The 72,089-nt window shown below is 40.0% G+C and overlaps 1 protein-coding gene and 1 non-coding gene across 2 annotated transcripts; one reads left to right on the plus strand and one right to left on the minus strand.

Moving 5' to 3' along the window:
- The first annotated feature begins 1,686 nt into the window (after positions 1-1,686).
- Positions 1,687-1,885, plus strand: LOC127202458 (U2 spliceosomal RNA). Its single transcript, XR_007832334.1, has one exon. It is a non-coding gene; the product is annotated as a U2 spliceosomal RNA (small nuclear RNA).
- An 8,880-nt stretch (positions 1,886-10,765) lies between these two features.
- Adam28 (ADAM metallopeptidase domain 28) lies at positions 10,766-55,857 on the minus strand. The gene is made up of 19 exons (XM_051160766.1): positions 55,676-55,857; positions 49,090-49,193; positions 45,270-45,346; positions 44,508-44,586; positions 43,278-43,354; positions 41,590-41,782; positions 38,810-38,881; positions 37,718-37,789; positions 37,067-37,236; positions 33,974-34,058; positions 33,020-33,150; positions 30,291-30,468; positions 28,712-28,801; positions 26,443-26,638; positions 24,340-24,442; positions 21,252-21,411; positions 18,218-18,298; positions 17,816-17,900; positions 10,766-11,002 (listed from the first exon to the last, which is right to left on the minus strand). The coding sequence occupies exons 1-19, from the start codon at positions 55,725-55,727 to the stop codon at positions 10,890-10,892; spliced, it is 2,118 nt and encodes a 705-aa protein (XP_051016723.1). The 5' UTR covers positions 55,728-55,857; the 3' UTR covers positions 10,766-10,889.
- Between the last annotated feature and the right edge of the window lie 16,232 nt (positions 55,858-72,089).

Below are 72,089 nucleotides of genomic sequence, written 5' to 3' on the forward strand. Positions count from 1 at the left end.
CATGTATTATATGCTATTCGTATTTTACAACATTATGAAACAGAAGGAAACTAGCTTAGCTTGCTGAAGCAGGAGTGTAGAGCAGGAGGCTCGATGGCTGTGCCATCAGCTCTTCCAGCCCACCTCATATAAGGTGGCCAGAACTCTACCCATCTCATCACCGCCTCTGTCATGAAGCTTTCACTGCTGATACCGTTCACACTAGACCAAACTGGAGCCAGCATCCAGCCCAACAGCCATGGCCTCCTGAAACACTCAAAACTCAACACCCTGTTCACCACCATAGACAACTCTGCTTGCCGCTTTACTTGAAGGGTGCATCTGGAGAGCAGATCCTCAGAAACAACTGTGACTATTACAATGAAGCTGGGAAAGAGCATATGGGGTACATTTTAAGTACTGTAATAGCAAAGGCACTTTACCTCCACCAAGATGTTCAATGTGTGCCTCTTCCAAGCATGGGGATGTGTGAGAGATAAACATTAAGAAGAGAAATAGTTGCTGCTATGATGGATTTTTTGCAATGTTATGACTCTTCTGAATCTTCATGGTTTTTGGTGAACTACACTTAGGTGGCACTAACCCCACTTGGGGCTCGCTTTTGTGGCAAAAGCTGAGACTGAGCCGAGTGGCCATCAGAAAGTCATCCTTCGTTACTTCCCGAAAGGCAGCCACATTGAAAAGTGTTCATTGAAATGAAAATGGGACCATATCCATGAAGTTCACTTAGAAAACTGAGTTGTAGAGCTGAGGTAATGAATCTCTCAGGACACAAAATATTAGGCCCTTCAGGCTGGGCATTTGACCCTGACTTTCATGTGACCCTATTCTTTCCTAGTCCTCAGTTTGAAAGGTGTCACTTCTGGGAGCCCTGTTCAAGTGAACAGTCCTTTGACTTATCATTGACATCTGGGTGGCATTCTGGATCGAGGTGAGAACTACCATGTTCCAAGCCACTCAAGTAATTTCTCTTACAGTGCAGTGGTTCATCTGTCATTAGCATTTTTCAGTCAACCAGTTTTCACCAACTTATATCTTCACTTATTCTATTTTTTTCCTGTTTCTGCTTTTTGTTCTTTTGTGTGAGTTGTAATAAACTGGACCATTTGCTTTACTTGTCAGTTTATTAGCTTTTAAATGAGGCAAACTTTAGATAAAAACTTCTATATTATCTCACCTTAAATAACTATTCTTGACTTTTTTTTTTTTCAGCTAAAACTTTGGAGAAAATGAGAGCACACAGAGACATTTTGCCCATCATGTTTTTCATATTAGCTGAATATGTTTAGAGGCATTTTTATATGCTGTCATTATGAGTTAAACTGAACATGCTCAAAGAGTTTCTCCTTGACTTTGGACCTTTTTGAACATAGTTCTATTAACTTGATCTAAGATTTGACCAAAAATGTGTCTGGCATCTTTCTTTATATAAAGATGACATTAAGCTGAGCATTTTCAGGGAGATAGTCACATCCAAGTGCTTTTCCATATCGTTATGTATAGAAATTATAAGTGAAAATTCTCATACTTTCTCTTGGGGGTGTGAAGTTATTGCTTTAGATATACCTGCCGTAGGAGTAAGTATTTATTGTTTTGTTTCTTGGATGTACTTGTCTTGGGCTTTGTGGTCACCAAGATGCAAACTATTTGATTAAAGACTAAAACGACTTATCCCTCCTGGAAAAAAACACTTCTCGGCCTTTTGGCTAAGATTAAGTGTAGTGTCTGTTCTTATCAGCTTAATATTTGATACATCCTCTATCTGAGGACAATGTAGGAAGTGGTTTTTTGGAAGTAGGAGTTGGAACCTATTCCAACTTGCCAGCTCCGCCCACTCCATGCATCAACCTGCTATTGCAGTACCACCAAAAATGGTGCACTCCCTTGGGGGACTAAAAAATTTTTCCTGAGAGAAACTTGTGGTTCAGTGTGACACCCATGCACAGAGCCTGTCATAAGTTCAAGTAAACTATTTTGAGAAAAATCTTCAATATATGCCAAAGCCCTCAGACTTAATAAAAACTCTACTCAATATATAAGTAATACACCAAGTAAATAAATAGAAATAATACACTCAGCTAGGGTATATGCCACGATACCCACCCAATATAAAAAAAAAATCTCTCAGTGGTTGCCAGTTTTGCCTGCAAAAAGCCATCAGCCTTTCTTGGAAATTACTCCCGCTTACAAAAGCAATCCTGCCGGAGACTTCATCTCTTTGGGGACAACTTGTATTTGTGTTTGATTGACATTAGAGAATAAAGGCTTTTACTTTTCTTCTAAAAATTCCAACCTTCCTTTCCAACTCCAGGTTCTGCTTACCTGCTGTAGAAACAAATATTTATTGTGTTATTTCTTGACTGTACTTGTCTTTGGCTTTGTAGTCACCAAAACACAAACTCCTTAAATTAGTTTGCAAATTGATGAAAGAATAAAAGGGCTTATCCCTCCCTGGAAAAGCATAATTATTGGGGTCACAATTGTTCTAAGACAGTAGAGGACCTTGTGGTCTGGTGTGACACCCGTGTTGGGTTTGCTCCATTCTAAGACTCACTCCATAGTCAACCATGGAGTGTGGCTAGTTAAAGCTTTTCACTGAAGCGTACCAAGACCCCTTTCTCATGCTGCCTAATCTTCCTTCCTCACCTCCCATCACACCAATGGTAACATGCACACACTTTATAATCAGTTTGCTAGCAATGCTTCTCAGAGTGTGCCCCTTCAGTAACCCAGACTTCAACACAAGGAGCTTCTGGAAGACTGTGTCTGTATGATCGTCCATCATTGCGTGAACTTTGCCCTTTGAGCCGAAGGCTGAGAAGGGAGGCTGCATTAATTTTGGCACTAAATAGTTTTTGCAAAGGATTATCACTGCCAAACAAGCAAATGTGATGAACAACAACTGTGAGAGAGTGTGTGTTTGTGAGAGATAAATGAAAGGACTGGCTCTTGGTAATCTCAAGTAGATTGGCTCTGCTACTAACTTTTTAAAAAGAGAGCAATAAAGAACAGAGAGAGTGAGAGAGAGAGAGAGAGAGAGAGAGAGAGAGAGAGAGAGAGAGAGAGGGAGGGGGAGAGGGAGGGGGAGAAAATGAGAAAGTAAGAGGCCACATGATTTAGAGCCTTTAAGATGTATCATGAACTTTTGAACTATTTGGTTGGTCAAGGACAAAGTAACATCATTCATCAATTCATAGCTTGTTCAAACATCACTCTTTGTGTGTATAGAGCTTATCTCTACCTCCAGGCATAAAAAGTGGCCACTTGAGAGTTTTAGATTCAAGGTTTTTAATTATTCCACATGATAAAAGATAAAGTGATGGCTGGTGAGATGCTTCAGAAAGTAAAGGTGCTTGTAGAGTAAGCCTGGTGATCTGCATTCAGTCCCTTGGGCCTATATAAAGTGGATAGGAAGAGCTGACCTCACTAATTTTTCCTCTAATCTCCATACACATGCATGCAATGGTGTAGGAACACACAACACACACACACACAGACACACACACACACTTACACAGGCAGGCACCCATACAACACATCACATACACGCATTGCATGTGCATGCTCTACATACTGTTGTGTTAAGTGAGATGACTCAGTGAGTTAAGGACCCACATCTTGGTTGCAAACAACTAATCCATGCAAGTTGTCTTCTGATCACCACACACATACATAGCAAATAAGTGTAGCTGTCTTAAAAGCACAAAGTAAATCTGTGCCTGGGGAGAGTTAGTAACACAAGGGGAGAAAAAAAAAAGACAAGCAAGCAAACAAAACCAACAAGGGTTTAAGGTTAATCATAAGCAGATTAAGACTTCATAGGAGACAGGAATGTATTCCTGACATGGGTCAGAAGAGGTGTCTGGTTTCTAGTCTTATCCTAGAAACTCAACCATACTACAGTAGCTCTGTACTTAGGAAACCTCCACATGGAAAGAAAGGCTTCCACAATGAGAAGTGATAGACAGACTCTAGAATTATTGAGTAGGCGTTCTGCTCGAGGTACAGAGTGAAAAGACTGTCAGGGGGCAAGTGACGTTGGCAACGGATGCAACAACACAGATATAATAAAGGGAAACGCCCCCATGATAACAGAAGAACATGCACCTTGGCCATGGCGAAATGACTTCACTCATTAGACTGCCATTTCACGTGAGAGAAAACCCAACTCGACAGGGTTTGAACAACAAGGAAAATTTATTAATTGTACAAGAAGTCCCAGCAAAACATGGAACCAGTTCAACAACTGTTAATCTACCAGTTCAAAAACAACTTAGGAAGTTCAGTTGAATTTCTGTTTATCGTTCTGCTCCATCTTGTCCACCTCATCCTTGTCTTCAGATTACAGCACAGCTGCAGCAGGACCAGATGTCAACAACCAGAGGAAAGGATGAATGGGGAAATATTCCTCAGAAATTTCCCAACATACCTCCTCCCTCATCTCACAGGGACAAAATGGGGAGTTACCCACTCACAACTTGCTGGCAAGGACATTGTGGTTGTTTTGTGTAGTTATGTTAATTGTGCCATTGCCCTAAAACTGAACAGCTTGATGATTCAGAGTTATGGCAAGGCAGGCATGTTTGGTATCCAGCCAACAATGTTTGTTTTAGCATCTGTTGATGAAGCTGAAGATGTTATGTGACTCTATTGTTGACAGACCATCTGATTGGTTTTATTATCCAGAAATCTAGATGCCCATACAAGATCTCACAATTTAAATTGTATTTCTAATTAAAAAAAGTTTTTAAAAACCTGTCCGGTCAACATCTTTGATTTATACCAAATAAAATACATCTGCAATCCAAACCCAGCCAACAAGTCACCAGTTTGTAACTTCTGGTTTATGTTCATTTCTTTAACTGAAACATTCTCTATTTAGAAAGGGAGGCTAAAATATGCCAGTAGTAGGAATACAAATATCTGTGACTAAATTTTTTTTAAGAAACCCATTTTACTGGATTGTAGAAAACTTCCCCAAATAGCAAAGTTAATAAAAACTTCAAAAGAAAAAGTGGCAAAGACATATAGAACAAGAGGGGCTTACATAATATTTTTCCTAACTGTATGTTCTAATTTGACAAATTAAAAGAGTCAAGATCTTGCTAATTATTTAATAATTAATGTATTTTTCCCCAGTGTCTTATGATTTTGTTTTGTTCTGTTCTGTTTGGTTTTAATTAGAGGCTCTATCAATCCCTTCCAAATGAGAAATGGAAGGTCTTCAAAATGTTTGAGCAGTCAGGCAACATCACAGTAAAAACAAAGAGGCTTAATCAACTAATTACAGTTTACAGTTTATACAGTCCTTTAGCCATATTTCTATGAGTGTGGAAAGGAGCTCATTTAAGTTAGCACAAGGATTCTCAAAATTGTATCTTTCTTGAAAGTTTTATTCTTTCACAAAAGAGCACAAACTAGGAAATGTTAGCCTCTGAGTGTCAAGAGAAATAGCAATAAGGAAGTAATCACATCTCTTTTCCATCCAAAACATCGAGGCTTCTACTCTGATCATCTGATCGTAGACCCTGGCTTAGCTGGCACTTCAGACTTTTGCATTTGAGGCTCATAAAGAAAGAAAAACCTCTCAAATGATCAAAGCATCCAAAGAAATTTGTTAAGTAGGTAGAAAGATGTAAGGTGATGCTAATAAGAAAATTGAAAGAATTCCATGAAACTCTACTCTCTCTAGGTTATTTAATACGTCAGCAATGGAGAACTAGAAACAGCAGAAGGCCAGGGTAAAAGGTGAGACAGCTCTTACTCTGCGATTCAAATGCCAGTGTGAATAATTAGCAGACTGAGGACAGAGGCAGGAGGAGTTATGGGACAACTAGCCTACTAAGAGGATGAGGTGCAGAGGGAGTTATGACTGTAGGGAAGCTGTCCATGGGACCTTGCATTTACTCACACCATTCTTGTGCACTGCTATGAGAAAATGGGGAGCTGAGGTCACCACAACTTTGAAGCAGAGATTTTTGTTTAGTCTCCCTTTTCTTCATTATTGAGAAACATGAATCAAGGCACTTATGCCAGTCCCTGCCCCACAACAAACACCTTAGATGACATGATTGGGACTGTTCTCCTTGCCAATAGTGGTGAAAAAAGACAATAATAATTTCATTATAGATCTTTTATGTGGGTGCAGAAGGAGGCTTCTTTTTAAAATAGGAAAAGGAAGTGCTTTTGTGTTACTAGGATAAAAGAGAAAAATAAGTCAGCCAGTAGTAATGACAGATTTCCCCCATTTTAGCCAAGTTTACTTCAGGAAATTACTGCCCACCTCCTCACCACTCACTTAAGTGCCTCCCAATTTCTAAGGCCCAATTCACTCTTCTCCACCAACTCCATTCATGTTGACATCACAGTGTTTTCTCACTAACATCTAACATTTTTGGCACAAATAATATTTGAGGCTCTAGGTACACCAGGCATATGTGACTTGTTTGCTCACTTAAACTTTGAAATATCTTGACAAAAGGAACTTTGGCTCTTCCTAGTCTACATACAACACAGGGCTGGGCACAAAGAACTACTCATGAATAAATGGATTCTTCCTTTTACTTAATAAAACAAAACCAAAACACCTGAATTTTATTGCAGCTCCCCTTTGTGTGTTGACTTTTCATATTTTACCTCTTATAACCTCTTAGAAAAATTACAATAAATTTATAATGGTCTAATTTTATGTCCTCTAGAATGAGCAACTGGAAACAACTCTTTGAAAGATTTTTAACCTTATACAAGAGATATGTTAATTATTTTTCAATAGTCATAAAATAAAAGAACCAATTGTTTTTCATAATAAAGATTCAGTAGCCACGTGCAATCACTACAGAAAGTGGGTCCTCAGAGCGAATGTGCGAGGATGAGGTTAACTTAGCCTCAGGAGCATTGATAGAGAGGGCTGTGGATTAGAACCAGTTGACAGAAAATCCACCAGTGACCATCTGGTACTTACGAGGAAACAGGAATTGGCGGTGGTGGGAAATCTGGCTTTGTGATTAGCTAGTAAAAAGATAAAGAGGGAAAATCAGCTTGGAGTCCATTTCTCAAAATGTGTATGCACACTGAAATTGTCTAACTCATTTTCAGGGAAGTGACTTTACAAATTCCTGCACAGGAACTTTTCTAAACCCATGAGTTTGACACTTTCAGTTGTTAGTTCCATACATGTGATCCAGACATGAGCGCCGTACCAACAGCTATGTGATGAAAACATTTACTGCAGACTTAATTTTGTGCAACCACACAAATCATGTGTTAAAGCCCTAGACTCTGGTGTGATGTCAGGTTCGAGGCATTCACATCTTGAGGGTGGAGTTGTCAGAACTGAATCAGTGTCCTTAAGTGAAAAGTGCAAAGAGGTTGCTGTACCTCTCCTCTCTCTAATCCTTCTCCCCTCCCCTCCTTTCTTCTCTTTCTCTTTCCTTCCCCTCAATTAACAAACCAGGAGGTGGCCCTGGCCCTCACCAAACACCAGGAGCTCCCAGCTCCCCAATCTTAGGCTTCCCAGTCTCAAGAAGTGGCAGATATAAATGCTCTTTAAGCTCTACAGCCTATCCTATGTTTGCTACATTAACCTAAATTAAAAATGAATTCTAGATAGCAGATGAATTCTACTGGTTGGTATTTGCCAACTTAATACAAACCTAGATCTGTCTAGGGGAGAGAAAATCCCAATAAAGGAAATATCTCAATAGGTTGGCCTGTAGACGAGTCTGTGGAATATCATCTTGATTAATGATTGATGTGGGAGAGTACAGCCCACCATGGGTGTTGCTACCCTTTGTACTGAGTTGTATAAGAAAACAGGCTGAGCAAGGCAGGAAAAGCAATCCAGTTAGCAGCCTATCCTATGGCTTCTGCTCCGGTTCCTGCCTTGACTTCCCTCAGCGATGGGCTGGAATTAACCCTTTCCTTCCTGAGTTGATGTTGGTCATGGTGTTTTAATTCAGCAACAGAAACCCCAACTAAGACATGAATATTCCACGTTACTAACTTTCAGCTCTAGGTTCTTAATTTAGGGAATAAGTTCAGAAGTAAAATTTTAGAGAGGTATATTCCCACATTTATCATTTTAAAGAAGTTTGCAGCAGAGTTTATAGTTTATGTTAATGTGCATACAAGTCTCAACACTCTTAGGGATCAACAGTCAAGCACTGTGGCTCATGCCTTTGAGAGCATTTCCTTGAGATTGGATTGATGGAAGAGAAGGGAAGTTGTTAACTCACGACATCAGGTGGAGGCTCATTCTCCTTAGTGGGCAGGTCAGACACGTGCAGCTTCTTCATCTGACTCATCTAAAATGAAGAAGTTAAACTTTACAGCAAAACCACCAGGTGCCTAAGTACAGCCTGCAGATGAATAACCATCTCCCCACCTGTATGCTAAGGGTGAAGCTGACACCGTGAGGGGAAGACAGAAAGTATCCTAGTAACCCAGTTGGACTATTTATAGGGGGATTTTCCCAAGAGCTACCAGGGATAATTTATGTCACAAACATTACTGCTGATGCTATGACATTGGTCTACATCAGCTAAAAGCCCTAAATACATAAGACATAATAAAAGCCATAAGTGTCAAACATGTTATGTGTTACACAGTTGAACATACAAATATACACATCACTTTATTATAGAGAAATTTATCAGGAGTAAGAATAAACTAAGAGTCAAAGTGGACAGAATGAGAGTGGGAAGAGAGAGGAAGGAGGGGAGAAAGGAGAAGATAGGAGAGAGGAAAGGAGAGACAGAGCCTGTCAGCATTTCCCCCTTATTCTCATTGTATTTTATGAGTCTTTTCTACAAGGTTTTGTTTTGCTTTGTTTTTTGAGATTCCTTTTTATGTTAACAAAAAACCTATCGGAAGTTGACTGAATGTGTGGTCACAGAGCTCACAAGCCTTGCTATTTGCTGGTGTAAGGTAGATTTCTAGGTGCCACTGTGCGCAAATGACAGACACATGGTCAGAATGTAAGAAGGGGGTAAGTCATAAACTCAGGCCTTCACAAAAACAGTTAGTTCAAACTAGAATTCACCTCCTGGGGCTGAACCACCTTCATCTTTTGGGGTTTACACTTCTGCTTGTGTAGCTTGGCATCCGTGGTGGATGGTGGCCTGTAAGGTAAAACATAAGTGAAGTAAACAGCACCTTCACCATGCCAGCGAAACTCAACAGAGGATGGACAATATCTTTTGTCCCCTGTGCCATGCTCTGATACTGGGGTTCCTTCTTCTCCCAGATCATTTCTCAGCATTTAGTTGCAAGTTAGCCACCATTACTGTCCTGTGATTAATAACCATTACTAGACATTTTCCTTTTTTGTTTCTTGGCAAAACCCTGATCCCTAAAAATGATGGTAAGTTATCTTTTATCTAAATCATGACATTCAATTAATTTTGACTCATTAAGTCTTTACCTAAGAGTTATTTTGTATGAATAAGTCCCACCAAAATAAGTCCATCTTGGAAAGTGATGAAAAATGATCTTGTTGTGTTGAGATGGTTTACAAAAGAAAGGCTCTGCCTGCTAATCAAGCCTCAGCACTTCACTTCAGAATAAAGCAAGGCCTTTGTCAACCTGTTTCCTCCACACTCATTAAAAGTGAATTCCATAAGCTTAGGAGACATAGAAGTCACATTTCATCCAGAAAGTGGGAATACTGCAGCCGCTTCATGAAGTCCTTTCAAAGATTCAGTGAGTTAATGATAGAAAACCTTCTGCACAATCTCAACTAGATGTCACCCCTCCAGTGGAGTCTGTGTGACAAATACTACACAGGCCTGAAGCTACCCCCGAAAAGGGAAGGCTCCTGGACTGGAGCTGATGCTTCTGCCAGGAGAGAAACTGCAGTTCTTTTCTCTCTTTGTGCTGGAACCTATTCTTTCTTTTTAACTGTACTTCACTCCCAAATCAGGACTTCTCAGGCATAATCACAGTCACTAGGAGAGGACTCTGACTAGGGACTGCAGCCAGGGACTGTCCAGGTCCAGAGTAGTTCTGCTTTACTTCCACTTACTAACAGAGACATGGCTAGAAATTAATCATTAGTTAATAAGTTATACCATGGTCTACAAAGAAATGAAGTATTTCAAAAGACTCCAGGTAGTGGCACTAAGATATCAGAAGAGGAAGTTAAAGAAAAGGAAAAAAAACTGTCTTGGCACACAGGTGCTGGGCACAAGTTTTGTTAGGGAGAGAACATTGACCCTGGACAAAGGGAGCACATACATATTGATATGAAGCCAGTAACTTAGATGTGATGACATCTTTGCTCTGTGTTCTGTACCCTGTATTGTTTCATTCAAAGTTGTAATTCAAAATATGACAATACAATAACTTCGCATCCTGTACCTGCACTGTGTATGCCTGATTGCTCACTGACTTCCTTGAATCTGCTCCATGGGAAAATGTAACCACAAGCCCCTCTGCTTTTGAAATGTAGGTTTAAAAACTTAGACTGCTTAGCTGCAAAATACACTCAGATGCAAAACTCAATCTTGAGTTGCTCTGTTTGTCACAAGCCTAATTTCTGTTCATCAATGATTCGAGAATCCCTGTTCCCAGGGACTTATCCCTGACTGAGCCAGTCCATGGCAACTAGACAGCTGTCATGCATTCTCTTCCATTCTTATCATAGATGTAAAAATACTTAATAAGGGCCAATGTCACTCTTGTCATTAATTACATCCACTTACAGGAGAAAATGATGCGTATCTTGCTGTGAAAGATCTCCCAGTCAAAGGGACACCTAGTCTGTACTCTGTGAAAAACAGACCTGTATGGTTTCCTCAGTGTTTGAAGTAAAAACAAAATTAAACCTGAAGAATTAAGTCATAGGCTTCAATGTCAAACGAAGGGTTAAAGGGCTCGCAAAGCACAAAGGCTTACCTCTGAACTCTCCTTTGCTTCCTTCTGGCACTTTGGTGCCGGAGCACCATAGCAACCACCACAAATATGACTGCCAGGGGAAAGAGCACACCAACCACAATGGGGAAGTCTGCAACAGAGAGCACAGCGACCCTGGTGAGGACCAAGGAGCATGCCTCTCTCTAGTCTGTCTCCTTTCTTCCTCAGTTCCTCCCTTCCCTTCATTCCTCCCTCTCTGCTTTTCTTCCTTCTCTCTCTTTCTTCCTCTTTCTTTTCCATCCATCCCTTCCTTCTTTCCTTGCCTTTTCAGAAAGGATCCAGCCGTGTAGCACAGGCTGGCCTTTTACTTACTATGTAGCCTAGGTTAGTCTCAAACTTGTTGTGATCCTCCTGCCTTCAACTCCCATGTAACAGAATTACAATGGATTGACACTGCACCTGGTCTGACCTTTTTTTTTCCCATAAATTTTAGCTAGCTTTTACCAAATGAAGCTGGAAAGTCTCCCACAGCTAATATAATGGTTAGCCTTTACTGTCATCTAGTCTATTGAAGGAGAGGAGGGAAGACCCACCTTGCATGTGGGCTGGGTTCCCAGGTTGAATTGAAGAGGGGGAATGAGCAGAAAACCCTCTGGGCACTACACTCATCTCTATGCTTCCTGAATCTGCGTACCATGTGACCTGCCACCTCATTCTCCCACTCCCGCTTCCCCACCATGATGGACCACATCCTCAAAACTGTAAGCCAAAGCAAGGTATTCCTTCCTTAAGATACTTATTAAATATTTTTTTGTCAAAGGAACAAGAAAACTAGCAGAGTTGTCAAAATGTAAACAGTGTTGTTCCTAACTGCAGTGCTAATGTTTATAATGAGCAAGTAAAAGAAAAATTCACAGGAAACCTTCCATAGGAGGTGGGTTACATGTCGTCTTCCTGAGAATTCTTTGAAGGGAAGAAGAGTGGTTGCAGTAATAGGGTAGTGAATGCTGGGAGACTACAGAAGGATAAGGCATAAGGAGGATAACAGAACAGGAACAAACAGATTTAAATCTAGTCTTGGAATGAAACAAGAAAGAAATTAAAGGCCCTGAGATGGTATTGTTTCTATTGATAAATAAAGAGGTGAGACACGAGTAAAAAAAAAAAAAAAAACAGATAGAGACATAATTAATGCTTTGTCTTTGTTCTTTACCCATTAGCCTAAGTAATAAATTCAACCTGGATCCTTTGCCATTGCACGTGTTCATTTCTCTTATAATCATCTGAAACCACCAGAGGGCAGAAAGTACATATATCTGAAGAACAGAGTAGTCACTGCTCTAGAACATGGTTTAGCAATCTGGTAACAAGATTAACAGTTCCAAAAATGCATGAAATGCTTACAAGTGTGAACACAAAACACACAGGCAGACATAGACACCCCAGAAAGTAGAACTTAAGATAAGAGAATGGTGTGCTTTCAAATATCTAATTATCTTCAACTTCCATAAAATTATTGTTCAATGAAGTCAAAGGGGAATAAAACTCTGTGTCATTTCTGATAGATCCAACTTAGCTTCAGAATGAGGGTGAGTGGGTGCATTTGAACTAACACTAAAATATTCAGTATTTTAAAAACACCATATCAAAGGATATAAATGGAGTTGTTGCCCTGGCTCACTGGACAAATCAAACCAGAGTTCACCTGAAAGGGGAAGTGGGGATTAAAAGTGGGGGACAGAGATGTGAGACATATTGAGTCAAGTCTGGATATTTCTGATCAAGACTCTCTTTAATGCGGAGGAGTAAGACTTTATATAGCAAGGTCAATGGGACCTATTTTAATGCCACTTTGCCTAGCCCACAGGTAAGAATACAATAGCTTGAATAGCTCCCTATAAGAACTTCCTTAATCCTCTCGGTAGCTCCCTATAAGGACTTGCCTATTTCTTGCAAAGGTAAATAACCCAAAGATAGCCTAGAACACAAGACCTCCTTTGGCAAGGGTCAGCAACTCGAAGGTCACAGCTTGTAGCCTAAGTACAGGATTTCTAACATGGCTGAATTTAGCATGGCTCCCCACAAGTAGTGTTTACAAACACTCCAAATCTAAGATAACAAATTTGTGGCTTTGGGTTAAAAAAAAAAAAAAAAAAACAGAAAGTAAGTGTGCAGTTTAAGACAGAAATAATTAAACAGCAAATCTAGCTCCCACTATTTCTACTAATGTTGATTTTAAAGCGCATACATCATGCTTTTACAAAACAAACAACTTCCTCAATCCATGAAAGTAATAAAGAATAGGAAATTTTTCTTTGTAGACATCAATGAGGTAGCAAGCAATTGGAAAAACATAAAGGAAGAAGAGTCAGTTTTCTTTAATGGTGTGACCCCTAGTAGGTCAGCACACTCCAGGGAAGACCCAAACTCCATTCACAGGAGAGGACTAGATGGGGAAGAAGAGAAGAAGATGACAATGTCTAGAAGTCCAGGTGGGAGGGCGAGACGAGGAGGAGTTGGGAGAAAGAGGCAAATAGACCCAAAATACATTGTATGGGATTCTCAACATACTGATACAAATATAATGTAAAGAAAGGACAGAGAGGAAAGTGATCCCAGAAAGAAGGTTCAGAGGTAGGTTGGTGGGAGAGGACTTGCCTAGCATGCACAAGGGAGAGGACTTGCCTAGCATGCACACGGTCTCGGGTATAATCTCCAGCAACAATGAAAACTGAGAAGCATGGGAAGAGGAGGAGGAACGGTTTAGAAACACGGAAAAGCAGAGAGAGAGAGAGAGAGAGAGAGAGAGAGAGAGAGAGAGAGAGAGAGAGAGAGAGCAAAGATCTGAGAGCAAGCCTAAGAGGAACTGTGCTTTGGATGATAATGATGTCTTCATAAGGCTGTAAACTGTACAGATTGTAAGCTGCACCCACTCTTCAGTGGTGGGGTGCAGGGTTGCAAGAGAAAACCCCAGTACATTGTGCTCAATGTTGCTGTGTTTCCAAACCTACCCCAAAAGCAAAATCTACTTAGACAAATAAACAGAAGTGGAAAATTTTTAGGACAACTAATAAAAGAATAAAAGATGCACACCCTCCAAAATAATAAAAAGAAAAACAGCTAAGAAAGTGGACAACTGGTTTATAATATGTCACAAAACAAAACAAAACGGAAAAAAAGGGTAAAAAGAAGCCTAGGTGAGGAAAGACACACAGAAATTGCCCAGTATCATTAAGGATTTGTGCCCCTGCACATTAGTAATTTGTTCTCCAGCCTATTTTGAAAGCTTAAGCTAAACCCAAAGGTATGAAAGATATAAATAATTTTAAACCTGCGTGTTTTTCTTAAAAGATACAAGTTTCAGGGGAGTTCAGAAAGGGTGAATGTAAGTGTTAAGCTGTTATAGTAATGCAGACATATGAAGGACTATGGTTTAGCCATCTTGGTCTCCAGGAACTGTAGACTTTGAAAGGCAAGAAGCAATAGAGATAGACACCATCAGCGTACAGTGATGGCCGTGTAAATCCACCAAGAAGACATAACTGTTCTGTGTATACAAATGACCAAGCAGAAAGTCTCTGACAGCCCAAGTCATGATATAAAAATTCAGTCAAAGGTTTATTCATTTCACTTTGTGTGTGGGTGTTTGGTGGCATGCATGCATGTGCACCATGTGACTGCAGGGCCTGAAGAGGCCAGAAGAGGGTGCCCTAGAACTGGACTGATGTTTGTGAGCTATCTTATGAGTGCTGGGAATCAAGGCAGCATCCTCTGTAAAAGTAGCAAGTGTTCTGAACTGCTGAATCATCTCGGCAAATCCACCTTTAGAGTGATTATTTTAAAAATATTCTACCAGTAACTCATGGAATAAAATAATAAATTTTTAGTTGGGATTATATATGAGCAATGGTACTGACTGACCTAGCCCACAGAAAACATGTATACACAGGATGACACAGTGCAAAGTTTATGTTCATACTTTTTTTCTGTTCATACACAGAATACATGCATACATGATTATGTGCTAAGCCATAAAATAAACAGCAATGATTTTTACCATATGCTCCATATAATATATTCTCACCGTGTAATTATCCTAAGTATAAACTAGAAAAATCCCCATTTTTTGCATGTTAGGATGCAGAAGGTAGTAAGATGCTGGTGGGGAGAGCCAGGGGGACAGTGGAATATGTTATATTGTCAACTACAAATGAGCTCTGGTGTATTACATACTATGAGCAGCGTAAATATAAATGTACTGTACAGGTGAAAATCTGGCGAAGGGATTTATGGGTTCCTTTTACTATACAGAAATTATAAATGTTTGTCACTGTACTTTGATAATGTATGCATGCATCATGTTTACTTTTTTGCACATATTTTGGCTCATTTAATGTGTATAAGAAGTTAGTTTTATTTATGCTTTTAGAGTCTTTGGCCAAGTCACTGGATAGTGAAGTTGAAAGTTGACAGCCATGTTTATAAGAACTAGAGTCTGTTCAGAGACTTTCGATAAGATGAGAGTCCCATTGGAAACAGTGATTTGTATATTATATATTTAACTATTTAAAAGCTATATGTCAAACTGGAAAACAATTATACAATTATGTCTCCAAATCACACTGTTTTCTACCTGTGGACACAATATGACTTAGTAGAAAACAATTCGTGCGATGTGACCTTACAAGCTTCACTAAACAAATTTGACTTTCAATAGAAACCAGGAAAAGTAACAGCAAACTATAAAAAAAAAAAAAAAATAGAAGTTTCTCAGCCAAAAATATTATAAATGTTTGAAGGAGCTGTTGTTTTTAAACAAAGTTACCAAATGTAAACATGTTCCAAAATATTTCATACATATGCTCATCATATGCTTTTAGGTTTCCCCCTGTCAATTAACTAAAGAAAAAAATAAATCTACATATTCCAATATAGTTATGAAAGCAGAACCAATTTTAAAAACCTAATCCTATTTGTATGGATCCCTTGCTAACAGAATATAAATAGTACTATTTGGCGACATAAATAAATGCTCCTAAATGTAACTGAGAAAGTTGGGTGAAGACAATCTTCTTGAAAGACTACTCACACTCTTAGTAAATTTTGCTGTCCTAAATTGTTTATTGGACATGAATTTTACTACAGACATCGCTTGTTTCAGTGGTGACAGTGGGGCCAGAGACTGCTGTTTCTTCTCCCGGCTGAACGATAAGAACCACCCACCGAACGAAGGAGCTGGTGGCCTCTTCCCAAGGCCGTAGCTCTTGCAGCCTGCAGGTGCCAGCCCACCATCTCTCTGTGCTTGCGGACTGGCTTTAGTGATCCACTTGGAGTCAGTATTTCTTCTGATCTTTATGGAATGGATCAATTAGGATAATGTCAAATTTGTATGTGGAATCTTCACCAGCCCCGTAAGAATTCAGAACTCCCATAGTTTAATAGATATATATGTATAAAAAAAAATCAAGGTCTCAAGAAGAGCAATGTCACAGTTTAAAGTTATTTTAGTGAAAATCAGAATCATCCAAGAGTTTTCTAGTTTAATAGTTGATTCTGTTCTGACTGTAGCCTGGAACCCACCCAAAGCATGATAAATCACGATAATAATATTATATAATCTTACAAAGTAATGAAGTTTACGATCTCCAGGAAGATAGGAAGTAAAGAAACTTGGGTAAACAGAAAGTAAGTTGAAGCCCAAACATTAAAAAGTAAATGTTATTCTTCTGTTTGAAACATCTAAGAGTATTTGAATGTGGGAAAAACAGTTCATTGAGGCCTATTCCTAACCACATCTTCTTTCCTATCCTCTGTGAACAATGTTGATTCATGACAAAGATCCAGGAATCTCTCCCTAGACACACTGGGGCTTGGCACAGGAGTACCCAGAACTGGTCAAATCTGGCTCAGGCAATCATCCAGAACCGTGCAAAGAAAGGAGTTCAAGGAGGAAAGTAAGAAGGGAATTCTTAAAGAGCTTTCTCCTCCACTTGGCATATTCTTCATGATGGCAACTAGGAGCAAAAGTTCCGGCTCTGGCCCATTGCCCTCCTTTATAATCAACAGGGAGGCCTGCCTCCTCCTCACAGCCTCATCCTCTATCCAAAGAAGTGTCAATAGGGGCCACAAGCACTCCAGAATGCAAGGAAAACCCATATGGGCCAGTTTGAGTTAGCCTACTTCCCAGTCTAATGAAGATGACACACCCCAAAGAAAGTGAGTCCAGTGAAATGTAGGCAGCATGTGAGCAAACAGGACAACACACTTCAAAACAAAAACAAAGAACTCAGAGAACAGAACAAAGAACAAGACCTACCAATATAATCCAAGTCATGTTCTCAGAGTCTCATAAGTTCATAGGACCTAACAGTGTGTTGTCTACTGTGGAAATGGAAAAAAAAGACAGAAAGCAAGAAAATATTATATAAAAGTAATATTACAAATGAAAAGTTTGAAAGTGTCTTTTTGTATAAAGATTGGCAATGAAAGACTGTTGAAATTATGATTTGAATGTTGGTTGCTAAAGAGACTTTGGGAGTCAATAGCTGAAGAACAGGAATTTGATGAGGATAGAAAAGAGATGGTGAACTCTATATGCCACTTGTTAAGCTGAGGGATCTGGAATCTTCTAGAAAACAAATCTCTGGAGTGTCAATGAAGAATTGTCTAGATTAAATTAAATGAGGTGGGAGGACATACCCTAAATGTAGGCATAGCCATTCCTTAGGCCAGGGACAGAGATAAGTCCTGTTTCTTGACTATGGATTCAATGTGAACAGCTGTCTCATGCTTTCTCCACTGCCATGGCTTCCCCAAAATAATAGGTGACACCCTTAAGCTGTGATACCAGATAAGCCTGGCATTTCTTATGTCACTTTTGTTGCACATTTTTCTCAGAGCAGCAGGAAAGTAACTAATACAAACACATAGGAAGAGCTTGGCATAAGAAGACAGTTTCTCAGACCAGATGTGAAGACTGTGGTAGGATCCGTGCAGTCAGGGGGGGCCCATCCTTCCTTGCACTGACACTGCAGCTCATGATCACACACCTAATGGAGGAAGGATGCTGTGAGTGCCACCATGTGACTTGGTGAACCCTTCAAGGCCCCATTCTTCCACAATGAAGTTGATTTTGACATGAGAGAGACCCCTGCTCTTCTGGATTTCATCTATCCAGATGAGGTATGAAACGACCCACAAGGGTTTCATTAATGGGTTCTCAGAGGTTGTTTCCCACACTATCTGCTCCTGAGTGTCAGATAAGCATGGTAGCTGTGATACCTGACCCATTCTTCCAGCTTGATCACAGCAGAACTAGAATCGCATTAGGCTCAGCAAACCAGGGATACATGTTTTCCAAACTTACTGCATGCCCCTTGCACTTCGAGGAGCAGTTGGCTGACTTGTATGTCGTCTCCATGTCCACACACTTGGAATCAATGCACACCTGAAATGATGTGTAGACATGAGCTCCACAAAGCATTTCCAATGGTTCCATCTCTGTCAACAACTAGCTGGAAATGAGTCTTCATCAATTCTATCCTCAAACTCACTTTTTAAAATAACTTTTTTGTTAGTTCCTTGAGAATTTCCTACAGCACGTTTTGGTCATGTTTGTTCCCCTGACTCTTCTCAGGTCCAGCCCCTTTCCTAACCACCCAACTTTGTGTCTTTAAAACAACAAAAAATCAGGACTAATTTGTGCTGTGCAGATATTCTTGAATCCATTGGAGTGTGGTCAACAGCCAGGGAGTGTGCTTTTAGAGAGAATTGGCACTCTTTCACACAGTAGATAGCAAATTCCAATGGTACCTCAACTAGGCGTGGGGTTTTGTGCCTATCTTCCCACTTATCTATTGGGATTTTGCCTGGCTTGAGCTTACACAGGTCTTGTTATGCTGTTGCCATAGCTTTGAGTTCATATCTACAAATGTCCTGCTGTGTTTAAGATTTGTTATTGTTAGTTTTTCTATGTGTCTGTGACTGAATGTCATGCATATTCTGGAGCTTGCAGAGGCCAGAAGGAGTTTGAGGACTCCTAGAAATGAAGTTACATGCAGTTGTGAGCTATATAGGTACAGTGAACCAAACTTGGGTCCTGCGGAATACCAGCAAGTGCTCTTAACCACTGATTCATCTGTCAGTGACCCAACTCAACACTTTATTAGGAAAACACTAGCAGGTTTTGAAAGAGACAAATTTGACTCTGTATACAGGGAGCCCTCTCTAAGATGTCTTTGCTTCTCTCTTGATGGCTATTTCATTTACTCTAACAGTTCCTCACATTGTGAATCAACGATTCAAGCATAGCTATAATTAACATCTGGAAGTGAGTGCTGAAATCATGTCAACCTGATGACTACTGTGAGTGGAAAGCAAATGACAGTCTTCTTTTCCTCTTTAGCATTACCAGAGGATCTGCCATTGATTGACCACCCACCAGCTGTGAAGCATTGAAATTGACAAAGATTGCCTTTCTGATCCTGACTTACCTCACCTGGGATAATTTGTTTTAGTTATATCCACTTACCAGCAAATTTCGTATTTATTTTTTTTTACAGCTAATAACGCATTTTGTGTACATACTGTATCTTTCTTACCCATTTATCTGTTGATAGACATCTAGGTTTATTCCATTTCCTACCTATTGTGCACAGAGTGGCAATTGGCATAGGTATATAAGTGTCTTTATATAAGGTAGAATATAAAATTCTTTTCTGTTTGTGTAGGAGTGGTATAGTTGGTTCAATTTCCTTAACAAGACCTACATGATAATATCAAACTAGCCACATTTTTTGCATAGGTGTCACAGATGATCTTCAGGCCCTGCCTTTAATTAAGGATCTATTGGCAGTTGATACCTGCTAGAGTAGAGGTCATTGTTCTTCTCTGAGTGTGTGACAACTCACCTGGTAGGTTTCATGCTCCAGTGTACGTTCCTACACCCTGACACATATGGGCAGGAGGAGGTTGAGGGTTGGGGATGATAATAATGAAGTTATAAGGAGGAAGCAGTGGAGAGGATGCTACGAGAGTGGAAGGGAGGAATAGGGGTGTCTGAAAGACTCAATGAATAAAAGAGAAAGAATGCCCTACCCAACTATTTATGAAGTTTGATAGCATGATCCTAAAAACATGGTGGGCATTTAGTAAATGCTGTCAGAGGGATGAGTGTAGGAATGCATAAATCAACGGCCAAAAGATATTGTGAACATGGTGCTCCAAGGAAGACAGGAGGTGATCACGGGTGTGGAGTGTGGCACTGTTCTCATTCTTTCCTTACACTTGAGTTTTCTTGTATGCTTGCACTTGGCTAAAAGTCTCCATTGAACAGAGACAGAAGCAACAAACCAAAGAACATGGATGGACTGGACCCAGACCCCCTACACGTAAGTAACTAATGGGCAGTTTGATCTTCATGTGGGCCCCCTAGTGAGTTGACCAGGTGCTGTCTATGACATGGACTCTGTCGCTTGCTTTTGATCATTTTGCCCTAACTGGGAAGCCTTGTTTGGCGTCAGTGGATGAAGAGGAACTCAGTCCTGATACAACTTAATATGCTGGGGTGGCTTGGTGGGGCATCTACCCTTTTCTGAAGACAATGGGGGAGGGATGAGAGGAAGAGGATGGGAGGGAGGGACCGGAAGGAGAGGAGGAAAGGTGCTATGATTGGGTTATAAAGCGAATATATGAATTTAAAATAAAATTTAAAAAATACCAAGAGAGAAACTTCCAACAGTAAAAATCTAAGTGTATAGAAGTAGAGTTCAGGGACAGTTGCTAATTTGACATACATGGAAGGTGACTACAGACATCTGAGTGTATTAATGGGGTAGATATGTCTATGCTTCCTGGGCTGACCAAGTCCTTCCTTAGACCTGTGAGTGAGCTTAAAGAAGCATAGGTCAACTGTGGTACTTCCCAGTCCTTTGTCAGGTACACTATGAGAGACTGGGTGAAAAAACTCTGTGCAATGAAAATGCATGTTATGTTGACGGCCATATAATGCTTCAGAGCAAACTGTCCTTTTGTTAAGAGAAGGCGCACAAAGGACAGCCTTATGTTTCCTACTTCAGCAATGCTTAATGGTGACCAATGTGCATGAATAGTACGGCAGCATGCTCAACATGGCAGGAGGCAAGGAAAGACAACTTTGGTCCTTGATGGTGGCATTGCATCACCAAGTTTTTGGTGAAAGTTGTTGCATCTCTGAACTTATCACTTTGTGAGTTACTAATTGTCTATTCGTTTCAGACCTTTTAGTTTTTCCTCTGTTCTTCTACAGGCTGTGTCATCCTGGCATGTGGACTATGCTTACAGAAATCATAATCAACAGCATTGAGTTGAAATTGAGGTACATACGTGGGATAATGAATTTTGGAAGCACAATTTCAACTTGCCTTGTTATTTCCACACTTGGTTCCATTAGTCACCATGTCTATGCCTAGATTGGTGTCTTCAGGGTCAAATAATTTACATGTCAGGAAAGATATTGTAAGCCCTCTCCAGGCCAGATCGTTTGCCCCACCTTCACAAAACAGCTTCCCACACATGACGTCTCTACAAACAAGAAATTACCAATGTTATCCTAGGATCAAATTTCAGTTTTATACAAACATGAGCCAGACTTTGCTATCATTATTTACTAAATAATATTTCCGTTATAGAAGTGACTTCTTGTTGTACCTATGTACAGTGTCTTTATTCTGCATCAATAGGACCCTCAGATATTAGCAAATTGTGTTGTTTCTTGGATGCAGATCTCTTTACAACCAATGTTTGCCAGTTGTCTAACTTTTCACTAATGGGGGAGGGCAGAACCTTAAGCCTAAATTGTGGACTGTAGTCTTGAATAAGGAAGCATGCCCCATTTCTGGGCATCCTTCCTCCTCTCCCAATTTTGATGATGGATTGTGTGCCTGTTAGTTTTTGTCAACTTGACCCAAACTGGAGTCACTGAGAAAGAGAGAACATTAGTTGAGAGATTGCCCCCAATCAGGCTGGTTTGCTGGCATATCTTCAGTGTAGTTTCTTGATTATTAATTAATGTAGGAGGGCTTTGCTTCACTATGGGCAGTACCATCTCTGGGCAGGTAGTACTAGGATGTATAAGAAAGCAGACTGAGCAAGTCATGGGGCGTAGGGCAGTAATTAATACTCCTCCATTGCCTCTGCATCAGTTTCTGCCTTCAGCTCCTGCCCTGGTTCTCTTCAGTGATCAGCTGCAACATAGAAGATTAAGCCATATAAATCCTTTCCTCCAAACGTTGCTTTTGGTCAGGGAGCTTCATCACAGAGATAGGAAGCAAACTAGGACTGGACATAACAGGTGGAGCTAGCAAAGCCATCACTGACTGAGAAAAGTATGTGGGGGTGGAGATCAAAGATACACTAAGGCCAGGCCCCTGACCTCTCTAAGGTACCTAGACACCCACTTATTTTCATTTTTGTTATTTTGCTTTCCTAGATAAACTCTAAAAGGTAAAAGGCTCAGTTTTCCACAACAGAATGGCCTGCACAAAGCCAAAGATCTCTTGACATTTCAAAGCATTAAGTGTGGCCCTCAGAGTTCTCCCTCCACATCTGCAGACGAAGCTGCTCAACACTCAGGGAAGCCGTTAACCAACCACCAGAATATGTAAGGAAGGCCAAAGCCGATACATCCATAGTCAATTGCTTTATGCAAAAGTCAGAGGAAGCTGGTGAACATGGAACCTAGAAAGGAAAGAATGAGACTTTCCTGTTGTTGCTCATGGTTAGAGAACCTATGGATGGGAAACTTAGCAAGGCATAGCTATTCCAAGCTTTGATAGGACGGATGCTTTTCAAGAATCAGGCAATGATGCAGAATGAATCTGTAAGGATGGTGCTGGCTAGGCACAGGAAATGTGGGGATAACTGCCCAGGACAGGCAGTGACTACTAAGTGACTAGGTGGTGTCTGAGGGGGATGAAATGTCTGAGTATTGTGTTAACAGTCATCATCAGCTGGTAACACAGTTATAAAGGCTAACAGGACACCCACAGCCTATAGAGAGGAAGGATGGAATGGCCCTATTCACACCGCATGTAGTGCTTTGCCAAATCCTGTGTTTTGCCTTTCCTATAACTGTTTCATCTTTGAATCTGCTCTGAGTCCCTATATTGGAAAGGTTACACTATATGGTTTATCCTTAAGCCTAGATCCCTTCAATGGGTCTCTACATCTCAACTAATTTTTGGGTTTCTTTGTTTGTTTTGTTTTGTTTTTTGAGATATTGTTTCTCTGTGTAACAGAGCCCTGGCTGTCCTGGACTCACTTTGTAGACCAGGCAGGCCTCAAATTCATGGAGATCCACTCCACTTTTCTCTGCCTCACCAGGGCTGGAATTAATAGAATGTGTCACCAAGCCCAGCCTCAAATAATTTAATATTGATTGTCCAGCAATATCATTGTTTAATAGAAAAACTTTGAGAAATGCTCTTATTATTCAACCTTTTCTTATATATTATATCTACAAAATTTGGAGCAGATGGAAAACATTTGATCCATTATTATACAGCTGTGGATGGCCAGGAGAGATGCTTATATGCTAGGTGCACTTGCTGTCCTTTCACAGTATCAGAGTTATGTTTCTAGCAACCTTGTATCTCCAGTGGCAGGGCGTCTGATGCCCTCATATGGCCTCTGTGGGTACCTGACATACCTGATATGTATAAATAAAAATGAATAAATAAAATAACATATTTAGGTTGAATTTTAAAGGTTGTCTTAAAGTTGCAGAATAAAAAATGTATTAAAAAAAGTCTCAAGTTCATCTGGTGTGGTTTTTATTCTCTTTTCAGGATGTCAATACTGATATTAAAATGAGGTTTTTGGTTGAATTGCTGGTCACTTTTCTTAGTATAGTCTTTCCCATGCAAATATACATACATACATACATACATACATACACACACACACACACACACACACACACACACACACACACACACACACACATATATATATATATATATATATATATATATATATATATATATATATATATATATATATATCTCCTGTAGTGATTATCTGGGTAGATAAAATTTTCTACCCAGAAACTCATAAAGAAAAGCACTAGACTGTAAAATTACCTGAGGTATATGCAAATTCTGTTTACATGTTTTAGATACATTAATTTTGATTTTTGTGTGTGTGACTGCTTTGCCTGTGTGTGTGTCTGTGTACCACTTGCATGCTGGGTGCTCAAGGGAGTCAGGAGAGGCTTTAGTTCCCCCTGAAACTGTAGCTACAAATGGTTAAAAGCCTTCACGTGGGTGCTGGCAGCTGAACCCGTGTCTTTGGTGATAGCAACCAGTGCTCTTAACTTCTGGAACGATTGCTCTAGCCTGGGAGTCACTTTCTCTTGAACTAGACTGTGCCAACCTATGCGAGAGGAAGTGTGCCATTGTTGTTGGGGTGGGGGAGTTGTGGAGAGAAGATTCCAACTTTATGCCCACTTACTTTGCTTTGCAGGGTATGTGTGTGCCGTTCTCTATGTAACAGTATCCGTACTTTGACCCACTTTCATTCTGCTTGTAGCATGACTTATTTGCCACCTTGGTTTCTGGGATCAGGCACAGATGAAAGTGGAATATTTGAAGACAAAAACAGGTAAGAAATGTAATACTGTGGAGCATTAACCAAATATAAATTTAGCATTAGAAGTACAAATGTAATAATAACCCTTGTCCAAAATCCTTAAGAATGGAAATGTTTTTATTGCATTTTTTTTAAATATTTTGGGGTATTTTCATACACACCTTGTAATAGCTACAGAATAGACCCCAACCCCAAGCATAAAATCCATTTACTGTTTCATATATATTTCATGGACTGCCCCACAACACTATAAATCATAAGTTTGATGAGCTATTTAAATTAGTTGATATATGTAAGCCACTGAGAAATGGGCCTGTTCAGTAGTATGTCAGCAATAAATATTAGCCATTCTTAACTGCCATCCTCAGGTTCTCAATAAGGAAGTGGAGGCTCACCCCAATTCACATAGGAAGTCAGCGAAGCCAGCTTCACCTGCCTCTCCCAGACTCAAAGCCCCAGGCCCTGGCTCTAAGCTACCCCACTCAATGAGGAATAATTCTTCAACACTGGCAAGCTTTTGATAAACCTTTGATGGAGAAGTAACAAATGTAAAACCAGAAAATTTTTATGAAAAGTTTGTCTTGTTTTCAAGAAGAAGTTATAATATTGATCTTAGCAACATATTAATTTCTGATTATAACAAAATAGATATATACCAAAAGCAAATAATTGCATATATAAACAAGGGAAACAACATAATCAAAGCCTCTAACTTCTGATTTACTGATTCTAATGTTTTTGAAGTTATCATTCATGTACCGACCATCAGGTACCTTTGTAGCTGCCTTTGCTAAACCAGTAACATGTCTGACTATCTCCAGTCTTTAAGCGTTCTACAATATAAGAGAAGCAAGACTGACATTAGATTAATGCACCATTATTATTGTTTGATCCATATTTAGTCTTGAATTTTAACTTCCTTTTCAATTATTCACTGCCATAAAAAAATGTCAGAAGCAAACCTCTCATTGATAAATATTTCTGAACTCAGTGGCTAGGGCAAGTGAGAGCAAAGCAGTGTCGTTGGCTGTGTGTCTAGTTTTCCAAATCTTCATCTCTGCCGACATTTCACTAATCCATATTTTCCAGCAGTGTGCAGTGTTAAGTGAACAACCAGTCCCGTATTTCCTAATGCTTGGCTCATAAAGGCATAAGATTAAATGTCAATTTATGCTTTTTTAATTCAAATTTATTTTTAAAAATTTATTCACTTTATATCCCAAGCATAGCCCCCTCCCTAGTCTCTTCCTGGTCCCACTATTATTGGGATGTAAAATGTATAAATTTTAGAAAGTTAATTTTTTTCCATTTTTTATTAATTTATTCTTGTTACATCTCAATGTTTATCCCATCCCTTGTATCCTCCCATTCTTCCCTCCCTCCCGTTTTCCCATTATTCCCCTCCCCTATGATTGTTCCTGAGGGGGATTACCTCCCCCTGTATATGCTCATAGGGTATCACGTCTCTTCTTGGCAACCTGCTGTCCTTCCTCTGAGTGCCACCAGGTCTCCCCCTCCAGGGGACATGGTCAAATGTGAGGCACCATAGTACGTGAGAAAGACATATCCCATGTTGAGCATGGGAGAATAGCAAAGTAGAAGGATCCAGAGGGTCCTAGAAACCTACAAGTAGAACAATATGATAAGCAGATTTGGACCCAGGGGTCCTGCTCAAACTAAGGCACCAGCCAAGGACAATACAAGAGGTAAACTTTAAATCCCTACCCAGATCTAGCCAATGGTTAGAAAGTTAATTTTTTAAAAAAGCCATGGACTCTGTTGTCTGCTCTTTGGTCACTACCCTCCTGGTAGGGCTCCTTACCAGGCAAGAGAGGAAGAGGATGTAGGTAGTCCCCATGAGACTTGGCAGGCTGGGGTCAGTGGATAACCCTCCTTTTGTTAAGTTTCCTGCTTTAGGTTTCTTTTGTCACAGCAGCAAGAAAAGTAACTAGCACAGCTCCTTACCTGGGCCCCACATGTCTTTGCACTGCTGATGCAGGGTGGGACAGGTGCCCTGCAGGCAGTAGCCCCTCCCATTTTGGCAAGGGAAGCCGTTTACTCTGAATCTGTCCGCTGGGCAGTGGTTGGATTTACCATCACACATTTCAGGCAGATCACAATCATCCTCTGCCATTCTGCACACAACCCCAGGCTTTTTAAGCTACAAAGACACAAAAATAGAAAGTGTGTGTCATGGTGCCCTCTGTCCTGACACCTTAGATTAGCATAAACAATAATCTTCTGGGACATGTCATATTTTACTATGATTGGTTTTTTTTGCACTACATCCATGCGCTGCCACTTGTGTTGATGTTGGTTAATACTCTATGAGTCTTAAAACAGTTAATATTTTGAATTTGCAACACAATCAGTAAAGAAACATACAGTAAAATAAGAGGCATGCCAGCCAGTCAACTTCTCAGACAGAAAGCAGGGAGTTGTACCTCTCCTTTTGCTGAATGCTTTTTTGTCATGATTTACAAGATTTAAGTCTGCGACTTCAGGGTTTGCTAGTAGAGTGAAAGAGAGGCAGCTTTGCAGACACCAGATCCGCATACCTCAAGACTTTCCCAGGCATCGAGTTTCCTCAGTTCTTTTCATTGCAGATTCTGGCATTTTATGGAATGTTGTATTGTAAAGAAAGAAATAACCAAGCATCCCCTTGTTATAAGAAATCTGCTGCAAAAGTCCTGTAAATTCTGCCCTTGCTTCCTTAGAGTAACTTTGAAAGAACAAACTCCTCTGACACTTTGGCAAATCAGAGGAGTCCGTTCTTTGCTAGATGCGTGAGTAGGTACAGGCCTTTTCACGCACTGAAAAACCTCCACTGTTTTAATCCCAGTTACAGGATCAGACCAAACTGTAGCCAGAGCTTACTGTGCCTCCAAGTGTAGTTCCTACAGCTCCAGCCACACAGGATCCCTTCTTTGCTCTCCTCCCTTATCATTTAGACATCCTTTCTTTCAATGTCTAAATCTAAGTCTAAAATGAACTTATTCTATTTCCCCCTAAGCAAAAATACTCTTTTCACGAGGTGTCCTCTGATCTCTCCAATGTAGATTTTTGCTCTTTTTCTTTCTTCCATCTAGTGAGAGTGGGCCTTTGAATTTAGATTTAAATAATGCAATTTTGAGTTTGTGTTCTGACTGGAGATGAGAGAAGCCCCACCCAGTTGAAAATATTTTAATAACAATCCATTAATACAGATAGATGCAATCAGTTCACGTGATGTGGTCTAGGGAGAGTCTGCAGCAAAATGATGCAGCGGAAAGGAGAAAGTACCAATGGCGTTGGAACCAGTCATGTGTGCTTATGTTGGCTTGCCTACTAAATAGTGACCATATTTTTTGTTTCTCAGAAATTATACTATATTTAATTTAAGGTGAACAACATGGCATTGTGGTGTGTGTGTATGTGTACACATCTATATAGTGAAACAATTATTACGGTCAGCAAATTAGTATTGATTTTAAATAGTTACCTTGTGTACGTACATGTATGTTTATAGAGGGAACATCTGAAATCTACTCTCAACACACTTCCGCTATAGTATCCACTGGTTGTTACATTGTATACAGGACCATGCTCCTGCTGCACAGTACACCTCCATCTCCATGTATCCCACACAACTGCCAGTTGATACTCCTTAGCAGACAACCTCTCATTTTCCCACCGCCGATCGTTCGTGGCTTTCCTCTGTGTCTGCACGGTCAACTTTTCTTTTTTTTTTTTTAATGGAGCCCCAGGTATTCCAGGCTGACCTTGAACTCTTTACATAGCCAGAGATAATTTTGAAGTCCTGATTCTCCCACCTCCATCTCCTGAATGCCAAGATTAAAGGCGTGAGCCGCCAGGCTGAGTCACATGCCCAGCTCTAAGGTCAACTCTTTTACAGTCTGTGTTTACAAGAGGTTTGTCTCTTGTGTCTTTCTGAGACCGTTTTCCTTCGCTTGACATAATGTTCTCATAGATTATCCTGGTTGTCACTAATAGGAGGCACGCTGTTTTCACATTTTCTGCTCTAAGATCCCATTCACTCAAAAGAAAAAGGAGATGATATTCTTTTGGCATTGTTGGGAGATTAGTTGAGTTTTTAAAGTACCCAGTAAGTAATCAAGTCATTATTTTCTAGGAAAAAAACCCACTGCTTTAACTGTATAATGTAACATACTCACTAAAACATCATATAGAAAAATAATCAAAATTATTAAAAGATGGAAGGAATGAATCTTACTCGGCATTTCTCACAGCATTCTCCCAGAGCACACTGGAAACCTGCTTTAACTTTACAGGTCTTTGCATCACAGCATTGGTTGGTACATTCCTAGGAAATATCAGCCACAGATTAAAGTGGTATATTATTTTAGTACAATTCATAAAATAGTTTATTTGTCATATATATATATATATACATTACTTTGTATGATTTAAAAGTCTCCTTCAGTACAGTTAAGATAAACCAAGACATTAGAAGGAGTTTGAACAGCTGGTGGATAGTTTTTATCTAACTTCTTCTTATATATGTTTTAATGGACAGACTCTTTCTATCCTTTTAAACAAATATATTTTCCCAAGCCCTTCATGTGAACCTTAATAGCTTCTATTTTTCTTGGTAAAATATGAATAAAACAAAATGAAAAGCATAGTTTTCAGGGAAATGTAACTTAATTAATACAATGCTTCTCTTATGCTTCTATATCATATTCAATTCAATTCCATCCTCAACAGAGATACCAAATATTATTAAATTAGTCTTTGACATACATACTTTGGCCACTAATTCAAATCTAACATATATCCTAGAATAGCCACTGATGTGGTCCATCACGTTTGTAAGCGATTTCATATTACAATCTCAAATGGTTAGACTCCCATGAAAGCAATATAATTTCTTTTGATCTTGGTGTTTTGTTTTTGAGAGATTCAAGCCCTTTCTTCATAGGTGCTGGAGAAGCTAGGACATCAAGAAACTTCCATTGCACTTGTCAAAATTCCTATTGAAAAGAGGGACTTCAAGAGTTGCAATATTTCACCTAGAACCTAAGGCAACTTCCATTGCACCTATCAAGATTTTTATTGAAAAGCAATACTACAAGTTACAGTACTTTTAGAGTTAAAACTACTTCTCTTCATTTAAATAAGCATCATCAGGGGAAGAGAGTCCCTGCAGATAGATCAAACACAGCTTTAATCTTATTCCGAAATCATTGCAAAGCCACCCCCAGAAGAAATCATGCTTCACTCCTGTTAAATGTAATAAAATGGGTTAGGACAGAACCCTTTTTAAAATTTTGGCTGGCCTGTGAATAGGATGAGATCAAGACAGGGACTCTGATGTCAACAACTTGTGAGTCTTGACAGATATGGGATATGTGACATGGCAGTGCATTCTGAAAGTGGGCGTGAGAGTCAATAAACAAGACCTGTGTCTAGATCTTGACTCTTGCTCTGGTCAGGTCTATGAGCTCGGGGAAGCCAATTACTTCTACCTCTTCCAAGTGCTACACCTAAAGAGATGTTCACTAATCCACTGATGCTTGGGCTACCTTGATAATTTCAACCAGAATGCTAGGGATAAAGACACAGAGTCTGTCTTGATGAGGGGCTTACAAAGTCAGGAAGGAAGTGGATCTAGTGAGGAAGTTAAAGGAATATTGAATTCTGTACACCTTGTCATACTAGCCTGAGAAATGCCTACCTAGCCAAAGCCCCAAGAATCATTCAGTCTTATGAGGAGCCACATACTCTTGTATACTTTATGTTCTTAGCAACTGATAAATGAGTTATCTCACTGTAGAAAGGGCTAGGATTACCTCGGGGGTGCCGCAGTCACAGTCCTCATTCATTTCTACTACCTGGTTCCCACAGACTGGGGTAGACAAGATGTCAGAAGGCAATGGGGTATTCAAGAGGCACTGGGATAATTTGTCTTCAAGAAAATGCCTGTAGTTTACATGGCTGCAGGAGCTGAAGTCTGTGGGTATATGGAACCTATGTAGAGAGAGAGAGATTGAAACCAGTACACTCGGGCTTTCCATACGGGAAGCAATGGCTAATATCAACTGCAACTATTCTTACAAACTATCCCAGAGATCAAAGCCAACATGCTGACCAGGTGCCAAGATGTGAGCGGACTGACATTTCTAAGTTCACCCACTTGTTTGGACGTAACTATCTCAGCTTCGTGCAGAAACAAGAGCGTACTAAAGGATAGCATGCCGACCACGTCTATTGAGAACACAAGTGGTTTTTGGCCTGTTCCTGTCATTCCCATCCCTGGATCATTTTGGAATAACAGATTCATATCTATGAATGCACATAATAACTCATATTTCCCTAGATATGTACCAAATGACATTGTTTCCATCTTATAAATGAAGGTGAGGGTTAAACATGCAATGGTATCTGGGAGAAATGACATGAGCTGTGCAACTGGAGAGATGCCAGATCCTTTGGGTGGAAGGAACATGGGAAAATAACCAAACGGAGTAGGGAAAGAGGTAAGAACAAGAACAGAAAAGAGGGGTGTGTGTGTGTGTGTGTGTGTGTGTGTGTGTGTGTGTGTGTGTGTGTGTGAGAGAGAGAGAGAGAGAGAGAGAGAGAGAGAGAGAGAGAGAGAGAGAGAGAGAGATTCATTTACGATAAGATTGCCTAGAAAATTTCCCAACAAGGCAAGTGTATAAATATCTTTTCCTCTTTTCTTTTTCCTGTGAGAATGTTCTTCTCCCCCCCCTTTTATTGAAAATAGATTTTTCCCTCACATAATCTATTCTGATTATGACTTCCCCTGCTTCAACTCCTCTGAATTTCTCCCCACCTTCCTCCCATCCAGATCCCTTTCTGTCTTTTATTGGAAAAGAACAGGCTTCTAAGAGAAAATACCAAAATATAACAAAATATAATATGATAAAGCAAAAACTATCATCAAAGTTGGACAGACAAACCAACAGATAGAAAAGAGCCCAAGAGAAGGTACAAGAATCAGAGACCCACTAGTTTGCACACTCGGGAATCCCATAAAAACACTAAATTGGAAGCCAGAATATATATGCAGAGGACTTGGTGTAGACCCACGCAGGCTCTGCACCTGCTGCTTCAGTCTGTGAGTTCATAGGAGCTTTGGTCGTGTTGATTCAGAGGGCCTTGTGTCTTTGGCATCCTCTATCCCCTCTGACTCTAACCCTCGGTCCACCTCATCTTTCATGGGTTCCTTGAGCTCTGAGAGGAGGAACTGGATCCGATTTAGGGCTGAGCATGCCAAGGTCTTCACTCTATGTCTGGCCATAAGGTCTCTTTATACATCCCCCTCTACAGAAGAAAGAAACTTCTCTGATGATGGCTGATCATGTTTGTATTTCTAGATCTGAGTTGCCTCATTCAAGATGATTTTTTTTTTGTTCTATCCCTTTGACAGCAAATTTCATTATGTCTTTTTTTTTTAACAACTAAGAAAAACCTTTATTGTGTAAATGTACCACATCTTCTCAATTTGTTCTTCTGATGAGGGACAGCATTAAATTTTTCCTCAAAAACCCTTTCTCTGTAATCACCTATTCTGAGTGTGTGGAAAATGTGACAAAAATCTAAGGATATTTTGGTGCCATGCACCATGTAGACAACACAAGGATAAAATGATGAACTGTCCCAACCCCAATGAGAGAGTATATTTCTCATATGACAGTATTTTAAAAATTCTGTATAGGGAGTAGAAAGATGGTTCAGTAGTTTAAATTACCCACTGGCTGCTCCTCCAGAGGACCCTGTTTTGACTGTAAACACCCACAGGATAGCTTACAATGCTCTGTAACTCCAGTCTTGGGGAATATGAGGCTCTTTTCAGGTCTCTAAGGGCACACTATGCAACTGGTGCATAGACATATATGCAGGTAACAACCATCCACATGTAAATAAATAATTTAAAAAATGTACATAGGTGCAGGTAAGCTGCTATTGCACAGGTCCACCATTGGAAATGTCGAATATTAAATTAATTATGAATTAAATGGAGTTAAATGAAAACAATGAATTTTTTAAAGGCACAGTAATGTTTGATGGTCAATATCACTTAGTTTTATGAAAGGTTTGTCTGCTGTTGCCTACCCAACATTCAAATGGAAGTGCCAATGAGGCTGTGGGCACTGTGTCTGAGTCCAGAGCTGAGAGGCTGTGTGAGCTGCTTGTTAATTCAGGAGCACAGCTGGTGCCTTTGGGGTCCCACTGTTTCATGGTGGCTCCTGAAAGTCTGGGTTATCCCTTGCTTTCTATTTGCTCTCCCATACAAACCTTTGTCCCTGTGACATTTTCCTTTGCTTGTTATTGGGGGATATATATATATATACACAAATATATATATATATATACACATATATATATACACATATATATATATATATACACAAATATATATACATAAAAATGTAAGCTTGCTGATTTTACTGAAATTCTTCTAATTCTAAGACATAGGTTACTGAAATGTTGTTGGGAATGACCAATCACAGTCCATCAAAACCAGGGACACAAAGCATGCCCCCAACACCCTCACCTTAGTGACTGCTCCATTACACAGACTTCAGACGGACACCTGCAACTCAAGTAGTCGTGGATCATGCCAAGGTTATGGCCCATTTCATGGGCCATCGTCCCTGCGACTCGAAGATGGTGGCTACTGTGGTCCTAAGGGTAATAACAAGGAAATTGGCATGTGCTTCTCATAGTGACATACTGTTCCTGGTGTTGAGTTCAGCTGATGCGCCCTCTCTCTCTCTCTCTCTCTCTCTCTCTCTCTCTCTCTCTCTCTCTCTCTCTCTGTGTGTGTGTGTGTGTGTGTGTGTGTGTGTGTGTGTGTGTGTGCATGTGTGGGCAAGCATTCCAACATTAGACAGCATTAGACAGAGTGTGCTCCAGAACAATCAGTACTTCAGCAGTGAACATATGTGAGGATGACAGGATGACATAAAGGGTCAGATCTTCAGGGAGACAATGACTATGCTTGTATAAATACCTAACAAGAGAGCTTCAAAATCTGTGAAGCAAAAAGATGTAGTTGAAAGATAAAAATGAGCAAACCAGTAACTGTTTTTATGTATTTCAGTGCCTACTTTTCATTAAGACTGAACAGACACAACAGCGCCATAACTTGCCTTGGTATTATTCATAATTGTAGAACACTAACAGAAGACACTTATATGTCACTTTATATGGCACCATTAACTAAAGACAAAAGTCAAAGCAGTACAGAGTATACTCCAGTGCATAAAAATAATAGGAGCATTTTACATAACCCTTAAAATGCATAAATTAAATCTCAAAAGAAAATTTATGAAGTATTTAAAGTGAAAAATACAACATCTATTCAATGGGTTGGTGGAACTAAGTGTTAGGTCTACATTTGCCATTTAGTTACTGTATTTACCAAGAAACAGACAGTGGGACAGCCCTAACGATCCTCTCTATAGATGAACCAGGAAAATTTGGCAGATGCATGGAACCAACAGACCTGGATGACGCCAACAGAATGATAAGGGGAACACATGGAAGACATGAAAGCTAGGCCCACGGTTGATCCAGAAAAATCTATAGACCTATAAGGAATAAAGGAAAAGATATAAAAATGAAAAAACTGACCTTTTAAAAAATACATAAGCAATTCATCTAGAACTCTAAGCAAGCACTGGAAAAAATTAAATTGCCAACCATCACTTAAGAGTTTCCTTGGGTTTTGTAATACGAAGACTGAATTTTCCTATATTGGCTTCCATAGAACTTGCAGTCCAAGCATTTGGATTTGAGAACATCCACTGTTTACCAGATGTTAGTGACTATTATAATTTCCCTTTTAAATTTATCCCTTATCCCTTGTCATGAAAAGAAACTGTGTTTTTCCCTTTTGGTCCTAACAAATGTTTCCTGGTATATAATTGCTTGATGATAAGCTAAATTTTATGTTTTATTTTAAATTATATCTTTATCATACTTTATTAAAACTGCTTATTCTTACGTTCTTTTCTGTTAATCAAGTTTTTTCTTGTTTATTTATTTATCATCCTGGTCTTTTCATAATGTTTTTGTTAGGGTAAAATTTTAAAAGCATTCATGTTATTCAATATTTTGCTAATGAGCACAAATAGGCTTAGCCAGATTGCATTTGTTTGCTAGTCAATTTAACTTTTCTTTTGGACTTTATTTCTAAGTAGCAGTGGCAACAGTGCCTTCCTTTGCTGGTGTTCTTTTGCTGTCTGCTGCAGGCTTTGACCTTTGTTCACTTAAAGAAATTTTAAGCATTTGTCAAATTTTCAATTTTCCCAGTTGATTCAACTTGTGTTTTCCCACTAAATAACATAAAAAAGCTTTTTACAATTCAATGAAACTAAAGGCACAAAATACCCAAACTTATGAAACACACTGAAAGCAGTGCTGAGAGGAAAGTTCATAGCACTAAGCATGGTTATAAAGAAATTGGAGAGATTCCACACTAGCAACTTAACAGCACACCTGAAAGCTCCAGAACAAAAAGAAGCTGAAAATCATCAAACTCAGGGCTGAAATTAGTAAATTAGAAACAAAGAGAACAATGTAAAGAATCAACAAAACCAAGAGCTGGTTCTTTGAGAAAGTCAACAAGATAGACAACTCTTAGCCAACTTAACTAGAAGGCAGAAGAAGAGTATTCAAATCAACAAAATCAGAAATGTAAAGGGAGACATAAGGATAGACATTGAGGAAATCCAAAGAAAAATTAGGTCTTACTTCAAAGGCCTATAAGCCACAGAATTTGAAAACCTAAAAGATATGGGCAATTTTCTTGATAGCTTTGAGTAATCCTCTATTTCTTAAGGAAATAGAGGCACTCATGAAAAGTCTCCCAATCAAAAAAGCCCAGGACCAGCTGGATTCAGTACAGAATTCTAATAGACTTTCAGAGAAGAGCAGATACTAATTCTCTTCAAACTGTTCCGCAAAATAGAATCAGAAAGAACATTGCCAAACTCATTCTATGAAGCCACAGTCATCTTGATACATAAACCACAGAAAGAATCAACAAAGAAAGAAAATTTCAGACCAAATTCTCTTATTGCGGCTTCTTTTCTCCATGTATAGAGTATATTTGGACTTTAATACTTTCATCTGGTCATCTCTGCACACAGCTACCTTGTTAATTTGTCTAGTAAATTGTAAGACCTACAGTTCATAAATGAAACAATAAATCTTACATCCAGGAAGTTAGTGGAGTTTTCTACTTCTTTTCTCTGAACTCCTCAAGAAACCTCTTCTTAGTATTCCACTAACATTAACTACACATTTAAATATTGTCTATGATTTTCATCTTTCTATGCCTTTGATCTGTAGTGTATGAATATATAGCAATTTGACTGACTTGGGAGCCAGTCTGGAAGAATTCAAATCATTTAGGTTTTCTAGTCACTAAGTTTCTTCTCCTCAAAGAAAAGACTCCATCCCAAAGTGTGTCTCGATTTAAGAGTCATTTATCCAAGCCAGGGGGTTGTGTCTGCTAGTCTCCAGCCATGTCTTTCAGTGAGTAATCCCTGTAGTGCTCACAGCCCAATGAGCACCTTTACCTTGGAAATGGGTGGGCCCTGTGGTATGGAATTCTAGTTAAGATCATGAAATCATTGTGGTTAAGATTATATAGTCATTGTGGTCAAGAGCATACTTCCATTGTGGTTAAAATCATACTTCCATTGCGGTCAAAAGCATGCATCCATTGTGGTGCTATGTAAATTTTAAGGCTTTATCACAACGAGCCAGGTTTCTCCTGAGATTAATGGAATGCTGGTGTGAGAGAAGCCAAAACCTTTTAAAGACCCTATTATGCTGAGATACCCATGTTGGAAGAAGTCTATGCTGGCCACATGAAAGATTGTATATAGAGTAATATGGCTCGGCCTGTTCCAGCCATGCTACCCCAGATGTCACACACACACACACACACACACACACACACACACATGCACACACGTGTGTGTGTGTATTTATGTGTATACACACACACACACACAAGTTTTGGACTGATTTGTTATGCTCAATTAAAAAAATACAAATCTTACAGGGTGTAGGCCACCCATTTCCATGGCATGCACTGATCCTGAGGAAGCCGACTCTAGCCATTTCAAGTCCACACAGGCAGCTTCCTGTTGTCTGATGCCCACTGAAATAATGATTGAGATCATATGAGACCCTCACCAACATTCTTGATCTCATACACCAAAGTCCATGGCTTCTTTCACTAATTGTATTTATTTCAGCTCTTTTTATTAAATTTCCTTTCAACAGAATAGTCTTAAGTATGGGGTTTTAATATAATCTGAATCTTACTTTGATTCTAGAAGTTTCCCTTAACTCAAGGCTAAAGTCAGTCAGGTTTTCTAAACATAGAGTCTCAGTTTCCTTTTTTCTGATCTAAATTTGTCCTTCCTTTATTTAGACCCAATAAAGCAAAATTCTGATAAAAGAGTGCCTTATCTGTATTGTTTAAGCCAATACTTGGATTGATTCCCTGTGCGTAGCTCCTTACATCTTACTTGTGCCCCAAGACCTCACTCTCATTCTGCAAAGAGACAGCTATACATACGAGATTAACTGGGCAATGTCGTGGTGCTTTCGTTTTAGCAGGTCATTTCTCCTCCATTTAGAGAAGTTATTCAGGGTGACGTTGGCATCTTTTGCTATCTTTATCTTATCCTTGTCAGTCCAGATTTCTAATCCAACTAAGACCACATGGGTGTCAAGCTTCTTATAAAGCTGTCCAAAGAGAACACATCACAAAGCCACAAGTTATAAGAGTGAGATTATCTATTAATATCTCCACTGAGCTTTATGTTTCAAAAGCAGTAATGTGTGACATTTCCTTTATCACCTTGAGCATTAATGCACTTCTCCAGATAAAATGCTCCCCTGAACATTACATTTTAAGTAACTTCTTCTTGAGGGTGTTTTTAAGATTGAATGAGACACTGTGGGTAAGAGAGGTGCTAGGGCTCCAGAGACAATAGGCCTATTTTGTTTCTTGTTTTCTTTAAGTCTCTGAAATGATTTTCTACTAGAATTTGGTTATCAGTATTTTCTTAAGTGGATTTTGGAAAACAAAATCCTTCCAAATGAAACTTGATTTGTTATCTTTTGGGCCTAAGAACACATGGTATTAATATCCAAGTAAATAGCAAAATTCATGGTCATTCCTTAGAAATTCTGGAAGTTTTACATTTAATAAAACATATCCTACCATGTTGACGAAATTGGCCATCTCAAGCACTCTCTTTCTTATTTCAGCAAGATTTTTATTATACTTCTCAAACTGAAAGACAATGAAAAAACAGAAATAGGGGCTGACAGAAACTAACATAATCAGAAGATAAAAAGACAGTTTTACAGTGATTATAATTATCAGTTGTTAATATTTAAAAAATAAAAAACAAATTTAGTCATTATTTCATGTAAATGGAATAATTTTGGGAATAACATTCTGTTTTCACCCATGAAATAGCAGCCAGCAGCCAGCAGCCAGCTCTTAGGGATTTAGCCACACATAGCGGCACACCTGTAATGTGAGCAGTGGAAGGCCAAGGCAAGAGGACCATGAGTAAGGACAGCCTTGGCTACATAGCAAGACTCTGTCCCAAGCAAAACCACACTAAAATAAAGTGAGGGATCATTATAAATGTGTTTTACTTTAATTCCCATGGTTTCCTAATCATTACAAAGCACGGTCTACCACTTTAAAATACATGTGTAGTAGATGAGCCCAAAACAACAAGACCAGAGATTTAAGTTCTGAGATAACTAATTTCCCAGTAGTTTTGATATCTAAATCATTTTGTTGTTGTTGTTGTTGTTGTTGTTGTTGTTGTTGTTGTTGTTGGCATTAAACACACAGAGAACTTTTTTAGAAACCCACAATTAAAAAATGTGTTCCATGATAAGAAAGTAAATGGTTTCTACCATCAAGAGTTGTGCTTCTCCGAAGAGCCTATCTATGGGTTTTGTCTATATGATGCTCCCTGCAGAGTACAGATTCTACATTTCAAATAAACTACTTTTCCAAGGACAGCATGACAAACAAGTTTAAATAGAACTAAATTTGGATCTCTAAAGATAGTAAGAAAAGACATTTATAGGATGTGTATTTGTCAGTTGCTTATTTCTAAGGAGAAACATTTGGCAGTTTCATTATAAATATCAAATTTCATAGACTTAGAATAGTTTCTCCATATGGTTCGTATTCTTGATATTTCTAAACGTATCTGCATATTTCTATTTCACACAATAAGCCATAGACAAGAGAAATTTGTGGGATGTATTTGTCTGATGTAATTACCTCACCATTGTCCAGGACCAAATAATATTCTATGTATTTCTTAGGTTCTTGAGCCAACTCATCATTCATCTTCTGAAATAGAAGGGAGACCATGATTAAGACAATATCTTTCACTGTTGATCTTTTATTTAGCACGTATGATCTTAGAAGAGGCTGGATTGTATCTGAGAATCAAGACAGACAATATTACTATTTTAACTCTACCACAATATCCAGGCATGCATACACACATGGCTCATAATGTTAGAAGATGAAGGCAAGCAATGGTCTTTTATGATTCCATCATCAGGAACAAATAACTGAAGGGAGACTCATATATGATCTAGTGGGGTGTAGGCTTACCTCCCATTTTCCATAGGAACAGAATATTTACTAGCACTTTCTATGCACTCACAGCACTCTGGAGATTGGGGTAGGTAAGTCAGTGTGGTCCATCAACTTAGCAGCTCACAGGAATCAACAAATACACTCAAGTATCAAGTGTAATTAGTACTACAGGGTGGATCCAAAGAGTGAAGCTGGGTGATTAGATAGCGATTTCAAATAGACAGTTAGAAAAGGCCTTTTTAAAGTCTTGGATAATGTAGCACAAAACATAAAAACAGGAAGCCAAGAAATGAAAATACTTGGAATATAATCCAGAAAAATGTAAACCACTAATATCTATAGTTAATTGATAATGATGTGTTTAAAAAAGAACAAAAGGTGGGTTTTTTTTTTCAGAATAAATGAAATGTAAACTTCATAGGTTGAGGGGACATAAAAAGTATTGTATGCTGGGCAGAATCAAATAGACATCTGTAACTCATGGCAGTGGTTTGAATTTTATGCAACATGCAATGAATAGAAAAAACATTCTTCCCAGGTAATCTCATCTTTTCCTACACATTCTTTCCTTCAATGGGACTCTCTGCAGCTGGGATGTAGCTCAGAGTTGCAAAGGTTTATAATGAAGGAACACTCGACCTAGTGCACAGAGAATAGAGTCTGTTAATGTGAGAACAGACATAGGAAGGATAGATACAATTTGTTGTCATGATGATCTTGGAACCCTACCTGAGATCTCAGTGAGGAGCTGAAATATGTGCCGAGATAGTTACCATTAAGGAAAGAAAAGAAAATCAACAATAATTCCAATACATGGGCCACAACAAATAATGAACAGTGGTAATGGTTATCCAGGGTTGACAATATAGAAAAGAAGCATAATGTGCATGTCACATAAAATGAGTGGTTCTTTTTTATCATCTACTATTGTGTTATCAAATATTTAAGTGGCTAAATGACTGAAAATACATTTGCAATAATAGTCTCTCTTCTCTACCCCCCCCTCCTTTTTTTTTAACAAGCAAGAATTCATGTATCCCAGGCTGGCTTTGCATTCATTACACATGAGCCTCCTGCCTCCACCTGGAATTACAGGCATATACCATTGCACGTGGCTTATAAAGTGCCTAGGATGACCACTACGGTTTCATACACCCTAACATGGCACACAACATCCAGCCCTAGAGTCCCACTGAAGGAACAAATGTGTGGGATAAGATGAGATTATCTGGGAAGAATTCCAAAGCAAAAACCAGTTTAACAGTTTGCCCAGACTTCTAATATCAAGTGAGCAACCAGAAGAGAGGTGATGGAAAGGAGTTCCAGCAAGCCAACACAATCGCATGTTAGGAAAGCGCGGCCATTTCTACATGGTTCCCAAAGAATCAAGATGGCTGTTGCCAACCAGAACCGTGGTGATGTTGAGAGAAACGTGTAGCCAAGGTCAGTGATTCTGGGTTCCTAGGAAAGGCTGGTGAAATGCAAATGCACAGCAAAGAGAACAAGCTCAGATTTTTCTTAGAACCAGGCCGCCTGGTGCTTACAGATTCTAAGAACACTTGGAAAACATAATCAAGCAATGAAAATAAAATGACAGAAACATTTTAGTGCACACCACACAGCTAGAAGCAGCTGGCTTTGTGTTTTCTTCTTTGGTCATAACAGAATTCCATAACAGAAAGAATGTTCTATGTTCTTACAGGTAGACCCTGTGTTTATGTTGCTTGCTACTTCATTGCCAGTACACATTTTGGGGTAGAAGTTTGTCATATTTCCACATCACAAGAAGAATCTCCCCATGTGTTCATTACTGTGAGAATTAGAGGGTGCTATGAGTGCTGTCTACTCCTAGCAGTCATATATTATATGTCTGGCTTCCTTTTAGCCCTTGCACATTGGTGATGATAACAATTTGTGCACAGATTCTTATTCAGCAAATTACTAATGTACAGCAATGTTGTACTGGTAGTAAAACTATAAACTATTAGTTTTGGCAGTGGTTATACAATGTGAACTAAGGACACTGCTAAGATTAGAGCCAAGGGTTGGAAAGGTGCCTAAGCACAGGAAGCCCTCCCTGCGAAAACGTGAGTGTGGAATTCAGATCCCCAAACGTGCTGTGAAAGACTGGTGGGTGTAGTGGCCTGCCTCAGATGCAAGAACAGAAAAGCCAAGGACAGGGAATTCCCAGAGCAAGCTGGCTAACCAGACTATCCAAAATGGCAAGTTCTGGGTTCCTCGAGAAGCAATGCCTCAATATATAAGGTGGGGATCATTTGAGGAAAGCACTTGGCATCAGTCTGGGGTCTCCCCACACACACATAGGATCATGTATACATGCATGCATATACAATGCATGTACATACAAAAAAGAAGAAAGTAAAAAAAAAAAAAAAAGAATCAGAACCCAGGTTAGGACACAAAAGAATAGGTAATAACAAAACTGCACCTACAAAGAGTCTGGTGCCAGACAGGACCACATCCTGGTGCAACCCGCGTAGCCATGGAACACTGTCCACTCCACAGCTGCCATTCTCTTGGACTTCATTGGGGTCATCCTTGAAGAGTGCATGTGCCTGCTCATCCAGGCTCTCAGAGCTCAAAGGTTCAATAAAATACGTTTCATCACCTTGACTGAAGTAGCCTCTGGGGGACATGAACATAACAACATGGTATTCCTTTGGAGCTGTCCACACAGAGTCCTCAGAGTCCTTATGGCCAGCTAATGTTATGGTAAGGAAAGAATGCAGCTTATCTGCTTCTGACACTAGACATGTTCATCCTCTTCCTACCCTGGCCTTGAAGGTGAGGGATGCTTTGGAGTCTAATAAGGAATTAAAATTCTAGGCCAGCCTCTGATTAGCTGTGAATCCAAAGAAATGGTGTTTAATTAAGTAGCCCAATTTTTTTTTAGTCTATATGATATAAAAATATAATGCCAAATAACAGGATGGTATGGAGTGGAAAGAGGGCGGATGAAGCATGGGGTCAGCAAAGATTTCCAACTTCTTCACAAACCCTGGTACTAAAGTCTGGGCTGACTCACTGGCCACCCCACTCCATTCTCCCTGTTAGTGGCTGAATGCTCACTAACTTCGGTGCAAAAGATAAGTAATCCTGGTTGCATTTCATTCCTTAATTAATCTAGAGCTCCAATGGTTTAAAAATCTGTCTGTGTTATATTTAATGAGACTTGTTTTAAGCTAAGCACTGTATTAAAAGCAGAGGGTAAAAGAGACCGTCTCTTTCTTCATGAAATGAGGAAAATGGATGTGTAGAAATAATAAAAATTTATATGGGATTATTTAGTAAATTCATATATATGCAGTTAAATCTAATTAGTATGAAGTGGGAATGCATGAGAATACAGTGTATAGAACTGGAAGACAGCAAGTGTGGGTGTTTGTTTCAAATGGTTTGGTTGAAGTACATGGTAGTGGAAATTGGGCATTCCAGTAGAGGCAGATGTAGTGAACGAAGAGGAAAGAAATAGAAGATACAATCACTGGGGACTGATAGGAAACGGAGGCTGGAGGTATGAGGCGGGGAGTCTTCAAAGACTTCCTGATGCCTGACTGGGTAAGTTATTACTTGATTATTCCACCACTGAGCTCAAGAACGCAGGGAAAGTAATGGATTTACGAGACAATCAATTTACTTGGTCTAGAAGGCATAGACATTTAGATCAGCTAAGCTGTTCAACTAGAAGCACAGACCAGGAAATCAATCAGTTCTTGGTATTGATAAGATACCATAAGGTAGACAGACAGACATGGGGAGTCACTAATAGGCAGAAAGGTGTGGGTGTTCTTAGGAATAAAAACTAGAGATAAATAAAAGTGAGGAGACAAAGAAGAGAAGCCCTACTCCCTCAAAGAGTCTGACTATAAAACTGAGTCTCCAAAAAAAAAAAAAATCTTCATTTTTAAACAAGCAGAGGAATAAAATTAAAACTGATGGCAGTTCAGTTGTATAATTTCCATGCCTTAAAGAGAAATGGTGTTTTGATGCAAAATTTCAAAATGGTGTAGCCTTGAAGAGTCATATCTGTTTATGTCATATCACTAATTATACTTGAGGGTCTCCAGACTTATCAAGCCTGAACTCTGGTTCGGTGGAACATGGACTCCTGAAAGCTCACCGGAGACCTTGGCACGTGCTGATGCTGGCTTCAGAGGCCTTCTCGTTTACGATGTGTCCTTGATAGTAACAGCTATCCTAAGGGAAACAAAAAAGCTCTTTGTAAAGGAAGTTCTTCAGAGTTTTTAGACTCTGTGGCCAATTAGAATTTGAAATCTTGGAATGGGAACAATTTTCTGCTACACAGTGGTTAAGTTAGAGGCTTTTAAAGAACTAAATATAAGCATTTTGTCTTAAAATTTAAGGATTGTTAATAAGCCCTCAAATACCTATATTATGCAGTCTGAATATTATATATAGTGCCATAAATACAGTATATTATGTAACATTATACATTATATATAATGCATTCTATATATTGTTATAATAGATTAGCATTGCTGAAACAGTAAAAAATAGTTAACCACTATTTACAAAAATCTGTTTAGTTATCTAAGTTTAAAATCTGACTCTCCAAACATATGTCTTATATTTTTTCCTCTTCAAAAAAATTCTTTTTCCAATATAACTGGTCACCTTTCCTCTACCTTTTAAGCTTATGGGTTATTTGGATTGCTTGTCCAAAGAATCAAACTTGATTTAGTGAGCCTGCACAATACACCATGATTCTTTTGGAGAAGACTACCAGACTTATTTCTCTATGTGGCTGTCCCATGTTAGGCCCTTCTGTGTTAGAAGACATGTGGCATTGGCCTACAGAACCCCAGGAGGTTTAAAGGCTTGCAACAGACAAGGGGACCCTGAGCAGGATGCCCACCCATGCAGTAACAGGCTCCATGGGATTAAGAGGGATTTCAGAGGACAGATCAAGAGTGGAGTTACTTAGGGCAATATGGGATTTTTACAATTGCTGTTGCAGAGGTAGTCGTGAGTGTGACAGACCTATGGACTTTGGAAGGGTGAAAGTAAATAGTTAAAAATAACAGACATGCTTAGTTAGCTCTTCCCATTACAGGGTCTGTCTACAGAAAACAAATCTAAAGAAAATATATGTTCCTTCTGCCTGTTTTCCATGAGAGCTGGAAAAGGTCACTGGGGTCATCCCTTATCATTCTTAGAAAAATATAATAATTTGAGAAGATCAGTTAAGCAGTTACTGCTGCTGGGGAAAACAAAACAAAACGGCATGGAGGCTGTAAAAGTAGTTTCAGTCCTATTTGCCTGCCAAGGACACTGTGTTTAGGTCTTCAGGCACGAACCCATTATGAAGGGACTGGTGAGGCTGTCATACCATCATCTGTGGGCTTGTGGTGACCTCTTTTCCACTGGAATTATAGTATGTTTCCGAGTAGCCTGGTGCAAGGAGCTTGCTAGAGAAAGAAAAGGAAAGAGGAGGGTTACATGTGTCAACTGCAAAGTCCGAAAACAAAGACTTCTCAGGCTGCGCAGACAAGTTTCAGCTCCTCAGCTTCTCCCATGCCCAGACACATGCACACAGGAAACTGCTGCTCACACTGGCCTGGCAGAAGGGGGAGGGGATGTCGGGGACATTCCTAAGGTCCCTGGAACAAGCCCTTCTTCACGTGGGACTTGGTTGCTATTTCTAGGAGAAACTTGAGAAGCAGACCTGAGGTCAAAGGTGACAGAGGTGAGCACCTGCAAGCAGTTTGGCACAAAGGCATAGCATTACTCATGTCTCAGTACTTTGCAGGGGACAGTCCTATGAGGCTCTCTCTCAAGACACAAACAAGCAAACAAAATCCAAAGTAAATTGTATTGGACCCACCCATCATTTGGTAAAATAACCACATGTGTCTACTAGCATCTCATTGTTTTTCTTTATAAAGTGTCAAATGCCTAGTAAGCTATTATTTTACCTAATATGTTTCTACCACTTTGAGAGAAAAAAAATATTTACTGACTCCTTGGATCGATTAGTAGTAAAGCCTGGTGGGTCAAGTTTTGGAAGCACTAAAACTGGGGGCAGCTTTGCCAGCCACTTTCTACTTTCCAACTTGTTGAGGAGGGAAGTAGCAGACAGACTCATACTCACTTGCTCTTTTTCAAATACAGCACTGCAACCTTTCCATTAACTGTCATTTTGTACTTTAGCTCAGTTTCAAATGCCTCCTGCAAAAATGCACAAAGACTTACTGTTAATCAAAATGTGACAATTTCTATCAATTTAATCTTTAGCAAGTAATGCTTGCTTTTCTCTAGCAGTGAGACCAACTGTCCGTCTAGACACTGGGCAACAGACTAATCTGCCAATTAAACAGACAAAGCATCTGTGTGTGTGCTTGTGTATGTATATGTGCATGTGTGTACATGTGTATATGAGTGTTACGAATGTATGTGTTTGTATATACGTGTGTGTGTGCCTGTGTGTGTGTGTGTGTGTGTATGTGTGTGTGTATTTGTGCTGGGAATGTATCCCATAATCTTGCAAATGTTGGATAAGGACATTCCCACTGAGCCATATTCTAGACCCCTTATCTGACATATTTCTATAGAGCCTTGATAATTTTGGCAGGATTTTATTTGGATCAGCAATTGTTTATGGAAAGAAATATTAATATTATCAAACATAGGTTAGGAAATGGAGCAAATGGGAGTGGGGGAGTAGAGATATGTCAAAGACATAGAAAGTACCTTTAACATGGGCCAGCTTAGTGGGTGAAGGCCCTTGCCTGACAACTGGAGTGTCTATGTGGTTGAAGGTGAGAAACAACACCTGCCTTTCAACTCTGAATTCCAAATAAGCCTGAGGACCCACACCATCTGCACTAACACACACACACACACACACACACACACACACACACACACACACAATATATTAAATAAATAATAAGTGATAAATAAAAAAATAAATGGAATAAAAAATTTAAATTCTTGAGGAGGCGGTTTCAAAGTGCAAAGGAAGGTTGCATTTAGTCTAATGGACACACACACACATACATAAATGATTTAGGGAAATGGTTCTGTTAATCTGCACATAAATATGCCATTCATTGAAGCCATAAGATGAAGTGTGAAGCATGCAATGTGTGTGTGTGTGTGTGTGTATGAGTGTGTGTGAACATTTAAAGTAGCAGAGAATCTGTACGTGTAGAGGGGCAGAAATAAACATTGGTGAGGAGAGGAAAAATAAAATTAAAAAAAAAATCAAGTAGCTGGTGTCGCAGAGAACCACTGGAAAAAAAGCCCATTCACAGAAACCAATTAAAACCTTGAAAATGAGTCATAAAGCATGTGACACAACGAGTACCACAGGTAGAGAAAGTATAACCGTGAACACAGAGCACTCATTTGCACCCTACTTCACTTTGCATACATTAAACTTTCCATCTTCCATACTGTATAAGCATCACCATTCTTGTGTATGCTTGAAAGCAAAGGATTATTTAAAGTCTGAGTTTCCAACAGGAGAATCAGCCTAGCCAAGATGTGAGCATGCACTCACCCTTTACCACGCATAAGACTAACAGAAGACCTCCTGTTTAGAGGTCAGTTAGACACTCAGTATGTCTACAGGAAAACCAAGTACATCACATCAAACACAGCCCTCTGAAAAATCACTTAAAACTCGGCACTGTAAGGCTGGATACATGGATCATTCACTAAGAGCACATGCTGCTCTTTCAGAGGACTTTCAGAGTTGGATTCCTAACACCTAGGAAGGGAGGCTCACAAGTACCTGGAACTCCATCTCCAAAGGATCCGATGGCCTATTTGGTCTTTACAGGTATCTTCCTGCACATTCTCATGTGTGCACGCAGACTCATGTCACATGCACATGAATAATTCTAAAAATTAACTCACCATCTACCATGGCCAGTAACTAATCTATGGTTTCATACCAAAATAAAATTTTCCAATAATACCTTCATTTGTGAGGAAATAACTTTATAGCTGTGATAGAATCTTCAGGTGTATTCAGTTTTTCCTCATAACACTCAGGAAAAAATGTAGCGGACATTTTTGTTACTGCAAGACATTTTCTAAGGAAAATTTCCATGAAGAAGACTCTGCTGCTGATGGAGTCCATCAGGGTTAGGAGGATGCTTTCCTAGTGAAGACATTTTGAGTAGCAGATTCCACCAAGGGTCCTGCTAGCACCAATTGATGTTGGGAGAAGTTCCATGAAGAAATTTTCTGGTAGAGGGATCTGCACTCCTGGCTAATTGCATTGCAGATCATCTTAGTTATCAGTTATGTCTCATTTATCTCGGTATTGCTGACGCCCATCAAATGTTGCAGGTGCAGGTAATTAGAATATGGTTCTTGAGTGGAACACCATATTCTACTATGCAGATAGGCCTTCTAACTATAGACCAGGGTGGCCTAGAACTCACTATATATTCCAGGTTGGCATCCACATCACAAACATAGACAAACCCTTGGGAATTACCAGTGTGCATCGCCACACCCACCCAGATCAGGATATCATGTTTTGTATCTTTACTCTCACAACTAGTTAAAAATGTAAGCCAGTGTTGGCTAACAACGTGTTGTTTCATTACAATGTAAGAATTATATGTAATTTCATGCTGTTTACATAGAAAAGATACAAATTCCAGATAAAAATGCCAATTTGTATTCATCTGCAACGTTTATTTTACTTTCTGGTTCGAATTTAAGGGAACAATTGTGTGTGTGTGTGTTTGTGTGTGTGTTCATGTGTGTGTGTGTGTGTGTGTGTGTAGATGGTAGCTAGGTAAATAATAGGTAAGGCAATTTATATATGATTATTTGGAAGCATACAGCACAAATTATAAAATATCAACGTCTATACCCCGTGACCAGGGACTAGGTACTTCACTTCTCAGGACCTTAATGTATAAAATGGAATTGATATAATTTTGGGTTGTAGTGAAGAATAAAAGCTTGGAGAAAACAAGCTAATATAATCATTAATACTCTTTGTCTCCAAATTATATATAATTTGAAAACCCAGAGGCGTTTACCAAGGGAGAGTCATTGGTAAACTAGAAGAGTTACCTGTGGATATGGCTCAGCTGGTAGTCAGCCTGAGGATCTGAGTTCTCCACCCAGATCACGCCTATTCTAAAACTCTGGCATGACTGTCCATGCTTCTAATCTCAGGCAAGAGGACATAGAGCCCGGAAGACCTTGGGATACACTGGCTAACCTAGTTGCGAATGAGTGTGTTCCAGTCCATTGAGAGACTCTGTCTTGACAAACAAAGTGGATAGCATAGCAAACAATGTAAAAGTAACCTATGATCCCCCTCATTCTCACATGTATACATATGGATACAAGCATACATATAGTATGCATGTACAAGAAATAAGAAAGTGGGACAGAGGGAAGGACATCCTATTGGGACTCTAGGTGAGAGAAGCATGGGAGAATGGGGAAATAGAAGGATCCAAAGGGTCCTAGAAACCTACAAGAAGAACATTATGATGGGCAGATCTGGGCCCAAGGGTCCTGCTCAAACTATGGCACCAGCCAAGGACAATATGTGCAGTAAACTTTGAACCCCTAACCAGATCTAGCCAGTGGATAGGACATTCACCACCGCTGAGTGGAGAGTGGGGTCTGACTTTCACACGAACTCTGGTGCCCCATATCTGACCACGTCCCCTGGATGGGGAGGCCTAGTGGAACTCAGAGGAAGGGTAGCAGGCTACCAAGAAGAGACTTGATACCCTATGAGCATATACAGGGGGAGGAGGTCCCCCTCAGTCACAGTCATAGGGGAGGGGAGTAAGGGGAAAATGGGAGGGAGGGAGGAATGGGAAGATAAAAGGGATGGGATAACAACTGAGATGTAATATGAGTAAATTAATAAAATATATTTTAAAAAAGAAAGAAAGAAGACAATCATAGATGCACTGACTGACCTTTTGCTCTGGCTCTTTGGTTTCTCTTTTATGCAATGGATGAAGTCTTATGGGATAAACCACTTCATATTTCTTGGCCTTAGGGAGTTCTTTTACTGTGTTTGCTGAGGGAGAAAGAAGGAAGAGAAGACATAGCTGTTCAGTAATGGCCATCATGGTCACTCCTATGGTTGATGCCCCACAGAGGCCTTCAGTGATTTATGTCGGTGGTTCCAGACACGAGGAGAACTGGACCACACTGGAAACCTATTCCCTTCCCTCCCCAATCTTTAATCTCTGACTTTTACTATTTCTCAGGGAGAAATTTCCAAGTGCCTCTCTGATGTCCATTTGCCCTTTTCTCTTTACTCACTCGGATCTGGGCAGCAGCGCCCCCTGCAGGAGAATGAAACAAGTTAAAAACTAGGCAGAATCCAGTTCTCCTGGGAGCTGATCACTCCCACAGTGAAACAGAAGCACTGCAGACCATACTGCTATGAAAATGGAAGCACACACACACACACACCATTTCTGATTGAGCCTATACTCCTTGGAATTTTCAACAGCAAATTTTGCAACTACAGTTTCAAGTAAGAAAAGGCTCTGACGCTAAGCTCATAGAAGGAGCTGGCATGAGCAATATTGACAAGCATTCATTTGGGGCATAGGAAAAAAAAAAACATGAAAAGGAGAGAAGTAGAGGATTGTAGCAGAGTCACTGCCCAGGGAAGGGCTGCTTGGAGGCTGAGGTCCCACACGAAGTGGAAAATGGAAGTTCATCTAAGAAAACCAATTCACTGGGAGCCTCATGTCTAAGATTTGTCTGGAAATTAGGCTAAAGACAAATCCGGGGCCTTCCAATATTTTTAATTGGATTTTTAAATTTTTTCTTTTTGTTGTCCACATGGTCTGGCCCCATCTCTCTGTGGGTAGCCCTAGAAGGAATGTGAGTGGTGCCACTCTGCCTGCCACAGGTGCTTAACGGCCCACATGGGATGAAGACCTAGTGAAGTTTAGAGAGCGGAGACAGGGTGCAGGCAGCGAGTCTAGAGAAGCTTCTTTTTCCGCTCTGTGTTGTGATTTAGAGCTTCTCTATGTAATTCTAGCTCACTGAAATACTCAAACAAAGCACTAATGGTTATATGAACCTATACCACTGTGGAACGCCCAATAGCAGACGACATAACTGAAGGGATCCACTAAGCGTAATTTCCATGGGTCACTTGGACAACGTAGCCTAGTAACTTCCTAGAGCATGAAGTACATACTTGTTTTTATTTTATTTTTCTGAGAACCGAAGCAAAAAAAATTCTAGTGACGTCAATTTTTTTGGTCCGTTTGGAATGGTTCTAATTTATTTGATCACACAAGAATAATTTAACCCGGGAGATTGTTCGGCTTGAAGGGCACGCTCAGGCCAAAATGGCAATTAAGGTAGTGAAGGGAAACACCTCCCTTGCCGTGACTTGGGGTTTACTCTTAGAAAATATTTTACAACAAAGCTAGAGCTGAAGCGATGGCTCAGCAGCTACGAGCCCAGGTTGCACTTGCAGAAGACCAAGGTTCTATGCTCAGCACCCACATCCTGCATCACTGCTGTGGGTAACTCCAGTTCAGGGACTCTAATGCTCTCTTCTGGCCTTCCTTAGCCATCAGATATGCATGTGGATTACAAACATACACATATAGGCAAAATATTCATAGACAAAAAAAATCCTTAAAATGTATATAAATAAATAGTATTTAAAGATACAGTACAGATCCTATAATATCTTGCTTAGGTTTCGAAATTTTTAACTGCTTGAAAATTGGTAGCAGATTAAGCTGTGTTTGAGATGCATCACGTATTCTATAATATTAGACAAATAAACACAAACTGGTACAGTAGCTTCAAAAGGGCCACGCTCATTCACATACATTCTCACCAGATGTGACGAAAAGCCGTTGTAACACGTCTGTAACAATTGTACAAAGTTTTTCTTTTATTTTTTCCTTTAGCCTTTCTTTTCTTCCTTTTGTTAATTGTTCTTTGTTTTGTCAGGGCCTCACTAGGCTAGCCTCAAATTCAAATACTTCCCAATTCCAAATGCTGGGCTTACAAGCATGCATCACTAAGCCAGTGTGGTAAAGTTCTTGAGTTGCTCCTTTCTTGAAGTCACGAGGTAACCACTGTGCTCTTTATTTTTATAAAACGTTATATAATTCTTTTTTAAAAAGCTTATAAAGAATCCTTTTTTTTTTTTTACCATGTGCACTAGAGATAATAAAAGAATCTAAGAACTAAGTCACCCAGTCACAAGCGGCTCAGCTGGTGTGTCCTTGTAGATTCTGCAACTTGTACATACACTTAGGTAATTGAGATTATACAGCATGTACCATGAACAGTCACCAACTAAAAACTCCACATTACACGAGCATTTTGAATCCCAAGAATACACCTTAAATGTAAATCTTTATTAAATATATAGGCAATTAATTCTAATGTCGATGAAGAAAAGTAATAGTATCATTTATGAAAATGTTTTTAAAGTTCTAAAATGTGGGATGGTCATTCCCTCCTGTTAAAATTTCATGATTACTTTCACAGCAGCGAGGGTGCCAAGAGGTAAGAAACAGCTCTTGCCAGAAATGAGCTAATGGCCTGGACACAATTCCCTGCTGCCTCCTTTAATTCACTGACACAGAACAAACACAACATATGGTGCCAGCAGGCTACTTGGTGTATTATGGTGCCTAATTAGCACAATTAGCCCCATAGACATCACTTCATGAAGTCACTTCTCATTGATGCTGCATTTCTTTTTTCTTTCTTTCTTTCTTTCTTTCTTTCTTTGTTTTTAATGCTGTACTAGGGGGGAGTGGGCCTGGAGAGATGGCTTAGTGGTTAAACATACTTCTTGCTCTTCCAGAAGAACCAAAGTTCACTTCCTATCACACATCTTAGGTAGCTCACAACTGCCTGAAACTCCATCTCTGGGACATTTGGCACCTTCTTCTGGTCTGTGTAAGCACCTACACTCTATGAACACACACACACACACACACACACACACACACACACACACACACAAACATTTTAATGGCATATTGGAGGGATGAAGAAATGGCTCAGTGTTTAAATTACTCTTCAAAAGGTCCAGGTTTAATTCCCAGCACCCACCTGGAGACTCTAAGATCCAAGACCTTCTTCTGGTCTCTGAAAGCAGATATACATGCAAATAAAACACCCATACACATATGTTTTTAGTTTTATTTAAAAAAAACAAAAACATATCAGTGGGGTTCATACACAACATGTGTGATTCTAGCAGGAAGTCAGCTGAAATTTTCTTTGAGTCATAAGGTGATATCAACACTCCCCTGGTCCTCCCTATAAAAACAGAACATGCTATCAGTCCCACTCCTCTTTGAGGAGAAAAGTGAACAGGGAACTAGGTCACCATATCCAACAGCAAGATGTGGTCTGTGTTGTACATGTCGAACCCACACTTCAGTTAGTCTGAAGCCTAATATTTCCTGAAACCAGTCATCACCCACTAGTTCTTTTTTTATTTTATTAATTTATTCATATTACATCTCAATTGTTATCCCATCCCTTGTAGCCTCCCATTCCTCCCTTCCTCCCATTTTCCCCTTACTCCCCTCCCCTATGACTGTGACTGAGGGGGACCTCCTCCCTCTATATATGCTCATAGGGTATCAAGTCTCTTCTTGGTAGTCGGCTATCCTTCCTCTGAGTGCCACCAGGCCTCCCCATCTAGGGAACGCACCAACTAGTTCTTAATTAAGGAGTCAAAACATATAAGCTACAAAATGTATTCCCATCTCACTCTTTGGTGAGGAAACACTTCCAAATAGAAATCAAAACAAGCAAAGCATGTTTCTTCTTAAAGTGTTCAGCAACTCCTCTCAGCTGTATCAACAGGTTAAGTTTTCAGTTCAGTCCAAAGTCTCGCAGCACAGTCAGTTCTCTAGAGAACACAGGTAGGATTTCTCTGCGAAGGATCTGATTCTCCTGAAAGCTAGAATGCTCTTGAAATAAGACATTTGAGATGTAGGGATTTCCACAGTACAGAAAGGAGTAGAGCAGACACAGATATTGTTTGCCTCACAGGTACTCCCATTTGATGGAGCTGGGGCAACCTCCTCCCAGGTGAATAAAATCAAGTTAATTATTTAGAAGCCAGTGGCACAAACAGAGCTAACTGCCATCCAGGGATTACACAAATCCAAGGCGAAACACAATATGTTTCTACTAATTTGTCTTAATGCTTGCTTGCTTTCTCTCTCCCACAGAACTCATGTGCTGGGTTAGTTGTGACTGGGAAAACTGGATCAAGAGAGAACACAGCCATTCCGATTTGAGCTAGAGATGTGATTGAGTGTGTAGTTTGTGGATTAGATTATTCTTAACTGTTCATTAGTTTAAAATAAAGCAAAGCTCATTGATAAGGTTGACGAAGCTGACCTCAGTCTAGATGGCTGTTCTAGCTGGGGACATTTGTGCATAATATTGGCATCTTCATTTCCCTCCATATCTGTTTAAAATTGTTTCAGGGCTGTCTTTTCAAATGAGACTCTCTGTTCCTCTTGGATGTTTATACTTCTAAATGTTATTCAGTAAAGACGAGTATGGGGGAGACGAGAACCCACATGCTAAGGAAGTTATTATTTGGCTACATAGGTTAAATTGTGCATACTGGCTTACTCTTTACAGTAACTTTATAAAGGCCAGAAGTAATTGATACTTTGAAATAAAATTATTTTGAAAGGCATTGATTCCCTGGGCATACTCATGAAACAGGATGGAGACTTGCCTTTGTCAATGCATTCTTTTATTTTCTCTTCCCCAAACATCTGCCATGTCCTTTGAAATATTTGTTTTTACTTTTCCTATGATGAAATCCTGTGTCACTTTTCTCAGGGGAGGGTGAAGCTCATTATAAACATCTGGCCCTATTTTACATATTCATCATATATTTCTAGTGGAACCAGGTAAAAGTTATCGCCGGAAGGCATGTGCATAGAGGACCAATGATGGGGAGGGAGAAATAAAGAGAAAGAGATTTTTTAAAATGTTTCTTCATTCTGTCTTGGAAACCAAGTACCCATGGGGTGTCTATCAAGGGTACTTCAACTGCAGTGGGCAGGAGGATGCTTTAAAAGTGCAACTTGGATAGTAAAGCAAGGGGTGGCATCCTGTGCAAGATGCATGTCTTTACTGGAGAGCAAGCAGAGTGCCTATGAGTGCCTGCTTGGAATGATGTCACAGTTTTAGGCATGACTTGAAGGCTTTACATGAAGGCATGACTTGCCATGACTTGAAGGCTGTCATGTTGCTGATGCGGAGTGGAAGGAAAAGAAACAGTTTGGTGCATGATTTCAGTGAAAACACAGTAGCACAGTAGGTCCCACCATTTTCCATGAGACTCTGTAACTCAATGTGCCTGATTTGTTACTTTCTCTCCTTGAACAGAGCTGGCCCTAAGTACTCCTTCTGTTTCTACTGAGAGTGGTGTCCCTAACAGTCCTGGGGATTGTGTCTTTAGAAAATGTGAAGAAAGAATTCCTATAAAAAAAAAGAATTTCTACTCTTTGATTCCTATAAATCTAGAAATTTGAAGTCACAGGCTTATTTATTTAAGGATATATTGGTATTCTAAAATTTTAAGGATATTAAGAACAATTCTTACAAGACTAGAAAACAAAAGAGAAGTCATTTTTTGAAAGAAAGTGCAGAGGGGATTGTGGAGGAAGACAACCCTTTTTTGTGGCTGATGTCTTCACTTTTGTTTCTAATTTGTTCATTCCTGAGTCCCAGGAAACAGTCTATGATCCAAGAAAACATTTGCCAGCTAGGGTGAAGATTCCAGCTCCAGACACAGAACAAGCCTGAGAAATGTGTCATCTGATCCCAGGCATGCAAAACTGAGCTGAGAATTTATAAAATGGGGAGACTTGCTTGCTATAACATGCTGTTAGGAAGTAGGCTCCACACATGTAAATTCTTAGATGTTTGCTGTAAGCAGTGAAACAGAAATGGATTATCAAGCCACACCGAACAGAAACTCCTCCTCTCCAGTAATACCACAATGCTTTAGAATTGCAAGTCTGGGCACGAAATCCTACCAATGAACTCTATTATCTTTAAGCATGAAAATATGCCATCCAAAGTAATATAAGTTGCTGAACTGACCCCAATTATGTGAGCAGATACTTTCCCCTAAGTCTTGGTGGTCATAACCAATCCCATCTGCTGTTTTATTGAGCTAAAAATTCACACAATCAGTTTTGGTAGATTTTGGGCTTGGACTGGAAGATTGCATTAATGGTTTAAATGTGTAAGAGCTTCCCTTTTTCTTTTAAAGATATCAGAGCAGACATGTAAATGTTTCTTTAAAAAAAAAAAAAAACTCTAATTGTGCTCTTTCACATCCACCACGGCTCCCAGACCACAGATTAAAACCAGTCCAAATGGTTAGAAAAACTAGTTAAAGAGGGAAAACCCAGCTAGCCAACATATTATATACCATGAGACAAGGAGCCGATGGATAGCTTGAAGTCCTGTGACATGCTGAACAGGACCCAGAGAAGGGTTAACACCTACCTGGAGCTGGAGAAAGGAGGAAAGAGAGGAGCAGAAGACTCCACCGTAGCATGCTGTGATCCCAGGAGCAGCGCCTGCCTCTGCTCACGCCTTTGAGGCTGCTTCTGCCCCAGGTTCCTCTTAAGGGAGACAGAATGAAACTCCCTGCTTCATTGTGTATGCCTCACCAAGTGTTTACTGAAGGTGTTGCATAGTGTGGGAGCTGTGGTCTTGGCACAATGGCATGCCAGGCGGAAGTCCTGGCCACCTCCTGTCTGGCTCTAGAATTTCCTGTGTTAGGAGCTACTGTTTCCCTCTCTTTCTTCTCTGCATTGCTCTTTGAAAAGTGAAATAGCTCTGAGTAGGCGTTCAGTGTTTACTGCATGTATTGCCCTTGGTTGGTGCAGTAGTTTGTGCAGACCTCCCTGGCTCCAGATCTGCCCGTCATGATGTTCTTCTTGTAGGTTTCTAGGACCCTCTGGATCCTTCTATTTCCCCATTCTCCCCTACTCAGATCTAGCCAGTGGACAAGACATTCTCCACAGTTGTGTGGAGAGAGAGGACTGACTCTGACACAAACTCTGGTGCCCCATATTTGACCACTTCCCCTCGGTGGGGAGGCCTGGTGGCACTCAGAGAAAGCATAAGCAGACTACCAAGATGAGACTTGATAGGCTGTGACCATATGGTGGGGAAGGAGGTCCCCTCTTGTCACAGACTTAGGGGAGAGGAATAGGGTGAAAGACAGAGGGAAGGAGGAAAGGGAGGATACAAGTGAGGGGAAAACAATTGAGTTGTAATCTGAATAAATTAATTAAATAATTTTAAAAAGTAAAATAGCAACTTTTCAATGTATTATTATTATGGCTCAATAGGTCACAGTGAGGTAACTGCCTTGACATATCTTGATATATGTGCCAGGTTGTACATCATATACATAATAATATTTAGAATACAGCATAAACACATGCATATTATGTGTACATATGCTATATGTAATATATTTTTAATGTAGATTTATCATTTTCAGCTAAATCAATAAATCAGCTAAATCAATAAAAAGTTATGGAGATTATTATTCTCCTACACATATGTACTTGTTTTATGGAGGAATTTCTAATTACATCTACTATCCATGTGAAATTGTTATTTTGGTTTACCTTGCACTGTATACTTACACAACCATGTTCACAAGAAGCTTAGATGATCCTGAACTAAGATGCTTTTAAAGGTAGAATTTTACAAATCCTAGGCTAACCTCCAACATACTACATACCTCAAGGTGAATTTTGAACTCTTGGTCCACCTGCCTCTTACCCTGAGTGCTGGGATCACAGGGCAGACCTTCACACCCACTTTTTATGCAGTGATGCAGATCAAGCATGGAGTATCAGACGGGTCTGACAAGCATTGGCCAACTGAACTACATGCCATCCCCTGAAATAATAACTTTTCATAACATAAGTACAAGGCTTTCCAGACCACCACAGTGTTTGAATTCTAACTGATGGCCTGGGTAAAATGGAAGAAGATCACTAATAAGGATGGAGGAGGCGCCATCTCTGATCCTGTCACTGTCATTTTGAGGCTAACCTGGATATGTACAGAAATCATACTCTATAACTAAAAGTTGTATTATTTGCTTATTAAATTTAGGTACCCTTCTAATCTATTGTTCTTGTTATATTCGTCCTAATGACATATTTGTCTTTTAAATACTATTCTACCTTGGTTTCGTATGTGAAAAAATGGAGTTTAAAAATATTAAGGTGCCTATAAGATTAAGATTCGTTGTCTCCATTGTGTAGATTAATAGGATTGGGCTACTCGTGCAGAAAATAGAAGGGGTAGAATTTGAACTCAGTGCTGTCTGAGCTTTAGTCACACACATTCATGGTTCTTACTTGATTATCTGACTCTCATACACAGTATTATTTCTAATGGTAAGATGCCTATGGAGTAGAAATAGCCCCGAGAGCAAATTGTTACTACAAAATCCATAGCTAGGACACATGAGTTATGCATTATTTTTAGTACAAAGCATATTTTGGGGCTAGAAAGATGTCAGTAAAAAGGACTGCCTTCCTGTGGTCACACCACACATCTGCCCCAAGGGGATTTAGATCTAATTGCAGAGCGTTTCAACATGAAGATTGGGTGGTCTACTAGTAGACAGCTCATCTCTTCAATCCACAGTCTACAGCTTTCTCTTGACCAGGCAACATGAAGTGTATATTCACTTTTGAAATTAGTTCTTTGAGAATAGTATACAGTGAGTTTTGACCATATTTACTACCTCCCCCAACTCCTCCCAGATCCACTCACTTCTTACACATCCACCTTTATATCCTCTATTTAAAAAAAAAAAACCATCAAGTCCAGTGTGTGACCGTATCATCTTGGATGGGTGGCCTTCCAGTAGAGTGCGCTTGAGTTACCATGAGCTACACTCTCAAAGAAAACCGACTCATCATCTCCCAACAGCTATCAATTCCCAGTGGCCTATCAGTTCTACTCTTTATGCTGGGGTTTGGCTGGGCTTGGACTTACACCGATCTTGTGCATGTTGTCACAGTCACATGAGTCCATATGTGCCCTGCTGTGTCTGGAAGACACTATTTCATTGCAGTTGTCGACCATGCCGTCCACCATCTCTGCTTTTATACTCTCCTCCCCGTCTTCTAAACTGATCCCTAAGCCTGGAAGTAGGGCATGTGATACCTATGTTTCATTTAGAGCTGAGAATTCTTCAGTCTCTTATTCTCCACACCTTAGTCAGTTGTCGGTCTCTGCTAATCTACTACAATCTACTGAAAACAGAAACTTGTGTGATGAGAGTTGAGTGATATGTCAATCTATGGGCATGGCGATAAATCATTAGGAGTTACTATGTTCATTTTATTTTTCTTTCCATTAATTTTACTACATACTAATTAATTATACTAATCAATTACATTCACATTAGTGTGCGTCACATGTTGAGGTCACAATCAAATGACCTAAACACTGTTTTGAGATACTTCCAGTCTGGTAAAAGAGATAAGGAAGACCACTGCTGTGGAATTATAGAAAGTGAATATGATTGGGTATCCTGTGTCATTATAATTCCTCTTTTTTAGTTTTATGATATAGGTATGGACAGAGGTCAGCGTTCTTCATCTGCTGTGCAAAGAGAATTTCCTGGAGGAAAGAGCAATGCTGTCAACCAAGAGCTAACTGTGAGAAACTATGAAAGGGCCATATTACAATGTATTATTTTAGGACTGGTCATATTTTGGCATTATCGGAGAACCTGGGACAGTGGGTCCTGCCAAGAATAAAATGGCTCATGTTGGACCTTGGCACTGTAGGAAATAAATGCTGTGGCTGCATTATCTTTGGGCATCTGCCCAGCTATGAGGGAAGAACGCCCTGAAGAAGTATAGTGGTGGGTGACTACAGCTTGCATGGTAATGTGGGAGCCATTTAAACTTTTGATTGCTTTTCAGTAGCCTTGGGATTCTCTGTGGTCATTCATGATTTTGACCAGACTTGTGTCCACCTACAATTTTCACAGTTTGGGGGTCAACCTTCAGAGACCAGTTTTATATTAGTAAAATACTTTAGTAGCAAATCCAAATGAGTTGTATTCTCTACCTTCCCAGTACTTGCTAGAAGATGCACCATGTAAGCAAATCGAATGACAAGTGGCTAAGTTTTAATAGCTATATTGCTTTTGTCCTTCTCCTTTTGTTAATGTAAACAATATTATTACTCATGTATCTTGTCATCATTTTTGGCTACATTCTGGGAGGACACAAAATAAATGGGATGGTGAAGAGTGTGTTAAGAGCAGGGACATATCATTATACCATAGACAAAAAAAAAAAAAACCACACCACAGTACAATAAGGAACAACATAGGTTGTGTCCATGCTTTGGACATAAAAACAATCAGTTGAAATCACTATAGAATGGCTGAGGCTAGACTACAGCAAAGAAATGGAGGTAGCTACAAACCAAAAAGAAAGAAGAGTCTAAACAAGGGCAGAAGCAAAAGAGATAGAAGGAAGGGAATGTATTTACTAAGCATTTAAAGATCAAAGGTAGTAAGACTTGGCAACTCCATGTGGTAGAGCTGAAATTTAAGAGACTTGGTTTTGTCACTCAATGCTTATTTAGAGCTTCTGCAAACCAACTGCTGCAATCAGCCTTAATGATCAGATTTTGGGCATTAGAGACAAAACCTGTGAAATCCTCAAAGCTTAGAATCTAGTTGGAACAAGGCAACAGGTAGAAGAAATACTCCAAAGCAAACAAAATAAGGTGATGTACTCAGGGGCCATTCTTGATGTTCTTTTCATGGGCAGGATATTCAGTATATATCTTCCTTGGCTCTTTCTGCCTTCTGTAGCAGCAAGGAAAATGGAAGCCAGATGTTTCCACCCGTCTCTGTCACTCATCTTTGTTCTCTTAGATACTTTGATTCTACATTCATGGCTTATTGAATGGACTGTCTTGAACTATTCTTTTATACATAAGGAAGTGTTACTTCAAGGTTTCAATATCATTGGCTGGGATCAAAGCCCATTATCTCTTGTGGGCTGGGCAATGCCTTCTTTACCAAAAGTTTCAAGAGTTTTCAATCTACGTATAACACCAGCACTTGGGAACCTAAGGCAGGAGGATTGCTGCAAGTTTGAAGCCAGTTTGGATTCCATGGTGAGTTCTTGGCCAGCCTGAGCTAAAGAATACTGCTGCTGCTGCTGCTGCTGCTGCTGCTGGTGCTGTTGCTGGTGCTGGTGCTGCTGGTGGTGGTGATGGTGGTGGTGGTGGTGGTGGTGGTGATGATGATAATGATAAGAGGAAAAGGAAGAGGAAATAAGAGGAGGAAGAAGAGAAACAAAAATTTTAAACACATATTTATAAAATTTCTTCCCTACAACTACTTCAGAGACCATAACTCTTATGTAACATATGACTTGGGAGCCTGATCACCAATTTTTATGAACAAGAATATGTAGTCATCTGTAAGTATGGGAGATTGGGCACCATTGCTTTCTTGGCTCAGTACACAGGCCTCTGATAGGAGATCACAATCGTGTTCTGGCCAAGGCATCCTCAGAAATTAACGTTCCCCAGCCTTTCTCTGACATAGGACAACCTAGCTGTACTCAGAGCAATGAATAAGTGTTCCACAGTCACAGTGTAAGATATTGTCATAACAGAGTTCTAGACCAAGCTAAACTTGGAATTTACTAAGAAAACAATGGTGAGTAGAAGCGAGGGGCAAGAATAATGACAGAAATTGTCAAAGTGGATCTTTCAGAGAGTGAAGAAGTGCCAGAACCCTGCATGATACTGCGAATGCATCTTCTTCACACCCCTCCAGAAGCCAGAATGTTCCAGAAGCAGCTGCTACAGAAGGGCTGGAGCACAGGCTCTTGAACAGAATATACAAGTTCGATCCCTCCTCACTGGATCACTTCTCATGCTTCGCTGAATTGCTTGTCTTAGCTCTCATATAGACAATAGTAAGTTCTAGTATCACACAATAAGCAACAGCCAGAAGTTGATTTTTACAAAAAAGGGGGGGCTTTATGGGGAACAATGACAGTGTGCATTGGACAAGTATTTGTAAAGTGCCTACAGTGTTTCCTACAGGCTCAGCTTCTCTGAGTTACAGGTCATCTGAGCAAAGATCCCTGCAAGATGATCTGTTTTCAAGAATCACAGTAAAAACAGTGGGGATGAAATTGGACCTGGATGCAAAGGCCATCAATGCTTTAAATCCTCAATGCAACTGTGCAGCTCCTGTCTGCTGTGATTTAATCAAAGGATGCAGGGAAATCCACCTCCTGCAATACATGCCTAATAGCATTTTGAGTACATTTTTGTACTTTCACTAATTTTTTCTTTAATTTTAATTTTATTTATATGGATGCATGATCACGGAGGCCAAAAGGGGGCATTAGATGCCTTGGGGATTGAGTAAAAGGAGGTTGTGAGTTCCAGGTGCAGGTGCTGGGAATTCAACTCCGGTCCTCTTGCAAGAACATCAAGCACTCTTAACTGTTGGGCTGTCTCTCCAGCCTCATATGAAGATGCTCTTGAAAGCTTTATGATACTGGAAACCTTGGTGATATATGAAGAAATTGAGGCCCATTGGCACTGTGGGGGTTGAGACACTTACCTGGTTTTTGGCCCCCTAACTGAGGAGGCACAGTTCACTAGGGGGGGTCACAGTGAAAACTGTCCTTCAAGGATGCTGACTGGGATGTTCTCGCTAGAGAAAGCACTCTGCTAACAGCAACCAGAAGAGAGAAATCGAGGCTATAGATTCAATCTGCCACATATCTAACCTGAGAAAGTACATTTAGCTGTGTTTCGAAAGGCAGGCTTGGAACAGAATGTCTGCAGTAGGATACAATATCCCTTTGCCCCACTTTTTTCCTACCTGGTGTCCATCTCAAGAAATAAATTGTTGGAGAAAGACCCAGAAAAGTGGAGGGAAGGGGGGGGTATTCAAGGTCTGTGTTGTTTACTTTTCCTTTTGCAGTGACAAAAATCCCCTATAGAAACAATCTAGGAGAAGGGCATTTATTGTGGTTCATAGAGTGTCTGGTTCATCCTAGTGAGAAAGGCGTGGTAACTGGAGTAGCCATGGCAACGAGAGATGGTAGTATAGTTGGTTCATCTTATCAGGTCACTTGGTGGAGGAAACCCAAGCTGGAAGTGGGACTAGACTCTACCTCTCTAACATCCACTTTGAAGCCCAAGTCCTAAAGGTCCCTCAAACTTCCATAGCAAAGGCACGAGCTTGTGACCTTGCACTAAAACACATGAGCCTGTAGCTGAATGCATTTTATCTGTGATTGTCCCAAAAATCTGGAAGTGGGAAAGTAACAGAAAAGGGAAGACTGATCCAGTTTGGGTTGACTTCTCAAGACTTAGAGATTACCTATGATTAAATAAATACATATGCTCTGTATGTTTACCTTATTTAAGAGCTTAAAGAAACTTTTCAAAATTAATCATTTACAACTGCTTCGTGTCCTGAACCAGAAGACCTGAGCCGCCATCTTTTCACTAAGGCAGATGACGGGTGAAGGGGTCCACAGTGCAGGATACTCCCTCACCTTTGTATGTGGTCCTCTGTGTCCTGCTGGTGGGGAGGAGATTAAGAAGGCAATTGAACACATGACATTCTAGAGATGGGCAGATGAGAATGATGCAGAACATGTCCCATATTCTCCATTCTAGGGAAGAGGACAGCCTTATGCCTTGCCAGGCCACCCAGCCGACTTGGCCATGCTGAACAGCCAGGGTTGTGGGAAGAAGACTTCTGGCATCAGAAAGGGAGGTAAAGGCCAGTTCCCGTGACTGACGTACCTGAGTGGTTATGCAGCTGGCACGGAACTGAATCCCAGCACTCATAAATGGACAGGAACTGACAAAGAGGGCTCTTTGATCAAAGAGCCATATCTGTGGGAAAAGAGTGGATAGGGAATGCAGCTTGTGGTTAGGTCGTCTCATAGCTCCAGATGCAAAGGCACCAAGAAACTCATACAGTTGGCTCCGTTGTATCTTTCTACCACATAAGAGTGGAGAGAGAGAGGGCACAAATATATCACAGGTCTGTGTATGGGCAACATCTGCCCTCGCTCTAGGTAGCAGTGTTCTGCCAAGATGCAAATAATATGACAGCTTGATCACACACAGAAAGAACAGCCCTGCCGATCAAGTACCACAATTTAGCCAGCATAAATTACAATGAGAGGAGTCACATCTTGCTACAGGGAACCCAAGGGAGCATGGCATGGTGAAATACTTACCGTACTAATCCAGACTTTGAGGGCTTGTTGGCTGATCACAAATTTGACTCTAAGCAAGAGAGCATCACCTTGTGCAAATATAAGTGAAAGCTGAAAACAACGTCTCATGGCTTCCCTTTTTAAAAATGTATTTACTAAGCTGAAAATCAAACAGTTTTAGCTTACCACACGTGGAATCTATATTTGAAGAAGAAACCGCAGGGTTCTAAATTGTTTTTGCTAATAAAAGGCTCATAGCCCTTTCCTTGCATTTCTTTTGAGACTCAGTAGCTTGTGACTTGTGACCTTTTGTTCCACTTTTCTTTTCAAGTCTCCTTCTTTTAATCATAAACTCAGTGCATAAACATTTGCTCCACGTGTACTGCATCCTATTCTGACCTGCTTGTGAGGCCTGTGTGCCTAGGCAGTACAGGGCTGCCAGTAAAGCTGACAGAATTCACATACAAGGGAGGGTGGGTCATCCCTTCCCATTTGTGTTTCTACTTTCTCCAAAGCTGTTAGCAATCACTCCTGTGTATGATATTAATGCAAGTATTGTGCACGGATGGCTGACATTTACATATTCATTCATAAATTCTACTCATTTTGTTTTGAGCAAAATAAAGCCATTTTTTGAAAGTGGTTCAATAACAGAGAACATAAATGAAGCCAAATATTAAGAGTTGAGGGAAGAGTTTGAAAAATTAAAGTTTAGAGAATTAGGCACGTGAAAGCGTGGTGTTGAGTCTCGCATGACAACTTGAGCCTTGATGTTCAGATATTTGTTCAAATGTTCTTCTGTACAGTCCTGTGAAGATATCCCCCCTCTGTCTCTCTCTGTCTCTGTCTCTGTCTCTGTCTGTCTGTCTGTCTGTCTGTCTGTCTGTCTGTCTGTCTCTCTCTCTCTCTCTCTCTTCTCAATTTGTTTGTTTATTATTTATTCACTTTACATCCTGGTCACAGGTCCATCCCTCCTCACCTCCCAGTCCCACCCTCTTTCCCTTTCCCTCTTCCCCTGTCATATTCCTCAGAAACAGGGAGTCCCCCTTCCTATTCACCCCAGCTCATCAAGTCCTAGCAGGGCTAAATGTGTCCTCTTCCCTGTGGCCTGGAGAGACAGTCTCACCAGGGGGAAGTAATCAAAAAGCTGGCAAGAGAATCCACATCAGAGAGAGCCCCTGTTCCCCTTACTAGGGGACCCATGTGATGTCTGAGCTGCTAATCAGCTACATCTTTGTAGGGGGCCTAGGTCCAGTCCATGCATTGTCCTTGGTTGGTGCTTCTGTCTTAGCAGGTGAAGGTGTCTCAGCATGATACTAAGACTTAACTTGTGGCCTATGAGCACACCAGATTGCTGTCCTCATTGTGAGTGAGCCTTGCCTAGTTAGCTGATGGCCTTAACACAACAAAACTGACTCCCCGAGTCAGGACCTCCTGCAGACCTGACCTTCAGCCTTTCTTGACTTTCCAGTCTTCTGCTAACTGTGAAGAGTTTGTATTTAAGTATCTGTAATCACCACATATGTAGAGATCCATGCCCCCCACTATGGGTTTTGTCTTTTTGAAGTATAGAGTATATCTTGAATATAATCCTCTCCTTATAAGTTGACAAGCTCCCTTTTCAACATGAGGTGAAAGACAGAAAACGTGTGCATAATATTTTCACCAATATTCTCCCACCAGCCACATTCAACACTCTGTAGGGTGTGAGAAGGAGCACACTGCTGTAGCAACACTCACAACAGCATGCCACAGCTGCAGTCACTCAGATACAGTGGGGGAAACTGAGCCTTGTTATGTATGTGGAATCTTTCTCTAGTCCTCCAAAGAAATTCCATATTCTTGCTTTATAGAAAAGTTTTTAATAATGTGTACATGTGGTATAAAACACTTTATTTTGAAAGTAACACTCTAACTCTTGCCTACTAGCTCAATTACTCTTGAGAATGATTACAGCCTGCCTTCTTAAAGACTGTTTCAGAGACTATTCATACAAAATAAGAAAATTAAAATATATTTAACTGAATTCCTTACAAATAATCACAGTCGTAGATTTGGCCACAGTATTCAATCCATATTAAATTTATTACGTTGTTTTTTTCTTTTTTGTCTTCTTACTTTTTATCCCATTAATTTATTCATATTACATCTCAATGGTTATCTCATCCCTTGTATCCTCCCATTCCTCCCTCCCTCCCACTTTCCCCTTACTCCCCTCCCTTATGACTGTGACTGAGGGGGAATTCCCTGGCACGGAAGTTCTTTTCTTTTTATTATATTGTTCTTAACATCATGATTTAAGTCTGCCAAGATATTTCTCTGGCTTTTCAGGCAGATTTTCAGTTGGGCAAATAAATGGCTAGAAGAATTTGACCTGTCCATTTCAGAGATTTGACCACTAAACTTTCTCTACAAACACCTGAGCATACATATCCCCATCTTTCCATCACCAAAATGACCAAATTAAGAAACTTGATACCCTATGATCATATAGAGGGGGAGGAGGTCCCCCTCAGTCACAGTCATAGGGGAGGGGAATAGGGTGAAAGTGGGAAGGAGGGAGGAATGGGGGAGGGGATACAAGGGATGGGATAACAATTGAGATGTAATAGGAATAAATTAATAAAAAAAAGACCAAAGGCGCTTCCCTCATTGACCAAATATTGGCAATCAATTTTGTATGACATACAGTTTAAGGTATTATAAAGTCATTGATAAAACTTTTGCTGAATAGACTTTCTGAACAACGTGGGAGAAATTGTCCTCCCACAGGAAAAGTGTGAAAACGGCCATTGACTTCAAGAGGAGCTGACCACTGGAGAAAAGTGAAGTCTGCAGGTGTTATCCTACACCTGAGCTTTCTCTTGGCTCCTTGGGAGGACCCTCTATCACCACTGCTGCTGTGAGACTGATGAAGGCCCTCTTCACTATCACAGTGCCTACCAGGAAGTTTCTCTGAGACTGGACTTTCCCTCTTTTGCAGTCTACTCCTACTCCCTGGCGCTGAGGTCCTGGCCTGTCTCCTTAGTTCCTGTTAATATGATATCACTAGCCCGTTGTTGTTGTTGTTTTCTATTCCTGAAGCTCCTGATGCCTCCTTTCCAGAGAGTGAGATTATTTTTATATAATCACAATGCCCCCTAGACTGTGGATCTTGTTTGTGCAGATCCACTGAGTGACTGGCTCCATCCTGCTCTTTCCTACTGAGCTGACCCAGGTGGCCTGCAGAGATGGACTTTGCTCCTGGATTAAAGGGTTGGCCAAGGGAGGCACAGTTGGAGGGTAGGGAGATGGTGTGAGAGGGTAGCTAGGGGAACTTCTGGTTGCACTTTCCATGCAAGGTATCTATGAGCTGGCTACATTTTCACCCTGGTGATTCTACCTCTATGGGTGTCTTTCCCAGACAGCAGCCATCTCAATGGATTCCTGCAGTGAACCCTTCCCTTCCCTTCCCCTTCCCCACTAAGCTTATTGAAGATGGAGCATCCCAACTTTTACCAAACTCATGCACAGATTTTTGTTCCCTTAAGCTCTGTCCCCACTTTTGCTTACAGTCTCTTGCTAAACACTTTAACTTACCAAGTGCCATCTTTTGCTTCTTCCCCTAGAACTTTGACAGACATAAACATGTCCTCTGGATTGTCTTTATTTGCATGACTGTTTTCATGCATGTAAAACAAATAGCAAACTTCTCTCTTAGCTCATAATCTAATGTTTGAGTTCCAGCAACAACCATCCTTCCAACGGCCATTAGGTTACCCCACACGTGCAACGCTGAAGGGCTAACCTTTTCTCTATGTCTGTTTCCCACAGACACTGTGTAGGACTTTTTCTTTTTCTTTTTTGTTTTGTTTTTGTTTTCGTTTTTTGTTTGTTTGTTTGTTTGTTTGTTTGTTGAGACAGGGTTTCTCTATGTATCCTTGGCTGACCTAGACTCACTTTGTAGAGTAGGCTGGCGTCGAACTCACAGAGATCTGCCTGCCTCTGCTGCCTGCCCCTGCTGGAATTGAAGAAGTGTGCCACCACCACCCAGCTGGATATTTTCTTATTACCAAAATGTGAAATGATTGATCCATCTCTGAGCTCCAGCTTAACTCTTCAAGAAAGGGTAGGGAGGCATACACCTTAGGGGACACCTATATCTCAGCTGGGAATGCATATTTAAAGAGTTTTCTTCTTCTTCTTCTTCTTCTTCTTCTTCTTCTTCTTCTTCTTCTTCTTCTTCTTCTTCTTCTTCTTCAGATGAATTTGAAGTGAAACACACTATGATAATACTGAAAATCAGAATTTGAATGGGGCTAAGCAAGAAAGTATTATGGACAAAGATAAAATATTATTGAGATCAGGAAATCTGAAGATGAAAATATGAACTTCAGCTTTATGATGTGACTCAGTTTCCCTCAGTGTCTGGGTAAGTAAGCAACAGTGAAGTTTCCTTTAGTTCACAAAACACTTTTTTAAAATGAGACAAATGCTATGTATTTTGTCTCATATAAATGAAAAAAAAAAGACTTTTATGTGGGGAGTGCTTCTCTGAAGTCATTCTGTGGGCCCACCACAAATCCTGTTCTGGAACACACACTGAGTCTGTTTATCAAGGACAAGCTGTAACACAGGATGCCAACTGTAACCAGGACTTAAGTATTACCCTCACCTCTGCAAACCAGCCAGGCAGAACAGAGTGAGGGCCAGCTTCCAGCAAGACTGCCACTGTTTCCTCTGTCAGGAAGACCATGTAGGCCAGGGGATGGGTCTTGCATCATTTCACCCATTTCCTAGAACGCCCTCTTTCTCAGCTCCAGTTATTTAGTAATTTTTTAAAAAACTGGATGGCTCTATATGGACTGGGATGTGGGGTCAATTTTGACTTGAGGTTTTGGGGCTCTGCTTCAGGATGGTGACCACAGAACTTTAGATGCTTTACTTTACCTGTTTGTCATAAATTCTCTCTGGACATCAATGCAGCCAGATAAAAATACTTTAAATCGGGGTTTTTCTTAGATGTATTTATGTGTATGATTGTTGTGTCTGCTTGTCGGTCTGTGTGTCACATGTACACTTGCTGCCTACTAATGTCAGGTGAGGGTATAAGATCCTTGGAAACTACAGTTACAGACAATTGTGAGTCAGCATGTCGGTGTTAGGAACTGAACCCAGATCCTCTGCAAGAACAAGGGAATTTAAATGCTGAGCTGTCTCTAGCCTCATGATGATTTAAGTTTCCATTTTAGAACTGTGGGTGATTCCAGAAGTGGCCAGTCCTAAATCTGGAGGGTTTGATAGGATTAACCAACAAGAGAGATAGCCAAGAGCACATTTTTCTGAGCTTCTATAATGTCAAATGTGAGTTAGAAGTTGTTGATTATTTTCCAAAATATAAAGAGCAATAGACACACTTACCTGTCACTCTAAGGTGATTTCAAACTTAATGGCAGTTCTTTTTCTTATAGGACACACACACATACACACATGCACACACACATACACACATATATACACTTATACACACATACACATGTTATATGCACATATTTATGTACCTAGTATATATGTACATATATACATACATGCATACACAAATAGACACTTAAAGTATGTTAGCTCCATGTCTTGGAGCCAGTGTCACAGAATAAAATATGTTCTCTCCTGAAGATGAAATGAAACATCTCTCCTGGCACTTAGAAGGTAGCTGTCTGTATTAGAATTAACTTACATCTTGAGCTTACCCATATCACTTAATATTTCTACAAATTACAAATGGCATAAGAATCCTAAGATTTACATTGCCACATGTGAACGTAAAAAGATTTATCACTGGCAGTTCATCACGTAATTTGACTGAAGTTTGTAGAATACACCCTTGATAGTAAATTCTAAATTTGCTCTGAGGATCACAGATCATGAAAACCTGTGATCCTCAGACTTGATCACTTTGTTTCTTTTGCTGCTCATTTCTTTTGACATTTATTTCTTGCCTAGTAAAGTATTTTGTGTGTCATGTGCAAGTCTAAGAAATAAAAATTCAAACTACCAATTCAAGACTTCTATGAGATTTACAGTAAAGTGATTACATTTAACTTTTCACATTTATTTAGTGTGTGTATGTATGTGTGTATGTGTGCACGGTGTGTGTGTGTGTGTATAATTGTGTGTGTGTGTGTGTGTGTGCGTGAACGCACATGCTCTGCTGTCAACAGACTGATTTCTCAATGTCTTGCAGCCACAACTGGCCCCTTCTCCTTTAAGCAATAGCGCTTTCCCAGTGTGGAGAGCTGATGGGAGCATGTACCTCACCTGGCTTGTTTACTTTCACTTATCATGTAACGACCTCAGCTTCAAGAGGCATGAGTAACAGGACCCTGGCAGCCTTGCTAAAATAATTGCCAGCTCCTGCCTGTAGCCTACTGGACAAGAGCTTGAGCTTCCATCTGATTTTTAGAAGAATATCCGTGCAACCTCATGTTTATCAAACCAGTGGTTATTATTGAAATAACGGCTCCCACATGAAGAATTTGAGCAGCAGCCTTTTAAAGGCCTTGCTAAGGGTCAAACCCTCTGCATTTATCTAGAGCCCAGAATCATCCCAGAGTTTTACTGTGTTTGTATATTTAAGGACATCATTTACTGGAAATGAAGGAAGTTAAGAAGCAACTAAACTGAATTTCCAGTAAACACAGAAACAAAGGACAGTGGGAATACATCACATGGTTGTTTCACACGAACAACTGAGACAGTTAGCAAGGCATGTTCTATTTGTCTGGAGAGCTCTTAAAAATACCACTGCCCAGTCATCACCCATGTCAACTGGACTGAAAAAACCCAGAGGTGAGGGCCAGATGTTCATATGGATTTAGGACTCCCCAAGTGTGTACAATACTCAGCCTAATTTTGAGGAGTCTTAATCTCAGCCGTTTGGCCCATAAGGCAACTTGGCCAAAGTATCCAGTTTTGGAAAATGTAGGATGATGGCTTTGCTTCTTTGCTTCTTCACCTCACCTTGTAAACACCCACTTGTGATGGAACCCATTGCTCTTGCTTCCCTGTTCCACACTGTCACTCTTTCCACGGGTGTGCTGTGGAATCGTGCAGAGACGTGACTCAGAGGGGGTGAACTACAATGAAAGGCTGCTCTTCAAACTTCGCTGGGAAACTGAAAGCCAGTGTGTAATGACATCTGTCCTCAGCTGGACAAAGAGCAGCCTCTTTTACGGGAAACTTTTACAATATTTTGAGGATTTAAAAAGCCCCAAGAGCTGCCTTCTGTCACCTAAGTGACTATCCAGGTCACCAGGCTAAGGTTATGTCACCAAAAGAAAACAGTACCCGTAAGCCAGTAAGATAAGGATTTCCTCCTACCTGCAGTGCACAGTCCACCATGCCCTTTCCCACTTTGAGAAATGCCAGTCCTTCTTTTTCTTTTAATTTGTTTTGGTTTTGGTTTTTCAAGACAGGGTTTCACTGTGTAGCCTTGGTTGTCCTGGACTCACTTTGGAGACCAGGCTGGCCTTGAACTCACAGCAATCCACCTCCTCTGCCCCTCTGAATGATGGGTTTAAAGACATGTGCCACCATGCCCAGCTATTCCAGCCCTTCTTAAAGAACTGGAAACGATTTGAGATTTGTGTATAATTTTACTGAAATTAAAAGAAACAAAACTAATTTGATTTATAAACAGCAGTCTCTCTTATTTATTTCTTGTCTACTTTACTTCCTGTTTAATGCTTTATGTTTTCCTTTAAGTCCACAAAACAGATATTTAAGCATTATTTGTTTACTTCACATGTTTACAACATATTTTGACGATATTCATACCTCACGCTCCTGAATTCCTCCTGGATACTTATATCATGTTTTCCTCCCGAATTCACAACTCTGTTTTTGTTATTGTGGTTGTTGTTGTTTAACCCACTGAGTCTACTTAGTGTTGCCACTATGCATGTGCTCATTGAGTCAAACACTGGAGCATGGACAACCTGCCAGCAGCCATTTCATCAAAGCATAGTAATCCTCTGCCCTCTTGCAGCAGTGATTGATTGACAATAGTTCTTCAGTTCATGTTGAGGTCTTGTGTGCCCCTCCCCAATGCTGAAATTTTGACTGCTTACACAGATCATTTTCAGATGACCACAAATACCGTGAGTTTATAGGTAGAGTGGCCATGTCATACCCAAAAGACAGTATTTCATATCTCTCTTCCACATCCTCTGGCTCCTTTCCCACCCCCTCTTCTTCAATATTCTATGAACACTGAATAAAATAGATGTCCCATTTAGAGTTGAGTATGGAACAGCTCCTTATTCTGTGAATTTTAACCAGTTACAAGTCTCTACATTAATCATTGCTCACTACACAAAGGAGCTTTACTGATGACGGTTGAGAGTAGCAAAGGCTTTATAGATATATACATAAATATTTAGGTGTCAATCTGACAATATAACCATTTAGTAAAACAATAGCAGGTGTTCCCCTAAGACCAATGACCTCCCAACCATCACATTTTCACTAAGTTTATAGTAGTAAACACAAATTCTCTCCCAAGAAGAATGTCTCAAATCTATCCAAAATGTGGTGGGTTACCCCCATAAGAATCAGGCCACCACCTGGCCAATCAGTATTATAGTATGTGGAGTTCAGAACTGGAT

The sequence above is a fragment of the Acomys russatus genome, chromosome 18, assembly GCF_903995435.1.
Source record: "Acomys russatus chromosome 18, mAcoRus1.1, whole genome shotgun sequence".
NCBI classification, from domain to species: domain Eukaryota; kingdom Metazoa; phylum Chordata; class Mammalia; order Rodentia; family Muridae; genus Acomys; species Acomys russatus.

Coding starts and splice junctions, on each gene's coding strand:
- Adam28 (XM_051160766.1), bottom strand. CDS start 55,727: ATGCTACGGTGGAGTCTTCTGCTCCTCTCTTTCCTCCTTTCTCCAGCT. Junction 37,790..38,809: donor TGGTCCTGGACAATGGTGAG/GTAATTACATCA, acceptor ATTGTCTTTCAG/TTTGAGAAGTATAATAAAAA. Junction 21,412..24,339: donor CACATACCCTGCAAAGCAAA/GTAAGTGGGCAT, acceptor TCTTGTTTGTAG/AGACGTCATGTGTGGGAAGC.